Source organism: Orcinus orca, chromosome 3 (genome assembly GCF_937001465.1).
Source record: "Orcinus orca chromosome 3, mOrcOrc1.1, whole genome shotgun sequence".
In the NCBI taxonomy this organism is placed as follows: domain Eukaryota; kingdom Metazoa; phylum Chordata; class Mammalia; order Artiodactyla; family Delphinidae; genus Orcinus; species Orcinus orca.
In genome coordinates, this window is record NC_064561.1 from 14951645 (window position 1) to 15023733 (window position 72089).

The 72089-nt window shown below is 41.2% G+C and overlaps 2 protein-coding genes across 5 annotated transcripts; both read right to left on the reverse strand.

Annotated features, from left to right (window-relative positions):
* Positions 1-21496: 21496 nt before the first annotated feature.
* Positions 21497-32532, reverse strand: LOC125964104 (UDP-N-acetylglucosamine--peptide N-acetylglucosaminyltransferase 110 kDa subunit-like). Of its 4 annotated transcripts, XM_049708599.1 has the most exons (4): positions 31092-32532; positions 30316-30360; positions 29446-29610; positions 25213-25538 (listed from the first exon to the last, which is right to left on the reverse strand). In XM_049708599.1, exon 1 carries the CDS (start codon positions 32507-32509, stop codon positions 31349-31351), a length of 1161 nt encoding a protein of 386 aa, XP_049564556.1. In that variant the 5' UTR covers positions 32510-32532; the 3' UTR covers positions 25213-25538; positions 29446-29610; positions 30316-30360; positions 31092-31348. The 4 variants fall into 4 exon arrangements, with proteins under 4 accessions (XP_049564557.1, XP_049564556.1, XP_049564558.1 ...); XM_049708600.1 differs by lacking the exons at positions 25213-25538; positions 29446-29610 and adding an exon at positions 21497-21809; XM_049708601.1 differs by lacking the exon at positions 25213-25538 and having other exon boundaries at positions 29447-29568.
* Positions 32533-33214: 682 nt separating this feature from the next.
* LOC125963875 (UDP-N-acetylglucosamine--peptide N-acetylglucosaminyltransferase 110 kDa subunit-like) lies at positions 33215-34488 on the reverse strand. Its single transcript, XM_049707446.1, has 2 exons — positions 33810-34488; positions 33215-33219 (listed from the first exon to the last, which is right to left on the reverse strand). The coding sequence occupies exons 1-2, from the start codon at positions 34486-34488 to the stop codon at positions 33215-33217; spliced, it is 684 nt and encodes a 227-aa protein (XP_049563403.1).
* Between the last annotated feature and the right edge of the window lie 37601 nt (positions 34489-72089).

Consider the following 72089-nt stretch of genomic DNA (forward strand, 5'->3'; position numbering starts at 1 on the left):
TTCTTGCCTTGCTCTATACTCACTCCCTTGGTGAACCCACCCAGCCTCATGGCTTTAAATATATCTATGCTGGTCATTTGTATCTCAACCCCAGACTTTGTCCCTGAAATCCAGACTCAAATATGCAACTCCCTAGCCAACTCGGATCTCACTAGACACTCAAGTTTGCTTCCAAAGCCGAGCTCCCGACCTTCATGCCTACACTGTGCCCTGGCCCAGTCTTTCCCTTCTCAGTTAAGGACAATTCTATCCTTCCAGTGCTAAGGCCAAAAGCCTTAGAGTGGTCCTTGACTCTAATTTTTCTCTCACATCACACTCTATCCTTTAGCAAGACCTGTTTATACTCAAAATATAGCCAGTGAAATGATATGAGGTCTGGGATTCACTTCCAAATAATACAGGAGGGGAGATGTGGATGGAGATATCATTGAAACAAGATTGTCTGTAGGTTGGGACTTCCCTGGTGGTCCAGTGGTTAGGACTCTGTGCTTCTACTGCAGGGGGCATGGGTTCAATCCCTGGTTGGGGAACTAAGATCCCGCGTGCCGGGTGGCCAATAAAAATAAAAATGGGCAGAAGACCTGAATAAACATTTAAAAAACTGTCTACAGGTTGATAATTGTTGAAGATGGGGGATGGTGCGTGGAGGTTCATTGTATTATTCTACTTTTGTTCATGGTTTGAAATTTTCCATAATAAGAAAATTGAATCATACCACTTCTCCCTACCTTTCACTGCTACCATTCTGATCCAAGGCGCCATATCTCTTGCCTGGACTGTTGTAGTAGCTTCTTAACTGAATTCCTGCTTCTGCTCTCACCTCCACTCCCCACCCTCTGCTTTTAATCCAATCTTCCCACGAACAGCCAGTGTGATACCGTTAAAATGAAAGTCCATCCATGTCCCTCTTCTGCTTGGAACTCCCCAGTGGCTCCCCATTTCAATCAGAGTAAAAGCCAAAGTCTTAGTAGTCTTCAAGATCCTACACAATTTGCCCCCTACCCTTGTACTCAAACCTCATCCCCTCCCACTCTCCCCCTTGATCATTCCATTCCAGTCACACTGCTATTCCTCAATCCCACCAGGCATACTGCCGCCACAGGGCCTTTGCACTTGCTGTTCCTTCTCCCATTCTTTTTTAATTTTTTTCATTTATTTTATTATTTTTTTAATTTTTGGCTCAGCCGGGTCTCAGTCGCGGCACACGGGATCTTTCGTTGGGGCGTGTGGACTTCTTAGTTGCCGCATACAGACTCTTAGCTGCGGCATGCATGTGGAATTTAGTTCCCTGATCGGGGATCAAACCTGGGCCCCCTGCATTGGGAGAGTGGAGTCTTACCCACTGGACCACTAGGGAAGTCCCACTTTCTCTCATTCTTCCCTCTGACATACATACCGCTCACTCTTCGCCTCCTTCATGTCTTTGCTCAAATGTCTCCTTTTCAGACCTTCCCTAGCCACCTTTCTTGAGACTGAACCCCTGAACATTGCCACTTCTCACCCCCCCACACACACGTAGTCAGTACCTTTTAACCTCTTTCCCTGCTTTATTTTCCTGATTAGCACTTATCACCGTCTTAATTATTATAATGTTACTTATTTATCCTGTTTATTATCTGTCTCCACCATTAGAGTGTTAGCTCTCTGCAGTCCGAGAATTTTGCCTATTCACTGCTGTATCCCCAGGACACCTGCCTGGCACATAGCGGGCACTCAACAAATGTTTGTTGAATGAATGAATGAATGGCATTCCGAGTTTCAATCCCTGCCCACCTGTCCAGGCACAGCTCTCCCCTCTCCCCTCCCTGCCCTCCATGCCAACGTGGATCTGACAGCCGAGTCCTGGCACATACCAGGATGATTCACACTTCTCAGCCTTATCCTGTCTTGTGCCCTCTGTCTCGTGGCCGCATTCCCAGTCTTTTAAGACTCATCTCAAGCAGGTGTTCACTGACACCACAGGTGACCCCAAAGAAACTCTTCTGCCTGAATTTCCACTAGGTTTCTGTGCCCTCTTTTCTCCTAGTACACAGGACACTGGACTCTCTGTGTCTCCTCTGTCTCCCCCACTGCTCTGGGAGCCCCTGGGGCAGGAACCACGTCTTACATTGTCTTCTTAGCACAATGTCTGGCACCCAGCCAGCACTCAATAGATGTGCAGTGAACGAATAACAATACTTGCATTTCCTTAATGTTTTCTCTGCTAAATGTTCTCTCGCTTAATCCACACAACCTATGGGGTAGGTATTCTTCTTAAACCCATTTTAAGGATTATTTCTGTGAGGGTCAGAGAGGTTAATAGTCTGGCAAAGGGCAGACTGGAATTCCAGAGTTTGTTCTGTGGAACCCTAGAATTCCCACTGTTCAACCCAACCTCCAGCGAGTGCCTGCTCTTACTGAGCCTGTTTCGGGTGACAAGGTTGTGGGGATGGGATTGGTGGATACCATCCAACTCCCATCTCCTGGGGGAGTTGCCTTTCCCAGGGCCATCCTCAAGCCAGTTTCAGTTTCCAAGTTGTAAAAGGGAAACTAAGAGGTGAGAAACGAAACCTACAGCAGAAAGGGTGACTAAAAGCCCTGCCTGTTAAGGTGGTTTCACCCAGTGTCCCTCGGTACCCCAGCTGCAGTGAACGGCCTCCAGGAAGAGGATCCCCTGGTCAGCCAGACACCCCTTGTTTCCTCTCCACTCTGGTCCTTTGTTCCACAGGGTGCTGGAGGTCAGCTGAGGAGGAGTCCCCTTAAAGAAGAGTGTGTGTGCCAGGAGCTGGGTAGGTGTGTGGGTATATATCTAGCCACCAGTGGTACTCTCAAGACAGAGATGGCAGTGCCCCCGGAGCTCTTTGTCACCCCAGCTTCCAGGCTGAACTCCTTCGTGGCTCACTGCCTGCATCCCAGCCAGAAATGGAAAAAAGAGGTGTTGGAGACTGTGCAGACCATGGAGCAGTTCCTGAGGGAGCAGAGCTTCCAGGGGGAGCATGGGCTGGACCAGGAATCGGGGGTGCTGAAGGTGGTCAAGGTGAGACTGGTTCCCTCCATCCCCAGGCCAGGGCTGGGCAAAATGCAGCTTGTGGGTCTACATCCCTGAGGATGCTGGGACCTGTTGCCTCATTATCTCTAGCCCATGCTACTGACATCTCAAGACACTCCATCCCAATGCACTGCTGCCTTGAGCAGAGCAAGTCCAGTAAGGAAGCTAATAATAATAGTGTACTTTTCTGGATGCACTAGCCTAACCCCTTAACATGTATTATGTCTAATTTGTGTACCCTGTGAGGTATGTACTATTCTTTTCCCATTTTACAGATGAGCAGAATGGAAACTCAGTGATTTAAGATCCATAATGACCAAACGCAATGCAAGGTCTCTGATTGGATCTTGGTGTGAATGGACCATCTGTAAAATATAATTTGGGAACAATTGGGGAAATTTCAATATGGCCAGAATATTAAATAATATATATATATAAGGGAATTGTTTTTTTAATATTTATTTATTTTATTTATTTATTTTCTTGGCTGCGTCAGGTCTTAGTTGTGGCAATGTGGGATCTTTTGTTGCAGCGTGCGGGCTCGGGCTTCTCTCTAGTTGTGGCATGTGGGTTTTCTCTCCCTAGTTGTGGCGCGTGGGTTCCAGGGTGTGTGGGCTCTGTAGTTTGCGGCACACGGGCTCTCTAGTTGAGGCGTGGGAGCTCAGTAGTTGTGGCACGCGGGTTTAGTTGCCCTGCAGCATGTGGGATCTTCATTCCCTGACCAGGGATCGAACCCAAGTCCCCTGCATTGGAAGGTGGATTCTTTACCACCGGACCACCAGAGAAGTCCCAGGGAACTGTTTTTTTGAGGCATAATAGTTTTGTGGTTATGGGGGAAAAAGTTCTGTTTTGTTGGACACAAATGCTAAAGTACTTAGGGACAATGGTCCTTAGCGTCTGTAATTTACTTTAAAGTGGCTTAGTTGAAGCAAATATGGCAGAGTTTAGACTTGTTGAATCTGGGCGGATGTATAAGTGTTCATTGTATTCTCTTTCTATTTTTCTGTTTAAAATTTTTGATAATGGAAATTTTTTTTAATGGAAGCTCAGAGAAGTGAGGTCACTTGCCCAAGGTCACACAGCTAGTGGTGAAGCTGGGATTTCACCCAGGATCTATCTTACTCCACTCCAGGCTGCCCTCACTGAGCTTTTTTCCCCCAAGCCCTTCCTGCAGCTGCATCATGTCACCTCCTGTCCTAGCTAGGATAATAGTGCAAGAGGGTCAAAACTAGAAAGGTGTGATGAGAAAAACAACTTTGAGGAAACCAATTTTGTTTTTCTGAGTGGCTGCCTAGGCATTTTACAGTATGGTGACCCTACTAACACCAAAAGTTCAGAGTCTGGACTTTTAGATAGGTTTAGGGTATCCCCACAGGTTCCTGCTTTGCTTTCCCCGGTGGAACCTTTTAATATAACCACTGAGTGGGCTTCCCTGGTGGTCCAGTGGTTAAGACTCTGAGCTTCCACTGCAGCGGGCATGGGTTCGATCCCTGGTCTGGGAAGTTCTGCATGCCACACTGTGTGGCCAAAAAACATAAATAAATAAAATTTTTTAAAAATTTAGAGCTAAGCGGGTTTTAAATAAAATTTTTTAATGTAAATTGATACAGCCACTATGGAGAACAGTATGGAGGTTCCTTAAAAAACTACAGATAGAACTACCATACGACCCAGCAATCCCACTACTGGGCATATACCCTGAGAAAACCATAATTCAAAAAGAGTCATGTACCAAAATGTTCATTACAGCTCTATTTACAATAGCCAGGACATGGAAGCAACCTAAGTGTTCATCAACAGATGAATAGATAAAGAAGATGTGGCACATATATACAATGGAATATTACTCAGCCATAAAAAGAAACGAAATTGAGTTATTTGTAGTGAGGTGGATGGACCTAGAGTCTGTCATACAGAGTGAAGTAAGTCAGAAAGAGAAAAACAAATACCGTATGCTAACACATATATATGGAATCTAAGGAAAAATAAAAAAGAAGGTCATGAAGAACGTAGGGGTAAGACGAGAATAAAGACACAGACCTACTAGAAAATGGACTTGAGGATATGGGAAGGGGGAAGGGTAAGCTGTGACAAAGTAAGAGAGTGGCATGGACGTATATACACTACCAAACATAAAATAGATAGCTAGTGGGAAGCAGCCGCATAGCACAGGGAGATCAGCTCGGGGCTTTGTGACCACCTAGAGGGGTGGGATAGGGAGGGTGGGAGGGAGACGCAAGAGAGAAGAGATATGGGAACATATGTATATGTATAACTGATTCACTTTGTTATAAAGCAGAAAGTAACACACCACTGTAAAGTAATTATACTCCAATAAAGATGTTAAAAAAAATAACCACTTAGAGTTAAGCCTGTGAAAAGTTAGTAGCCTCTGCTCCAATCACCTTGTAAGGACTAGGTGCTTGCTACCCCGCTCTAGCTCCTGCTGGCTTGTGACCTGGGGTGGAAGACTGCCCTTCCCCCAGCTCACTGTGTCCCCTTGCTTCTGGGATCTGTAAGTAATAAATCATTTTTTAAATTTTTTAAATTAATTTTTGTTGGAGCATAGCTGCTTTACAATGTTGTGTTGGTCTCTGCTGTACAGCAAAGTGAATCAGTTACACGTATACATATACCCCTCCTTTTTAGATTTCTTTCTCATTTAGGTCACCACAGAGCATTGAGTAGAGTTCCCTGTGCTATATAATATGTTCTCATTAGTTATCTATTTTTGAAAGTAATAAATCTTATGACTCTACTCCCTTTGTATGGGTGTATTGAAACTGCACCTTTCCTCCAAATGACCCCGGGGGTTTCATTTCCCCACAGAGGGAGTTTGGATGCTGAGGGAGCTACCTGCCCACCCTGTGTCGGCGGCTTGTGCCCCCGGCCAACGAGAAATGAACACTTTATTTGGGCTTTAAACCCTCCCCCAACCCCTGAAAATCTGGTAAGCTGTGCTTGTCCACAAGAGTGAATGCTTGTCCTTGGGTTTGAATAGGTTTGAACTGAAGCAAGTCATGAAGCCTGTTCTAGAACGCTCTTCCCTCTCTGCCTATATCTTACCACTGGAAAAGGTGGGAAGGACAGCACAGGCACAGGCTTCAGCGGGATGGGCTCTGTGCCATTCCCAGCCCTCTCACATAGGGCAGAAACGCCCCGCCCCCACCAATTCCTGAGTTAAAGCCCTCACCTCTAATGTGACTGTATTAGGAAATAGGGTCTTTAAGGAGGTAATTAAGGTTAAATAAAGTCATAATGGTGAAGCCCTAATCAGACTGGACTCGTGTCCTTATAAGAAGATAGAGACATCAGCGGCCTCTCTCTGTCCATGCACACACACAGGTAAGACCATGTGAGGACTCAGTGAGAAGGCAGCTGTCTGCAAGCCAGGAAGAGAGGCCTCAGAAGAAAGCAACTCTGCTGGCACCTTGATTTTAGACTGCAGAATTCCAGAACTGCGAGAAAGGAAATTTCTGTTGTTTAAGCCTCCAGTCTCTAGTATTCTATTATGGCAGCCCAAACAGACTAATGCACCGTTTTATGTTGGCTTTTTTCCCCAGGAGAACAGTACCTATAACAGTAGACTAGCATCCTGGTCCCCAGGTCATTTTGGTTCAGTTAAATTCGTAAAGTAGCACTTACATCTTACCTCACACTGAAATAAATGCTTTTGTAGCACATGAGTGGCACAGAGTGGAGCTTAAAAGATTTAGTGGGCCATCAGGCTCTCTCTAACCCACCCCTCGAACCTGTCTTATACCATCTTCTTTGCTTCCCAGTCCAAACCCTGTGTTCCAGTCTTTTCCCTGTCCCCCATTTATAGTGCCCACTCCTTCCTTGCCCAGTTGGAATTTTCTCTAGCTTCCATGCCGACTGTCCAAACCCCATCTCTTCTTCAGGGTCATCCTAAGCCTTACATCTTTGGGGTCTCTTCTCAACCTTCCAGCCAACCTCTGCATCACTCTGGTACTTCCTGCCTTTGCAGAAATTTAACAGAAAGAGAGGAGGGGATTGGAGGCACTGTGCCTAAGATCTCAGGTGGATGAGAGTCTTCCCTGCAAGCCAAGTGTCTGGCTGTAAACAATACCTTCAGGGCCTAAACAGTGAATAGAGGGATAGGAAGTGACTTGACTTTGGTGTATGTATGTGTTTATACCCATATATGTGAAGTCTGTGCTCTTGGAGTAGAGCCCCATTCATTTAGAGAAAAAAGAGCCTGCTCCAAATTCCCCATCTGGAACTAGCAATTTGTCCTTAATGAGGCACATGTATAACACAGGTTATAGATTAAGACTGACCTGAAGAGAGCACACTGACTTTCGTCTAAGCACGTCACACGTCAAAGACAGCTAGACGTGGAAGAAACCAAGAAATCAAATGTAGGATTTCCCAAACTGCAGTCAGTTACTAGCCACATTAATAACTTTTTTAAACCTTATTCACATTGCATCAAAGGGATGCTTTGATGCACTGCTGAGGTCTTCTCAGCAAAGCTCACGGGAATTTGGTATCTGAGGATCCACAACAGTGATCCATTTCATCGGTGTCAATCTTTCTGGACAGTTTGGGTGGAAAGGACAGTTCCTGAAGGTGCGATACGTTCACCGCATGTACTAGCATTGGGTCTTGCTTGTGTGTGTGTCACCGACTTCAGCCTTGCTGTAGCAATAATAGCTAAGATACTGTAGAGCTGAGAGGCTATTTAAGTATTTATAGATATATACATAAGGTAAAAGCACCTAACTTTTTTCTACCTATTGCTCACTTTCAACAGCGGTGTACACACAACACTTTAGGAAACAGTGATGTTGTCCAATTTGTCTTCTCATTTGAAGATGAGAAATGAAGGTCTGGAGACCTTTCGTTGCTCAAGGTCATTCGAGTGTTTAAGGGCAGGATGCTGGGGTTCCTGACTTCCAGGGAACCTAACTTTTCTCTGAAATTATACTGCCCCTTAATCTCTTAGCAGTACATAAAACAAATATTGGTGACCTCGTGACACGCCAGCCCTCGGGTGAAATGGAGATCTGTGACTGGCTCTCCTCTTAAACGTTTAAGAAATGGGAGTCTAGGGAAAAAAACCCAAAACAGACATGCAAAGACTCACTCATGGAAGGGGAGCCCATGGTCGTCTAGCTCAGTGCTGGGCTGAACCCTGGATCGTCCAAGGAGGGTGTTGGAGGCCTCTCTGCAGGCCAAGAAGTCAAGGCATAAGGGGGAATCAGGCAGGTTTGCTTCTCTTTCTTCATGTTATTTTCATGTAAGATAGCACTGAAAATTTCAAAAGTAACATTGGAAATGTGCTGTGCTTGTCCATTTTCATCTTATAGATAATGACATGAAGGCTCAAAGGGGGATCGTGTTTTGCTAGTTAATAACAGACAACATTCCTCATCCAGCATTCCTATAGCTTAAAAAAGCAATAGAGGCAAGTGGGTCCATGAACGTGGGTTGTGTGGTCACGCAGATTTGAACTTGCATCCCAGCAGGGCTTGAATGGAGTTTTTCTCTCCAAATTAGGCAAATTGTTTCTCCAAGGCTCATGGGGTGGTCAGTGTTGTTATAGGGGAGTGAGGTAAAAGCATTTTCCTCACCATATCCTGCCCCAGACATGTTATCTGAAAGGAAGGAAAGAAGAAAAATGGGAGGATATATGGAGAAAGAGGGAGGAAACTAAGGTGGCAGAGAACACTCCTAAAAGTCCTCCATGTTACTTCTGCTGTGCTTCCACACGCTCCTTGGGACCTCGCTTGCCAACAGAAATGTTGATTAAGCACTCTGGTTCTTATGTACTTTCTGCATTGGGAACACTTATAGTTAGGTTTCAGGGCTCTGAACTCCCCAAACTGGGGAACTTGTCATTAAAAGGTCCTTTTAAAAAGCACAAGTGCCCCAAAGTTTAATGGCATTAGATTTTGGCAATGATTTCTTGAATATGACACCGAAGGCACAGGCAACAAAAGGAAAATAGAGAAATTGACTTCATGACAATGTTTAAAACTCTGTGCATCCAGACCCTATCAACAGAGGAAAAGGGTAATCGCAGAATGAGAGGAGATGTTTGGAAATCACATATCTGATAAGGGATGAATATCTAGAGTGTACAGAGAACTCCTAAAACTCAACCACAAAGCAAACAACCTGGCTCAAAAATGGGCAAAGGACTTGATTAGACATTTCTGCTAAGAAGATACATAAATGGCCCATAAACACCTCAAAAGATGCTCAGCATCACTGATCATTAGGAAAATGCAAGTCAAGACCACAGTGAGACACCACCTTACACACATTAGGGTGGCTACTGTGAAAACAAAAAATAACAAGGGTTAATGAGGATGTAGGAAATTGGAGCCCTGTGCACTACTGGTGAGAATGTAAAATGGTACAGCCATTGTGCAAAATATCATGGTGGTTCCTCAAAATTAAAAGTAGGATTACCATATGGTCCAGTTCCACTTCTGGGTATATACCCAACATAACTGAAAGCAGGTTTTCCAAGATACTTTGTATACCTATGTTCATAGCAGCATTGTTCACAATAACTAAACTGTGGAAGCAACCCAACTGCCCACTGACAGATGAATAGATAAGCAAAACGGGGTGTATACACAACAGAATATTATTCAGCCTTAAAGAGGAAGTTCTGACACAGGCTACAACATGGATGAATCTTGAGGACATGATGCTAACCTACCAGTCACAGAAAGACAAATGCTGTCAATTCCACTTGTATGAGGCACCTAGAGTGGTCAAGTTCATACGGACAGAAAGTCGAATGATGGGCGCCAGGGGCTGGGGGTAGCGGTTGCTGGAGGGCAGAGAGTTTCAGTTTTTCCAGAAGAAAAGAGTTCTGGAGATTGGCTGCCGTACAACGTGAATCTCCTGAACGTTTCTAAACTCTACACTCATAAGTGATACGATGATACAATTTTATGTGCATTTCACTACAAATAAAAACAAAACATGGACTTCCCTGGTGGCGCAGTGGTTAAGAATCCGCCTGCCAATGCAGGGGACACGGGTTCGAGCCCTGGTCTGGGAAGATCCCACATGCCGCGGAGCAACTAGGCCCGTGCACCACAACTACTGAGCCTGCACTCTAGAACCTACGAGCCACAGCTGCTGAAGCCCGTGTGCCACAACTACTGAAGTGCATGCACCTAGAGCCCATGCTCCGCAACAAGAGAAGCCACCACAGTGAGAAGCCCGTGCACCGCAACGAGGAGTAGCCCCTGCTCGCCGCAACTAGAGAAAGCCCACGCACAGCAACGAAGACCCAACGCAGCCAAAAATAAATAAATAAATTTAAAAATTAATTTAAAAAACTATTTAAAAAATAAAACACCAAACACAAGTGGCCCTCGGAGACACAGTAAATATTTTTGTCGTTCACAGTTTAGAGCTGCCTCATTGTCAGGGTGCTAGTCTTCAGTCAACTAGCTGAGAACTGGTACGGAGGGGATGGGAACTTCCATGAAAGAGCTTCTGAAGCTAAGTAGCCTGGTCCATTTCCTAATTTCTTCAACGAATATCTGAGTGCTTGCTGGAGCCAGGCACTGTACTTGGTCCTCGAGATAGACAGCTGTGAAAAAATTATACAGAGATCCTTGCAATCTGGGAGTGAGAGGTGGGGTAGGGAAGGACCCGCAAATAAAAAGCATGGAAGTTTTTAGCATGTTACCAGATGATGTAGGTTACGGGAACAATAAAGCATCAAAGGGAAAGAGGGCTACCCTAATTAGAAGGGGACATGTGGACTGACCGGAGAGAGCAGCCCCTGTAGATACGGAGAGAAAGAACATTCTAGGCAGAGAGAATAGTAAGTGCAGGAGGCTATGGGGAGGGAGCTGCTAGGAACAGCCAGGGACAGCTCACCAGTGTCTCTGGAAGGGCTTGAGGGAAGGGGAGGGACGGTGTGTGGGTGTGTGTGTGTGTGTGTGTGTGTGTGTGTGAGAGAGAGAGAGAGAGAGAGAGAGAGAGAGAGAGAGAGAGAGACAGAGAGAGAGAGACACAGAGAGAGAGAGACACAGAGAGAGAGAGAGACAGAGGGATGGGGAGGGAAGAGAGGGAGAAGACTGCTTTTGTTCGAATCCAGATGGGAGCCTTTGAAGGGTTTTGAGCTCCGAGCAACACAATCTGACTTGGAACTTACCAGGATCACCGTGACTGCTGTACCTAGAACGGATTGCATGGGAGGGGGCAAAGCAGAAAAACGCATGTGAAAGGGGTGCACAGAAGGGGCGAGCAGGGATAGTGGGACCTGAGGGGACAGGTTTTCTGTCTCTTGCAGGGTGCCGGGTAGGGTTTAGTCTGGGTGTGGCCGCCCCGCTCCCCGTCTGCAGCACTCTGCCCTCCTCACCTCCTGTAAACGGAGGCTAAGTGCATCCATGAGGCTCTCCCAGAGAGTTGATGGCCTGCCTGGGACAGTCCTGAGTCACAGCCCCTTGGCTGTCACCAGCTCCAGGGATGCTCCTGTCCTGAGCATTAACCTCCCTCAGGGGGAGTCCTCATTCTCCAGGGAGGAAATGGGTATCTCACTGCTGCAGCCTCTTAACTCCTGTAAAGCTGCAGGACAAATGACTTCCCTGAACATGCTTCATGCAGGGAGGAGTGGGTAATCTCAGAGAAGGGAATAAAACTTCTCAAAACTCCGAACCAGGGGATTGCAGAGAAGCTCGCTGTCTTCTCTCTTGGGTGCGTGTGTGTGAATCGGGGAAGGAGAGGGCGGGCACCGACTTGGGTCTCGGTTCGCCTCCGCGGACCATGCTTCCAGGGCAAGTTTTTCTTAGCGTCACTCGATTTCCTGAAGTGGGAGAATGAATACCCAGTGTAGAAAAGGGGGAAGAAAAGCGTGTTAGTTAACATGACATATGGTCATCTGATGACTTGTCCATTATGTATTTAAGGAAGCGGAGATTCTGAAGACCTTCACCTACTCAAGGAGAGGAAATTGCCTCTGTCTACACCAGGACCTCTTACTTTTGCCACTGGTGACATTTTGTGTCCGATAATTCTTTGCTGTGGGCTGTCCTGGGCATTGTGGGATACTCCTACAGTGTCCCTGGCCTCTGCCCAGCGGATGCCAGCAGTCCTTCCCCAGCTGTGACAGCAGAAATGGCTCCTGAACTTGTCAATTGTCCGGGGGGCGGGGAGCTGGGGGGAGGGGGGCAGAGTTGCTCTGGGTTGAGAGCCCCTGACCCAGGCTCAGCAGGCACATGGGTGAAGTCAGGACTGTGTATGTCATGTCCTCTCTGGGTAACAATAATCGATGGAGTTAAAACTAATAGTGGCTTCTGCTTGGTCACTGGGACAGCAGAGCATTCACTGTTCTGCCTTGAGAGAACAATTTTCCTGTGTTTTAACTAATAAGGCCCTTGTGATGGCTGGATTCTGGGCACCCCAGCTAATAAGTGTGCCTATAAGGCAAAGAAACCAAAACCAACGTCCTCCCTGATTGCCAGGGAGGGGGCATGTTTTCTTTCCCCTCCCTCTCCTGGATCCATGCAGTAATTAGCCAAAGTAAAATGAATATTAGCTCATGCTTAATTGCCTTTACAGTGTACTCACCAGCACTGATGCAGTAGTGCTAAACTATTTTTAAAAATAAATTTTAAAAAATTTATTTATTTTTGCCTGCCTTAGGTCTTTCTTGCTGTGCGCGGGCTTTCTCTAGTTGCGGTGAGCGGGGGCTACTCTTCGTTGCGGTTCGCGGGCTTCTCATTGGGTGGCTTCTCTTGTTGCAGAGCACGGGCTTTAGGCGCGTGGGCTTCAGTAGTTGTGGCACTTTGGCTCAGTAGTTGTAGCTCGCGGGCTCTAGAGTGCAGCCTCCGTAGTTGTGGCGTACGGACTTAGTTGCTCCACGGCATGTGGGATTCCCGGACCAGGGTTCGAACCCATGTCTCCTGCACTGGCAGGTGGATTCTTAACCACTGCGTCACCAGGGGAGTCCCTAAACCAATTATTTTTTTAACTTTATGGCTTTAAATAATCCTTGGCTCTGAAATTCCCTGTACCCCTCAGCTAGGTAACCACAGGCCTCTCTGCCCTAAATCCTTTTCTTATACTTTTGTAGCTTTTTAAGCAAGGCCCCTCTTTAGGAAGACATAATCCCTTCTCTGTAGAAAACATGAAAGACCTGAACAAATCAAGATTTCTCCATGGAGAATTCAGCTGGTCCTGTGCTTAGCTCCGAACAAGGAAATCCATCTCTCTACCAAGCATGCCATCACCCGGACTAATGCCTGACTTGAATAACAAGCAAATTGTTGTGCTTTTAATTGTACCCTGCTGCATCACTAAGCACGTGTGAGAGAGGAATGTGCCCAGCTTCTCCAGGAGAAACAGGTCAGGCCTCAAATCCTCCTTTTCTGTCACCTTCCCCTCCCCCTTTCCAATCCTTTCTCTTCTCAGCAGAGCAGAGGGAAAAAAAAGAGACAGCTAAATTATGTTTAAAATGGAAGAGTCTAAAAGAAGAAAAACGGCGGTCAGTACTGACTTGGGAGAGGATGCATTATCTATCCACAGCCTCTGCAGTGTGGGCCATTTGAGGACAATCAGTGTTCTCACCGGCTTGCTGGAGGGCGATATCTGAGAGCCTAAACCAGGCTTTCTCAGCCTCAGCACGACTGCTGGGTGGGGTTGGGTGCTTCTTTGCTGTGGGCCTGTCCTGTGATGGAAGGACTTTTAGCCTCCCCTAAGCTGTGACCATCCAAAGTGTCCCAAGACACTTTCAAATGTCTCCTGGGTGCAAAATTGCCCCTGGTTGAGAACCACGGCCCCAAGCCCTTCCATATTGGGATGTACTTGCTCTCTCTCTCAATTTCCCCCCACCCCCCAGTACACAAAACCCAAGAAAATCATGGTTCCTGTGTTAAAACTGGGGAGATCAACGTGCTCTTCATGTAGGTAGAATGAGCGGAAAGGAAAAAGACACTGACTTGTGTGTAGTCAGGGGACAGAGTGGGAACCCCCTCAACGCCAAGACTGAAAAGAGTCTTAGGATGTGGGTGTGTTTCTGGCTCCCTCTGGGAGGTGGCAATGCCCCTGGTTGAACAAGCCAACTTTCTAACGCCTCTACCCTGTGCACGTTGGAATCGGGCTTGCTGTGGGCGAGATGAGGAGTGATGGCGAGGCTGCAGAGAGGAAGGCGTCTGTGAAGGTGCTGACTGTCTCCTCCCACACTACTTGGGACAGGGGAGAACTTCCCAGCTTCGGAAAGATACCCATTGCTCAGACAATGACGATCCTGTCTTGGACCTAAACATCGGGATGAAAGAGGGCTACTGACAAGACAGACGTTGTGCAAGCATGGGGTTGCACTTTCATTACAGACATTGAGGCAAACATTTCACTCCTGGTGATATAAGACCTCCCCTATTTTTAGGAACTTACAAGAAGCATTACTGCTTGTTCTTACCGGCCAGAAGGAAAGGCGGGAGAACGAGCACACTGCAGTGAGCCCCCATGTCCACTAGATGGCAGTGTACATCTTCCTCCGAAGCCAGGCGGCCAGCGCTCCGGGCAGCTCGTTGGCCTAAGCAAGACAAGGGCCACTCTTCTTTTGGGAGACAGGCGTCTCCTCTCATTGTCGGCACAAACAGCCCCAAACAATTGCACTGACCACACAGCTCTAAGCCACGTTCCAGGGCACTGCCGTCTGTTCAGGAGTGAATGCTGGGAAAATGAACCACGCTGCTAATTTGCTTGATTGGGGAGAAAATAAGATCTCAAGTGACAGTGGGTGTAATTTATTTTTCCAACAAGAATAGGGGCAAAGACATTTCATCCACCCCCCCACAACTGCTACCATAAATGAAAGCAATCACCTAATTAGTCCTGAATTACTAACTGGCAGGGTAAAGATCTGCTGGAGGTCAAGCTGAAGTGGGGAGTCTGGAGAAACGGATGTGATTTCTGCAGGGGAGGAGGGGAGGGGTAGGGCGGGGTGGGAGGGGCGGGAGGGGAGGGGAAGGCCTGAAGCCCATTGTGAGGTCCTGCGCCCCTGTGGTCTGGGGGCCCTGCGCCCCTGTGGTCTGGGTCTCCCCTGACCCTGGGAGAAAAAGAGGCTCAGTGATGTCTTCAGGCCGTTCATTTTGTGCAGGAGAATGACTTCATAAAGTGAAGGAAAAAGAACCTGTTGGAGAAAACCTATCCAAGAGTTTCTCTGAAAATGCTACAGATGGAGATGAACTGGCTTGGGAAGGAGAGCACAGCCCTGTGGCGCCTGGCCACCCCGCTGCTGGTGGACCCCCCTAGTAAGGTTCTGTCACGGCAACGACAGGCAGATCTGAAACCAAGTTGAGCTTTACGTCATTAAGAAATCCCCCAAAGGAATGGAATAAAGGCCTCCTTTCACACTTTGGGTTTTGCATGTGTCCTGAGGAAGCGCCTCTTCCCCAGCTGAGACAGCGCGCTGTCCCCGCGACCCAGTGAGCGGCCCTCGTCCTGCGGGGAAAGCAAAACAGCAGCGGGGTGGGTGCGCGCCCAGAGCTGCCCCTCTCGCAATTGATTTGTTCAGGGGTGACTTCTTGCGTTCTAGTTAGATGTGACTTTAATCGAAGTGCTTTCCTAAGGCGATTTATCACAACTGTGAACCGTCAGTTTGCACAGCTGCTGCTCTTTTAGGGAAACGCACAGGCTCGGGAGGCGGAGGGGCCGGCGCGGGCTCCCCTCTTTCCCACGGACCGGCCCGCGTGCCCCTCGCCCACCAGAAATATGTGCGCCGCGTCCTCAGAGGCCGCCGCTTCTGTGCTCGGGCTCCTCTGCTGTTTCTGGCTGCTGAACAGCCATCTCCTCTCTCCTGGGAGGGGCAGCTGGTTTCCTTTGGGGGCGCTCCCCTTCTCCCCGTCTCAGCTCCTGCAGCGGAGACGAGGCTGCCCCTCTCTCCCTGCACGCTGTGGGCTGGGTGTGCAACCCGGCTCGGGCCACAGTCCCCCACCGTCCCCGCCGACCCAGCTCGGCGCCCACCACAGCCGGCAAAGCCCACACGGGGTGCCCAGTTAAAGCAGAACCGCAGATGAAAACCACGACTTTTTAGGGTGTCTTCAACACTGCATGCAACATACTTCTACTAAAAAAATTACTGTTTATCTGAAGTTCAGCTTTAACGAGGTGGGCATCCTGTATTTTGTCTGGCAGCCTTCTTGGTTCTAAAGAAAATGTTTGTCCAGAGCAGGTCAAATTGGAATCAGCCTAGGACTTTTACCTGGAGCTTTGGGGAAAAAATACTTAAAAGGTATCTGTTGGGACTGCTAGGCTGGTAGGATTCACGCTTGCAACTGCTGGGAGCCAGCTTTGCTATCATGTGGGGAGAGCTGCTTGAACTAGAAGCCAACACCACAGAGAGCAGACCTGTTTCATTTGAACACGTGGATCCAGCTGTTCTTGAAGCTGGCCCGGTGGGTGGTAGAGGTCAGGGTGCTGATGGCCAGGAGGGATAATAATTTCCTACCCCTCAAATCTGGGAAGTGAAAACAGCAGGGCTGAATGTGCCCACGGGGCATGGCTTCTGTTCAACTGGAAGAGTGGTGAATGGCTATTGGGTGACCAAAACAGTCGGTCTACTATATTCTTACTTTGTTTGCTAATTGTTTTGCTGCATGTAAACTCTTTGTTGCATTAGCTCTTGTTTGTGACATCATGTCTGGAGGCAGGGTCTGATAGACTTCCATGTGGAATTGGAGACTTAATTTCAAATCTGCCTCTGCCTGGTTGAGTGGCTTTAGGGTCCTCGTAAGCTCTACAAAGTTGAGTTTCTGGGTCTGAGACCTAAGGACAGAGGTGATCGTAATCCATCTGGACTGCTATAACAAAATACCAGAGCCTGGGTAGCTTATGAAAAACAGAAATTTATTTCTCATAGTTCTGGAGGTTGGAAGTCTAAGATCAGGGTGCAAGCAGATTCACAGTCCGGTGAGTCTCCTCTTCCTGGGTCACAGTTGGCGTGTTTTCTCTGTAACTTCCCATGGCAGAAAGGTCGAGGGACCTCTGCGGGGTCTCTTTTATGAGGGCACTAATTTTGTTCATGAGGGCTCTACCCTCATGACCTTATCACCTCCCAAATGCCACACCTCCTGATACCATCACTTTGGGGGTTAGGATTTCAACATATGAATTTTGGGGGAGGCAAATGTTAAATCTATAGCAGAGGTACTTTCCCCATAGGATGGGGGAGAGGGAAAGTATGTAAGCACCTGTCATAGGGCCTGGTGTGGAGCAGGTGCCCCATACAGATGTTATTACAAAATATTGAGTATAGTTCCCTGTGCCATAGAGGAGATCCTTCTATCTATTCTATGCCTTCTTTGAATGACCGTAGCACTTGTTGTATCATTTTTATGTCTGTTGTTCCTTTGTGACTGAAAATGAAAAATTTCTATTTGTCCATGTCCTGGCCCTTACATAAAAATGTGTTCATTTATCTATTTCATATTTATTGACTACATCTTAGACACCGTGTTAACTGCTGGTTCTAGGTGTTAGTAAAATATAGACCTTCCTGCTCAAAGGGTCACAGTATTTGTGGGAAAACAAAAAAATGAACAACCTATGTCTCAAAGAGCTTTGTACTTCCCAAAGAGAACACACCTCGTAGGTACAATAAGTACATGTATCATATGTAAATGTATAAATAGTTAATGGGATTATACACCTGAGATAACTGCTTTTCGATTCTGACGAAATGATGATTATATTTCACCAGGAGCTCAATACCACTCTGAGAATGAGGGCTTAACCCCTGACTTGACTCACTGCATCACTTTCCTATATAAAAATACACAAGTCTGTACATACGCTCTAGAAAAAGGCTTATCTGGCATGAATTTCAGATAGCAAGAAGAAAACTTCAAGAGATTCAGAGAAGCATCCAGAAGCTCAGATGACTCTCTGGCACTAATACAACTTGCTTGACAGGAAAATAGAGCTGTAAATCTCACAAAATCAGATGATCGTTTAAGAATTTCAAAACCTCCTGCTATTAATTGGAAATCCTAGAAGAATAGCTTCTTTTAAAATGTACTGATAATATGCTTTACAGCTTAATATTCAGAAGCCTATGTTTTGGCTAAGTGAGCTTCAGGAAGGAAGGAAATTTGCGGTTTACCTCCACTTACTTTGGAACCACTGGTTCCAAACATCTACTTCTATGCACAGTCATCTTATCATCTGTAAAATGGAGGCAACTCTAAGACAACAGAGTTACAGAGATGTTGCACAGCTCCATGTGTCATTGTCTTCATTTGTTTCAGAATACCAATAACATCTAAGCGACTACTGAAAGAGTGCTATGTTATTTGGGGTCATCTAGTGCAGCTCTGTCAAAGTAAACAAAAGGGACCTAGAATGACTATAATTTTCCCAAGAGGACACAATTATTTTATGGTAAATCTGGGACAAGAACCCTGATCTCTTGGATCCCATTCCATTGTTCTTTCATTGGGTTCTGAACAACCCAGAGAAATAAAGAGAAATAAAACTCCTGTGTGCTGTGTCACTGGTACAGGACATGGCAAGACTGGAATTGGAGCACTACATATTAAGAGGTATCTGAGAAATTCTTCAAACTAATTGAGATATATACCAGGTACATAGAAAACAGTATGTTTTATGAAGATGATTCTGTGCAATGAACAGAACTGGTAACACACACTGGAAGGTGAATTCTCATTTTCTGGCACCTTGAAAACGCCACCTCAACATACACGTTAAAATAAACATTTGAACTGGGTCATATTTAATTCTGCATGCTCTTGTAAGTCAGCAAAATATTCCATATATCATTTAAGTTGTCACTCACTTTTTAACTTGACTTTCAATTTCTAAAAGTCTTTCCAAACATAAAACAGAGGTGGGAAAATGGGAATATGGGAAGCTGCAGAGATGAAATGAGCTTATTTCATTAGGCATAAAGATGAATATCCAAACAACTTCTTCATGGCTGAAAGTGTCCAAATCTACTGTCTTCATTTTGTAGTCAAGGCTTCCGGAAAAATATGCTAATGGATTCCTTATTACCCAAATGCCCCATATCAGTTTCAGTAGGTATCATTATATATTATGGAAATTTTTCTCAGTGACAGTGAAAGACACCCTGACTGAACATCCCCCTGCCCATGACACAGAGATGATGGTCTCAAGCTATTTTGAAGGCATTGGAGCCCACACTATCCGTTACTAATATTAATGGAGGATAAAACTTCATATTCTCTATGCTCTATATTTGTTCAATCACTTCTTCCCTTCATTAAACTGGATGGCCCATAACTGAGTCTGTAGTGTGTCTATCATTGGAAACTGAACAAAGTTTTGTTGGTTTTATTAATGTCATACGTTTCTAGGGAGGGTTTATTCAATAACTAAGTCTAGTTTCACAGTTACAAATAAATTATGATGTAACTTTGAATAAATTAAGCTCATCATAAAGGAAGGATACTGAGAGTTGCTACTACTCCTTCCTTGAGGGGCTCTCGTAAGGCACTAATTAAAGTAACAGAGGTGTATATGTATGCATATATTTTCAATGATATTTGTACAGACTTAAAAAGAACTCTACAGAATGCATTATAAAAACCTTAATGCTGTGTGTCCCTAGTTCCCAGCTCTCTCATTAGAACTACTTAAATGAACACAATCTTATCTGTTAGGATAGCTATCAGAGTACTCCAAATATTACTTCTTGCAGTACCCTGTCCCAACCTTTTGCCAGCTCTTCCCATTAGTCCTCAAGTCAGAAGCCCCGAAGATCTGTTCATTAATTTATGAACACATTTCTTCATCCAGCCAAGAAAATTGATTGATCCGTTAGCAAATTTCAGGCACCATTCTTCAGTATGATGTATAGGCATGTTTAGGAAACACAGCAGTGATTAACACAGATGAATATAGTCTCTCTTGAGCTGAGAGGGGAGACAAAAGTAAATAAGCAAATATAAAATCATAAGTATAGGGCTTCCCTGGTGGCGCAGTGGTTGAAAGTCCCCGTGCCGATGCAGGGGACACGGGTTCGTGCCCTGGTCCTGGTAGATCCCACATGCCGCAGAGCGGTTAGCCCCGTGAGCCATGGCCGCTGAGCCTGTACGTCCGGAGCCTGTGCTCCACAATGGGAGAGCCACAACAATGAGAGGCCTGCGTACTGCAAAAAAAAAAAAAAAAAAAATCATAAGTATAAATATGTAAATAAAAATTAAATAAATGGATAGAATAGTATATCAGGTAAGTGTTGGAGAAAAACAGCAAGCGGGGAAGGGAGATGGAGATTGTTAGCTGGTAGGAGGAGGCTGCGATCTGAAACTAAGTGATCGATGAGGGCTTTCTGGGGAAGATAAAATATAAGAGGGAATTTAAGGTTGTGAGAGGGAGCAAGGTGCATATCTGGGAAGTGAATAGTACAAGCAGAGGGAACAGTCAGATGGAAAGGCAATGAGGCAAGAGTGGGCTTGGAGTATCCAAGGAGCAGAAAGGATGTCAGTGTGTGGAAAACAGAGGGAGCAAAGTGGAGAGGAGAAGGAAACAGTCAGACAGGAAACAGAGGCCCACATTTCTAGGGCTGTGGACGCACTTTGAGAACTTTGCTTTTCCTGTGAAGGAGCCATTGAAGAGACTTAAGTGCCATGATCTCGCTTATGTTTTAACAAGATCTCTCTGGATGCCATGTTGATTAGAGACTGTAGGAGAGTAAGGACAAGCCCCAGAAGACCAATAGTTGATTCAAAGAAGTGATTACTCAAACATGGTCCCCCTCCTCAGTAAGGACGCAGAGCAGGAATCGGCAAATAATGGCCACAAATCAAATCAGGCTCTCAGCCTGGATCTGTGGGACTGTGAGCTAATAATGTCTCATGTCTAGAAACGTTGTTGAAGATAAAAGGGTAGGAGAAGTTACAGAAACTGTATATGGCCCACAAAGCCTAACTGCTTAATTCTTTTTTTTTTTTAAGGGCAACTCATTCATTTATTGTTTAAAGATTGCAAGACAACTTCTGAATTTCTGTAGCACAATTTAAATGTTTTACTTTTTTGATAAATCAGAGTATAATAGAAAAAACAATTAGTTTCCAGTAATATCGATATCTCTATTCAGAATTAAGTCTTCCACAGACATGTAACCTGGAAACAAAAGCCTGTTACAATATGCAAAGCTTCAACAGAGCTGCCACTTTTCGGGCCAGGGAAAGGTTCATCCCTATAGGAGGAGGATGTGCTATGTAAAATGGCTGCAAGGTCACAGCCTTGAGGGCGCTGGAAATCTATTATCCTATCCCACATTAAGTAGTTTGGTGAACTTCCAACGTCCGTTCATCTGCAACCAAGCTGGCAAACTTTAACTGATATTTCAAGCAGGTAAAAAATAAATTAAAAGAAATCCTTACACTGATGTTCCTTGATTCACACTGTTAAATGGTTCATTAACATGTAATTCTGGCTAAGAATTACATTTGAGACTCCTTGCTCAGATTTTGGTTAGTTAACAGTACAAATCTTTCAGAAATTCAAGTTCTTATTAATCAATAATTTGTCAGCTAGGATACATTCAGGCATCAGCTGCAACTACAGAATAGGTGCACTGCCTCAGCGCTTTGGAAAGACATAATCTAGAACACTACTAGCAGACAAAATATCTGTTACTAGACAGCACAGGTGCAGTACAGCAAGACAAAAACATATATTCATGTGTGCCGGGGACCAGACGGAGAAAGAGGATTTCACCGCCCAGGGTCAGAAGGGAAGGGGTAAGGAACTGAAGTAGCACCGACGGATGGGGTCAGAAGGACCAAGACAACTGATGGTTGCAAGGCAAATTTTATTGCGCTACAGTTGCAGATTATCTAGACTAGAAAAAGGAAGGCTGCCAGATGGTGGTTTACATTATCTACAGACTGTCTCGGCTCAAGGTTAACTTCCCTGGGAGGAAACCCATAAACCCAGAAGCATCAAAAATAACCTGCATGTGCAGAGGGGAGACAGCTTTGCTTGTCTCATTTTACATTCTTTCTGATCTCTGGGCCCTGGTGATTTATCTCCCATGGAATGGAACAAGGAGGGGAAGAAGTAGGGACAGTCCCTTCGAGCAGCGGCGGCACGCCTGGCATGTCCGTAGCCTGCTCTCAAGGCTGACTGCTTCCCACAGGTCCTCCTTTTTTATTTTTTAACTTTTGCTGCAAAATAATTCCATGAAGTTTAGTGCCCAGAGTAGTATACTGTTGCATGAGGATACGAAACAGACATGAGAAGATTAATATCAATAATAGGCAAATTATGGCCAGGGTAATAAATCCTGACAACCTTCCGGTAATCCAAGACTGAGGATTTAACCACTTTAAATGGTCCAGTAAAGTTTGAATTACATCTTCTGGCGAAATATCATCAAGATGTGCATTTTGTATATCCTGAATTTCAGCATTTAATTTCTTAAGATCAAGACTAATATTTATCTGACCAAACACTCAGCAGACGCATTTTTACTTTTTCCCATTCCCAAATACAGTCATTGTACTTTTAAGGAGTAACACACATCCATGTATACTTTGCATGACAAGCTAAACGCATCCTCAATTTTAATGCTTCTATCTGATCTCCAATCCCCAAAATTGCGTTTTTAAATTCATCTAACTTGTTATTAATCTGTAAATCTATGTGACTTTGTAAAGATAAAGCAAGACTGGTATGTTGAGATAACTGATTAGCAAAGTGAGCATGATGAATACTCTGTGAAAGAGCAAGACCGGCAGTAGCCGCGGTAGCAGACAGAGCAGCCGAGGCAGGTAAACTTACTATTAGCCACCCAAGAAAGCGTCTCCTTCTCTGCAAGGCTTTAGAGAGTTCCACCCATTCCTGTACTCCAGTATCTTCATACCAAGGTTCTCTCAGATGTACAGGCACCATAACATATATGGGTTGCTTTAGTATAAGCACAGATTGCGTTCCTGCAGAAGGGAACATACAACTGCTAAAAGTACAATTAACACAGCTAATATTATATCCTCCTTTGGAAGAATTACCAATGTTAATAGAACCACACAAACGTGTATATGGAGGAGTAACACAAGTTATAACAGGTGTATTGGAATAAGTTAGAGCTAGTTTCCATATATTCCCCATCTTTTGAAATGTGATAAACCTATCTATGATGGGAATAGAAGAGATAAGAATTGACACCTTGGTATAATCTATAGTACACCATATTTGGTTATTATTCCAAGATGCATTGCAACGTTCAAAAGTGGATCCAGGAAAGTTAACGGTCATAAAAGGAGGAAATTGATTTTTTGATTTTCTGTTAAGCATAGTAACCTTATGCCCAGCTATAAATATCCCTTGTCCTCCAAGTAAACGCTTCATACAGAAATAATTTCCTGACTCTTCACCTGTAACCTTGGCTATAGTAATAGCGGAATCCCTAAGTGGTGAGGCGTATGAGATTTGACCTCTAATATTAAGAGGTTGCCCATTTTATACCAAATGATGGTATCCTTAAGATACTCTCATCAGCTGGTAGCCGGGCATGTAAGAGTAATGTTGGTTCCTGTAAAACAAAGGATGCCTGGAGAGCCTGACAAACTAATTGATTGATCCGTTCCCTCATAAACATCTGTATGCTCATAACTAATAGCCTTTACACATCCAGTTTCCAGATTCAATGGGCTAAGACAGACAGGATGGGTACTAAACCAGTTAGTATAATTTACAGACATATTGTTTTATATTCCCAATAAGAGGCCCATAAACACTTATCATTGTAAAATACAGGAAACTCTGCTTCAGACCAAGATATGGGTTGTAATAGTGGAGGATCAGGTACATAGGCCCAGTCAGTTGCTGCATTAACAGAGGGAACACATGAAATGGTTGCCAACATAGCCAAAAATAAAGTTACAGGTGTAACAGGATTATTCTGTTGTTTCACTGACTCTTGAGCTCGTGAAACCAGTTGTTTAATTTGTCCCCAAGTTGGAACATCACTCCTTTGAGTCGTCCTGGCAAGTGGTCTTCTCTTCCTCTTCTCCTTCTGAATCAACACTGTCAAATTTTCCGGAGAGATGCAGAGCTTCTTCATCTTCTGAACTAGTTGTGAGCTGTGGCGAGCCATCTATTTGCTTGACTAAGCGCTCAGGAAGCCAGCAAGGTCCAGGCGCTGATCTGGGAAAGATACACACGTGACCACGTCCCCAAATCAACACAGGATCAGGACCACGCCAAGTGCTGGTTAACGGATCTTTCCAGAGGACCTCTGGAGATTGAGAGGCCAATCTTGGCTCAGCCACCAACCTTCCCCCTGCAGAGCAGCCAAATTTGTCAACAGTGAGAACATTTAAAATAAACAGAGCATGATTTATAAGGTTATGTGGTGTTGTTCTATACAATTCCCCCCTTTTTATTTTTTCAATAGTTAGCTTTAAAGATCTATTTGCATGTTCTATAATACCTTGTCCTTGAGGGTTATATGGAATGCCTGTAATATGGGTAATTTTGTAATGAATTACAAAATGTTGCAAAAGCAGCGGGCCCATTATCTGTTTTAATAATTTTGGGAAGGTTCATGAAAGCAAAACAGTGTAAAAAATGAGTGATAACATGTTTAGTAGCTTCTCCGGTCTGTGCTGTAGCACAGAGGAAACCAGAGTAAGTATCGATAGTGACATGAACAAACTGTAATTTCCCAAAAGACGGGATATGAGTAACATCCATTTGCCATAAATGTCTAGGTAATAATCCACGAGGATTAACAACATAATGTGGAACAGGAAGGTGAGGTAAGCATTGTGGGCATTGCTTAACAATTTGTCGGGCGGCTTCACCAGTAAGGGAAAATTGTGTGTGTAATGTAGCCACCGAGTGACGGTGTAAAGCGTGCAACGGCTGTGCTGCTTGTGAAGCAGTTTGATCATAACTTACCATAATATGAGGGTGTCCAGGACATGGACCATGAGTATCAAGAGTATGAAGATAATGAATGCAGTATATTAGCCATTCTTGACCGCATGATGAACGGAAAGGAGGAGTACGGTAAATTGGGACATGTCCTGCTTTAGGGAAAAGAGATTGAGGAGGAGGAGTAACTTCAACTCTGTTCTTGGGAGGAAAATGTACAGGATAAAGATCACGTTTAGATCGAGTTAAAACATCTGCAGTCTCATTAAGTTTAGTCAATGGACCAGGCAAGTTAGAATGAGCACGGATATACAGACCTACAACAGGACCATCATGGGAACGAATAAGCTGTTGAAGCAAACGAAAAGAGGATGATAATTCAGGGTCATTAGTATGTCCTATGGTCGCAGTCTCCAGAAGAAATCACAAGCTAATAAGATATTTACTATCAGAAAACAAATTAAAAGATATAGAAGGCAAATGTTTAAAAGACATAATGACAGCATACGGTTCAACACGTTGAGCTGAAGTCAAGGAAGTTTCTTTAATGAGGTTTGTTCCGTCGTCAATGATTACAGTAGCCACTCCTGAAGAAGAACCGTCCGTAAAAACCAAAGGTACATGAGGAACAGGCTATTGCCTAATTATAGAAGGAAAGATATGAGTTAAGTTTGCTGAATTGGATCAATTTATCAGCAGGGTAATGGCATTCCAAGGTACCTGAAAATCCTGCAAGAGCAAAGACCCCATTCGTTACTATGTTGAAAAAGCCAATTTTGTTGACTAACTGAATAAGGGATAATAATTTGAGAAGGTTCTATACTTACAGGTTGTAAGCATCTAGTTCTACCTTGCATTATTAAATTACTAGTAAGTTCATAATAAGGGTTAATAACTTTAGAGGGTGTAGTTTTCATATGAATCTATTCAATAATTCCAACAGTTTGCCATAAGACGGCAGTAGGCACATGAGGAGTTGGACAAATTATTAAGAAAATTGGAAGGTGAGTATGAATTCTAGTTAATTGTGTAGAACTGATAGATCTATTGACTATTTGTAAAGCTTGAAATCCTTCTGGAGTCATAGAGCGTGAAGAAGAAGGATCTGAGTCACCTTTAAGAATATCAAACAAAGGCTGTAATTGAGCAGTAGTAAGTTTTAGGGAAGGCCTTAGCCAATTAATATCTCCAAGTAATTTTTGAAAAGCATTTAATGTTTTTAAATTATCAACTCGAATTTGCAGTTTTTGAGGCCTAATAGTAGTGTTATCAATATATTTTCCCAAATATAAAAATGGAGATTGTCTTTGAATTTTTTTTGAGGCAATGACCAAGCCAAATGATTGTAAGGACTGTTGTAAAAATTGAAAAGCAGTCTCTAATAAAGAAATATTATCAGTGGCTAAAAGTATATCATCCATATAATGTATGAGATATAACGATGGAAACCTTTTTCTCACAGGAGTCAAGGCCTGAGCCACATATTTTTGGCATAATGTAGGACTATTTGCCATGCCCTGAGGCAATACTTTCCATTGAAATCTCCTCATAGGTTCCTTAAAATTTAAGGAAGGCAAGCTAAAAGCAAAATGTTTTCTATCTTCAGGAAACAAAGGAATAGTGAAAAAACAATCTTTTAGATCTATAACTAAAAGATGATAATTGTGTGGTATGGCTGTTGGAGAGGGTAGGCCTGGTTGAAGAGCTCCCATTATTAGCATAGTTTTATTAACAGCTCTTAGATCCTGTAATAACCTATATTTTCCAGATTTTTTCTTGATAATAAAAATAGGAGTATTCCAAGGACTACTGGAAATTTCTAAATGCCCTAATTGTTCCAGTACTAATTGTTCTGCAGCTTCTCATTTCTCCTTTGTGAGGGGCCATTGGTCCACCCATACAGGGTCATCAGTCAGCCAAGTAATTGGATCAGCAGTGAGTGGAGGAGAATCCAAGGCCCCTAAGAAAAACCCAAAGCTTGTCTATCATTTTTTATTTTCACATCAATAGGAGAGACAGTTCCTTGTTGATTTGTTCCCAGCCCTTTTGTGGGAAGAAATCCTTGATCCAACATCATATTAGAGACTTGAGAGTTTGGACTATAAAGTAATACTCCCATTTCTTTTAATATATCTCGGCCCCAGAGGTTTAAAGGCAGCCCAGGCAAAACATAAGGCTGGAAATATCCTGAATGGCCCTCACTATCTTGCCATAAAAAAAACTGACTACTTTGCATAGGAGAAGAACTTTGTCCTATTCCGTGAAGTTCTGTAATAGTAGGACTAATGGGCCAACGTTTAGGCCAGTGTATCTGCGTTATAACAGAGACATCAGCTCCAGTGTCTAACAAACCTGAAAAAACCTTTCCATTAATGGTTCATTTCATTTCTGGACGTTCTTTCCCTATCTTCTGAATCCGGTAGGCAGCATTAGACGATCCAAAAGCCTTTGTTTCTCTCTTTTGATGTTGTAAAATGTGTCCATGAGGTACAAAGGGCAAAAGTAGCAATTGTGCAATTTTATCACCAGGAGAAATAGTTATTATATTTTTAATAGTTTGTGCCATGACTTTTATTTCTCCTTCGTAGTCAGAATCTGTGACTCCTGGCATAATAGTTAAACCTTTCATGGTGACACTACTTCTTCCCAATAATAGTCCCATCAATCCCTTGGGTAAAGGTCCACAGATGCCCATAGAGAGGGCCTGAGGACCCATTTCAGGAGTTAATACATATCGGGCGGAGGTGCTGAGCTCCAGTCCTGCGCTTCCTGGTGTTGCTCTGGAGAGCGAGGATATTGTATGTTTTTGTTTTTGGTTAATGTCTGATTGATAATTTGAGGAGGATACACAGACATTGCCCTTATTATTTGTTGGGGCCGGGGAAGGCCCCGGGAGGAGTTTCCCGACAGTGGTGGCCCATCCTTGTGGGCCACTGAGCAAAAATGTTGTGCCCAATGTTTTCCCCTATTGCATTTAGGGCATAAACCAGGGATTTTCTGACCATCTGGAGGTTTTTGAGTAGGGAAGGAAGGACTAGGGTTAGAATTAAAAGATCTACATTCTCTAGCAAAATGACCTGCCTTTCCGCATTTAAAACAAGTCTTTGTTTTCTTTTGATTGTTTTTGAACCCCACTTTAGTTAATGCTGCAGCCACAGCAGCACCCTGTATATAAGTAGGCCCAGTGTCTGCACAAAGGTGAATATAATCCTCCAATGTTCCCCGTTTTCTCCAAGGTTGAATCGCAGCCTGACATGCATTATTAGCATGTTCAACAGCAAGCTGCTTAACTACAATTGTACCAGTGAGTCCGTCCACAATGAGTCTCCCCACCGCCTGTGACAATCTATCTACAAAATCAGCATATGGTTCATCAGGTCCCTGTCTAATTGTTGAAAGATCCTCAGTTTTGTGTGTAGAAGGACATTTCCTCCAGGCTTGTAATGCCAAATGATTTATTTGAGGATAAGCAACAAAGGGATAAGTTAATTGATCTTGTAAAGAAAGATATTGTGCTTCCCCAATCAGCATATGATAATCAACTGGAATATTATGGGCAGCATTCTTTTCTGCTTGTTCAGCAGCCCGTTCATAAAAATCAAACTTCCATATTAAATAATCTCCACCATTTAAACAAGCTCGTGCAATAGACTTCCAATCAGCGGGGGGAAGAGCTTCTCCTGTCAACCATAGCAGCAGTAAAAGGAGCAGTGGGCCCATATTGAGCACAGGCAGATTTTCAATCTTTCAAAACTTTCAAAGGGAGAGCCTGATGCTCCCTAGTAGCTTGTTGAGGATTATTAGGACCAGGTCTTTCTATGACGGGACAACAGAAAATAGGATCTTCTCTTCGTTTCATGGCTCCTTGTACAGCGCGCTGCAAGGGACTGAGCATTTTTACAGATGTAGATTTTTGAGCAAGACAGTCCTTATTAACCTGCAGCTTGTTCACTGACTTATCTGTCACAGCCATTAGAAAATCATCCTCAGGATAGTTCTCTCTTTTATGTTTACAAGCCTCATCTGTTAAGTCAAAATGTTCCTCTTCATCTAAAATATTTAAATTAATTAGCTCTTTCGGTTTAGGAAGTGGCGACACAGTAGCTGATAATACAGTCTCTCCTTCTGTCAGAGGCTTATGTTTTTCTGACTTTACATTCAAATCAACACTATCATGAGAAGCATCTAAACATATTTTTATCAGAGTCCACAAACTATATGTAACAACAGGAGTATGAGTAGGCCCTCGAGACTCATAATAATTTTTTAAATCTTCTCGAACTTTCTGCCAGATTTCTATGTCAACAGAGCCGCCATCAGGAAACCAGGGAGATACACCATGGATATGCTGTAAAAATTCAGTCAACTGTGAGGTAGAAACTTTATTACCCCGAGCTTTAAGCATCGAAAGTAAAACCTGAGCAAATAATTCACACTCCTTTGAGCCCTTTTGCCCCATCTTATTTTACTTCTGACTATTGCCTTATGCCTCTATTAGTTTCACTTTTACTGGTGGCCACACATATTTTGCATAAGGGTTCTCTTACCTGCACTTTCTTTCTCTTTTAACTGCCTTCACGCTTCAGGTCCCTGTTCGAGTGCCACTTGCCGCGGACCAGCCGGAGAAAGAGGATCTCACCGCCCAGGGTCAGAAGGGAAGGGGTAAGGAACTGAAGTAGCACCGACGGATGGGGTCAGAAGGACCAAGACAACTGATGGTTGCAAGGCAAATTTTATTATGCTACAGTTGCAGATTATATAGACTAGAAATCGGAAGGCTGCCAGATGGTGGTTTACATTATCTACAGACTGTCTCGGCTCAAGGTTAACTTCCCTGGGAGGAAACCCATAAACCCAGAAGCATCAAAAATAACCTGCATGTGCAGGGGGGAGACAGCTTTGCTTGTCTCATTTTACATTCTTTCTGATCTCTGGGCCCTGGTGATTTATCTCCCATGGAATGGAACAAGGAGGGGAACAAGTAGGGACAGTCCCTTCGAGCAGTGGCCGCATGCCTGGCATGTCCTTACCTGCCCTCAAGGCTGACTGCTTCGCACACGTATGTTGCCTTGTTTCAGCCTCAAGCCCTCGATCCTTTGTTGAAATACAATAATTTCATTCCTATGGTTTTCAATACCAAAAACTCAACCTCCAGGAGGGCTAAGGTCTAATTTGTACTCCAAACCAAGCAGCAGTGCAGTTCACTACTACTGAGGCTGGATCCATAAAGACTTCAAGACCACGTCCAGAAGACAAGTTATTATATATAGTACCCTAGAAGGTCTGAAACATAATTATCATATACATAGCTGGTCCTTCAGAGCTTTTTACCTATAACATGTTTTTTGATGAAAGTTATTTAATGTACTGGAGATAACTGTGACTTACTGATCAAATATTTGAGTACTTATACTTACCTGGGATTTCATTTCTGCTGAAAGAAAAAGGAAGAACAGGACTCACTAAAAAAAAAACAAACTTTAGAAATGAAAGTAAAAATTTTAACACACACTATCACTTTTGGAAGCAGCATAGAGGGGCAGTCAACGGTAAAACACTGGTGAAATAGGTCAAAACTCTAGGCCAAACATCCATTATTATTATCATCAGTGACAGTACCACAACTGTGCCCTTCAGAATTAATAATCACTCCTAAGAATCTTCATTTGGCACCAGATGATGCGGTTAAGAGAAACACTCTGGGAGGTTTTGAATCAGACTTGGTTTTTTGTTAGCCAAGTTACAGGAGAATTTTTGAAGTGGGGGGAAGGAAGAAGGAAATGGACCAGGAAAAGAATTTAAGCCATCATCTATAAACCAACAGAGCACTGATAGTTCCAAACATTATGTCAGACACTAAAATGACTGATATAGGCTCAAGTGGTTTATAAAACCTATAAAAAGACTATACCAGCAAAGTCCCCATTTATCTGTAGAGTTCAGAAGCTAAAACAAGGAATATTTTAGCTTAAAAGCTTATCTCAAGAGAATCATACACACTTCACATGAATAAAAATACCTGAAACCAAACATTTTTAAAAGCTCCAATACCCAAAATATAAAGAAAAATACTAATTCAGAAGACTCAATCAATCCATGATAATCACAAAATGGCTGGGCAATCTCTATCTCCCTTCCACACTAACCATCCATCCCATGGAAGACCAAGGGAGATCAGACCTTCCAGACTTACCTTCCAGACCTTCCAGACACCTGGCTGCTGCAAAATTCTATGGAGACTCCTTGTGGAACAGCAGTTTCCCATCTCTTGTGTCTCTCCCTATCGTGATCACGATCATGCAGGAAGCAAGTCTGGCTGTGCTATTTCTTATCATTGTCTGTCACCCATCTGCAGCATGGTATTGTACAGATAAGGAAAAAGTAGTTCCCTTTCCCCCAGAACGTTGAGGCTCAGGTACACGGTAATTCTCCTGTGCACACAGTCATTATTTAGGCCGACTCAGTGACTTCAACAGGCTTAATCATGTGATCAGGTTTGTTGCCAGCTGCATAATGCTCCCACATCTGTAGATAGAGCCGCTCTAGGTCCATTGTGTATTGTTTGGTGTTGAACAGAGGGCTAGATGTTCTCTGCTTCCAGACTTTGCCACGAAGTTTCTTCAGGTATTCTAGATCAGTTCCCAGTTTCACAGCTATGTCTTCATATTCTTGTCTATTTTTAGCAATAAGCTCAAGACAGCCTAAACAAGTGAGCTGGGAAGCTGCAACTCGGGAAGCAAGAGTCTCTCCTGGCATAGTCACCACGGGTGTCCCTGACCAAAGGACATCCATCCCTGTGGTGTGTCCATTACAGAGTGGAGTGTCCAAGCAGACATCAGCCAGCTGGCCTCTCCGAACATGTTCCTCTTTAGGAGCAACAGGTGAAAAAATGATACGCTTCTGGGGAAGGCCCATATTTTGTGCATACTGTTGAATATTAGGTTCTCCTACTGCTGGAAAACGCAACAGCCACAGTACACTATTGGGAACACGCTTCAGAATATTTGCCCACATCTGCAAAGTAGATGGGTCAATGTTATATAACTGATTGAAGTTACAGTACACAATGGCATCTTCCGGTAACCCGTACTGAGAACGTGTGGTTACAATAATGGTACGGGGAACCTCCTCTCCAGTGGCAGCCTTAATGTTGATCTGGGTAGTTGCCAGTCCATTGCTAAGACTGAATCCATTAATTGTTATCTGAATTTGTCCTCTGTTAATCATTTCAATAACTGCCTCTGCAATAGTATTCATAGGAATGACAGGCATATTAAGAGCTGTATTACTGCTGTCTGCGTTGTCTCCTCCATCAGGACATTTCATCTGGACAATGTGCACATCTGGGAGACTATCAAGAAATGCTTTGAGGTCGATGCCATTCAGCACAATCCGATTGTCATAAATGTGCCCATTGGACTTAAAATCGATGACTGCTTTCTTCTTCAGGTGAGGGAACATATTAGCATGATCACCAATAAAGAAAGTATGGGGCATATAAGCCAGTTTCTCAGAATACTGCTCAGCAACTTCAGCAGGTGAAGTTTCCTGATCTGTGATGATATAATCCATGAAAAGCACGCCACTGGTCCCAGGGTAGCCCAGCCACATTGCCTGAATAGGAGCTGGCCTGAGAGCAAAGAGTTCATTTCGAGCACCCCTCGTATAACCATTCATATTTACAAGGATGTGTATACCATCTTGATGGATGCGATCAGCTGCTTCCCCATTGCATGGAATCTGAGAAAGATCAATGAAATGATGGGCTTCTGCCATCACCTTCGCTCGGAAGTTTGTGCCATCATCTGGGCTCAGGGCATAACAGAATACCTCAAATTTATCAGGATTGTGCATGCCTGGAATAGACTGCATAAGATGAGAAGTAGGATGATTCCCAAAGTCAGAACTCACGTATCCTACACGCAGTCGACCATCACTGAGCTTCAAGTCTTTTGCATGTTCGTACGGTGGTTTGTGAAGGACACTGATCTCATCCAAGCAGAGGTTCCCATGGCTCTCAGCAATAGCCTTCCTGAAGCCATGAGAAAGAGGATAGAGCATACTATGATGAGGCTGCACAGAAGGCAACCTATTCTTCTCCAGCTGGTCAGCCACAATGCTGACCAACTTCTTCATTCGCTCATCATAGTCTGTCCAATCACAGACAATCTGCAGGCAATGAGCCAAGTCACAATAAGCGTCAGGAAAATAGGTTCAAGCTTCAGAGCAGTGCGATGAGAAGCAATTGCTTCTGGAATATTCCCTGAATACTTGTGAATGGAAGCCAGATTGCTGTGGGCATCCGCAAGTGCAGGGTTAATCTGAATGGTACGAGTGTAACACTGCAAGGCTCCCTGAACATCCTGCATCTCCTTTAGAGTGTTTCCCATGTTACAGTAGGCATCAGCAAAGGTAGGACTGATTCGAACAGCCTCCTTATAATGCATCAGAGCTTCCTGCAGTTTTCCCTGCTGCTGCAATACACTTGCTAAATTTGAATGGGCAACAGCAAACTCTGGGAAGACTTCTAATGCTTTACAATACAAGCGAACTGCCTCTTCAATGTTTCCCTGATCTCCCTTGATATTGCCTAGGTTATTCAGAGGGTCTGCATGGGTGGGACACAGCCGCAGAGCTGTATTATAACAATCTTCTGCTTCGGCAACACTGCCCTTCTCTTCCAGAGCGTTGGCTAGGTTGCAGTAAGCATCAGGGAAATGTGGTTGCAATTCAATAGCTCGCCTGTAGGTGTCTATTGCCAGATCTATCAGGCCTTGCTCATAGTATACACAAGCCAGGTTGGCATGCACCACTGCATGATTTGGGCTCAAGCTTAGGGCACAAAGGTAAGCTGCCACAGCTCTGTCAAAAATCCGTGCCTCTTCCAAGACATTTCCTAAACTGATATAAGCATCCAGAAAATTGGGGTCAAGGGTGACAGCCTTTTCAAAGTGATGAATTGCAAGCCAAATCTCCCCTTGTGCATTGAAAACACAGCCACGATTACTCCAAGCTACTGCAAAGTTCGGTTGCGTCTCCATTGCTTTCAAATAACATGCCTTAGCTCCTTCCAAGCCACCCAGGGCTTTCAGCAGGTTCCCCAGGTCACTGCGAACACAGTACAAATCAGGATTGCACTGAAGAGCAGAGACGTAAGCTTGTACTGCCCCTTCCATGTCGCCTGCTGCTACCAAAGCCGCTGCCAGGTTAATATAACCATCGATGAAATCTGGCTTGAGATGCAATGCATGCCGGTAATGCTCAATTGCTTCCTGCAACTGCCCTCTTTCCTTGTACACATTCCCCAAATTCGAATAGGCTTCTGCCAGAAGAGGGTTCTGTTTAATTGCCAGAGTACTAAAGTGGGCAGATCTGTCCAGCCTTCGACACTGGAAGTGTAGAGATGAAAGTAATAAAAGTACTCCAGTATTGTCTGGCTCTTGTCTCCACAGCTGCATGCAGTGTCTCTCAGCTGCCTCAAAATCTCCTGCCTGATATTCTCGATGTGCCAACTCAGCTAACCCTTGGAAGGAAAGCATACGTTTCGTTGGTTCTGTGCTGTCGGCCACGTTGCCCACAGAAGACGCCATCTGGAGGGTCTGCAGAGAGTGAGAAAAGGGGGTAATTGAGTCCCGCTGCCACCACTACTGGCAAGAATGTTTCTAGAGGTAGCAAATACGAGGGCAGCAGCCGTACCACTGCTTTGGCAGGCTTAAGCGGCGGCGACAGTTACAGGCACCGAACCTTAGGAACTCTGGTTGGTCGTCTAACTCTTACGCTCTTGAAATCTTCATTCTTAACCCTGCCCTCTTCCACCATTTTTCTCCTAATCAGGGAATAAAAATTACCTATACACTTGCCTTAGAAGAAATCAAAAGTCAGTAGTCCAAACACTTTTCAAAATTTTGTTTTCTGCCCAGTCGGAAAGGAAATACATGATTGACTTTACTTCATCATTCATATAGTCAATGTGGAAAACATTAGGGCCGTGAATTTCAATACAGTAAGATCAGAAAATTTTAAATTGGCCTTCCCAAACCACTAATAAGTAATCGATGTTGTATATAATGCTAAAATCTTAGAGACTGAGTTTGATATTTTAAAAGTTCTGAAAGGATTAGCTAATTTCTCTTCTCATGCCTCAAAGCTGAGTATTACTTTTTTAAAAATAAATTTATTTATTTTTATTTATTTATTTTTATTTTGGCTGCATTGGGTCTTCAATGCTGCGTGTAGACTTTCTCCAGTTGCGGCAAGCGGGGGCTACTCTTTGTTGCGGTGCCCGGGCTTCTCATCACAGAAGCTTCTATTGTTGTTCCACAACTCTATGGGTTCCTTTTTAGGTCCTATGAAGAACCCTAGAAATTAATTCATGTAATTATAGGTTTTTGCAAAATTGTCAAAAGTGAGATATTTTAACTTCCATCAGGTAAGACCAGCGTCTCTTTCTTTGCCAATTTTCCTTCTATCATATTCCGCTATGTTGGATCATATTGGAATGGCCACAGGCTTTTTTGAAATCTGGCTAAGGAGATTTTCTTTTGTTCTGTGGTACGCGGACCTCTCACTGTTGTGGCCTCTCCCGTTGTGGAGCACAGGCTCTGGACGCACAGGCTCAGCGGCCATGGCTCACGGGCCTAGTCGCTCCGCGGCATGTGGGATCTTCCCGGACCGGGGCACGAACCCGTGTCCCCTGCATCGGCAGGTGGACTCTCAACCACTGCGCCACCAGGGAAGCCCTAAGGAGATGTTTTAAGTGAGGCTATTATGTGATTTTCAGACATCACCATATGTAATTGACTATATACTATCCCATTACAGGAATAACTTCCAGTACTCATACTGACTACTCTACTGACTTAACTAGCACAAGACACAGAAGCATAAGGACAAAAACCACCTTACAATATAGCCATGTCTTGCACTTCACAGCTCTCAAAGCATGTGCGTTTGAAGAAGAAAAAAAGAACTGAAAAGTACAAAACCAGAAGCTATTCTGTGGAAAATTATTTCAATCATCAGGCATGTGAAAGATAAGTCAAAGATTCACTTCTCATCAATGCTTAGTCAAAACGGAAATTTTCTTCTGTCAAGAATATACTCCAGGGGCTTCCCTGATGGCGCAGTGGTTAAGAAGCCACCTGCCAATGCAGGGGACAAGGGTTCGAGCCCTGGTCCGGGAAGATCCCACATGCCACGGAGCAACTAAGCCGGTGTGCCACAACTACGGAACCTGCGCTCTAGAGCCCGTGAGCCACGACTATTGAGCCTGCGAGCCACAACTACTGAAGCCTCCGTGCCTAGCGCCCGTGCTCTGCAACAAGAGAAGCCACCGCAATGAGAAGCCTGTGCACCGCAACGAAGAGTAGCCCCCACTCCCTGCAAGTAGAGAAAGCCTGCCTGCGCACAGCAATGAAGACCCAACACAGCCAAAAATAAATAACTAACTAACTAACTAACTAACTAAATAAATGAATGAATGAATATACTCCATCCACAATGTGTGTAATGGAATGGTGTGAATGAGTATTTTATCAGAGTCCCTGTAATGCACAAACCTATAGCAGTACTGAAATCAGTAATGCATTTATAATAGTAAATATTTATGAGGAAGTAATCCATAGAGGTTTTCTCAAAGTTAACAATGAAAATTAATGTGACATTATCAATAATAAATTGTGAAGCTGAAATAAACTTTTCTAAACTATTAATAACTAGAAGCAAATTCTAATCAACCATGGTACAAGAAATCTATGTCTAAAAACTACAAAGTTTATTTCTTAAAATTTGATTTCGAAAATACATAAACTGTCGTACGAGGAGGCAGTTAAAGAATATATAGCTAAAAGAGTGGGGGAAAAGTTTTATAGAGACACATCTGGCAGTAGTTCATTTTTAAATGTCATTTTTCTAGATTTTGTGACACCTATAGTATTGATATTTGAAAGCATTTAAAAAATTGTAATTTGAAGATTTGCTACTTCCAGGTAGAATAAAATATTTTGAAGCAAAACAACGTTTCCACTGAGAAAAACAAAAAAAGCCAAATAAAATAGCCAGCATTCAATCGAAAACTTCTAGACAAACCAAGAGATAGAATCATATGGCTAAAATTCTAAGAACAGATAATACAAAAATATTTATATAAGATATTGTGTATCTTTATCAGGAAAAGTCTTTATCAAGAAAAGACTTTAAAATCATCAGAATTAATATTATATTTTATTTATTTGTATATTATATTTATATATAGATATTTATATATTTATATAAAGAACTTAAAGATAAAGCCCTAGTTAAGGCAGTGACAATAGCAGTAGCAGTGGGAGTGAAAAGAAATGGTTATATTCAAGCACATTTTGTCAGGAAAAGTCCAAGATCAAATGTCTGACTGCACACATGGGATGGATAGACGGAGTGGGAAAAATCAAAGTTAACTATAGAGGTTCTAGTGAAGATGGGGTTGCCGTCACCCAACCCAAGGGGCTGCGATCATCCCCAAGGTCTAGGAGACTCAAAGGGAAGGTCATGGTCAGAGGCAAAGTTAATTGGTGGGAAAATAAGACTCCCAGTCTCTCCATCTCCTTATACCAGTTTTTTTTTTAACATCTTTATTGGAGTATAATTGCTTTACAATGGTGTGTTAGTTTCTGTTTTATAACAAAGTAAATCAGTTATACATACGTCCCCATACCTCCTCCCTCTTGCATCTCCCTCCCTCCCACCCTCCCTATCCCACCCCTCTAGGTGGTCACGCACCGAGCAGATCTCCCTGTGCTATGAGGCTGCTTCCCACTAGCTATCTATTCCTTATACCAGTTTTGTTTTTCTGCTCATATACGTAGCAGCATTTCATTCAAGGGGAATGTCACTGATCTCACTGGTCAAATTAAACAACATAGTTCAAGGCACATTTACAGTGGTTAGTTCCTCCACAATTTAGAAAGTCACATTCACAAGTTCCCTCTTCCTACACCGTGGAACACATTGGCCATTCCTCCAAAGTTTCCACTCCACAGAGTGGACCAGAGATGACGTTAGTCCAGAACTGAGAGCTTGGCATGAGATGGTGTCAGCCCCACGTAGAGCTCTGGCATAAGTTATAACCCAACCCAGCTCTACAGAGAGCTCTGCATGGAATCCTGGGAGTAAACTCAGCCATAATAATGGGATTCTGTTTTTCATTTGCTTTTCTTCCTTGCTTAACTTTCCCTGGCCACTCTGACAAACAAACTTTCAGGCATTCCTGGGCCACTCACTAACTTTATTCCATTTAATCTCATCCAGATTCCCAAGAAAATTACTAACTATAAGGAGGGAAATTTGGAACATGGTGAGTTTTAGATGCCTGAAATATACAGGTCATTGAATCCAGTTAAGTAGCAAATTATCTGGATCTCAAATATGCCAGTAGAATAGCAGACTAAGCTCAATTTAATGTACTCTTACTGGAGACACATGTACATTCTGGGTCAATTTTGAAAAAGTTAAAAGCACATAGCTGAGACTAAAAGAAAGAAAGGAACACCTGCATGTTTCAGAAAGTAACAGAGAAATTAAATCCAGAGAAAGAAGAGCGGACTGATGTCTGTGGGTTCCGTTCCTTAGTATAGGCCTTATGTAAATAGGGGCTGGAGCTAGAAATCTAACATTATCTTGAGGCCAGGAATTTAGACTAAGGATGGAACAATATTGAGAAGTTGGTACAGATATCCTACAGAAATTTCATGAGGAACTGCTTAGTCCATTAAGAGGGCCAAGGGCGGTGGTGAGGAAGAGTGATATCTCTTGAAAACCTTCAGGTACAGAAAACATCAACACCTCTGAAAAGCAGGCCTCTCCTTCCCAGCGTTGTGATGGCCAGGTTGTCACTGACCTGTAAGGCCCTGTATGAATCAGAAACTGCAAGGAGAGTAATTCAAAGAAAAACAGATGCAGGATGGGCGTGGCAATAAATCCTAGGACCCTATCAGAAACAAAATTAAAACCACTCTAAAGGGAAATTTTAACAAACCAGAGCAGATAGTATCCTAACCAGAAGAGAATAATAATTCTCAGGAAGTTACTTTAGTTATTTAAGTAATATTCAATGCATTTCCATGGCCAGGCCCTTCTGAAGAATTCTAAAACATATACAAACAATTCATTTACATCTTATATATCCCACCATCCAGAGCAAAATTCACTTAAGTACTGTACTGGTGGAAATTGGGCAGCACTATGGAGACAATAAAAAGGTGTTTACCATCAAAAAACGTCAAGGTAAGAAAGATAATGTCTAATTTTTAATTATCCTGTGGTTTATTGAAATCTTTTGGAAACCCAAAATAGAGAAAAACTAGGAGACAATGAAGACTTAAATATTTAGAGATTTATCAACTCATCTATAAAAGCTTTATTAATCTCTTCTTTTAATACCATTCCTGAGAGGTATAAATGTGTCCAGAGATAGGGTTGAAGAAGCCTGAGAGAATTTCAATTGTTTACTATTCTTGGTCAGCTCTTAAGACCTTTCAGGAGCATCTTGATTTTCATGGCATCATCCAACAAAAAGCAGGATATTTTACAGAAAGTCCTGGTCCACTTTTTGGCTTGCTTTTGTGTTTATGTTTTTGGTTTTCTCACATTGGGCGGTACATTAGGCTACCTATTGCACACTCCCTCATTCATGCATGCATTCATTCAAACAATATTTACTGAGTTGAGATATTTAATTAACACCCAATAAATGATGTTTAGATGAATGAATGTGCTTTTTATCAAAGTAAGTGTAAGTACTGAGGAAAATTACAGAATGTATGATCCCATTCCCACAAAACCGTATAATTGTGTTCAGGATATAACATATGCTGGTGAAATAACTAATATATCACATTGGACAGTTTCTAAGTTCAAAAATGAGTTTTTATAAATAATCAGAGCCTAAGGAGGACAAAGAAGGGACAGTTCATTATGGGTCGAATCTATCAATAAATGTACATTTCAGATGAGATTTGAGATTGACCTTAAAGAAAGAAGTAGACTTAGATACATGAACAGAGAACAAAAAAGGCATGGTGATAGCATGTGCATAGATAGTGTGGCCAATATTTATGTTCTTCATTAAAGACAGTCAGAGATAACCCAAATGTAACTGTTTCCATGGGTCCATTCTCAGTATTCAAACAAAACGGCAAATCCTATCTTAGTAAAACTAATGAAAAACACAGTCTTTAACAAAGACATTGTGAAGGAAAGGGGGAGAGGAAGGCTTGCATCCCACACCACACAACAAAACTTATTTAATTATTTGTTTCATTTTCTCCCTCTGAAAATTTCCTCTCCCTCTCTCTGTACGTCTCTCTTCTCCCACATCTGGCCACACTCTACCACCCACCTTTCCAGATCTTTCCAGAACTCTCCATCCTAGTTGCATTATGCCACAAGTTAAACATCTCACAGGTCTCCAGGACGCATCCTCATCACTTATTCCACAAAGACAAACAAAGGACACTTCTCAGGATCACGTTTCTTGGAAGGAAGAAGTCACGAGGAGTGATTATAAATAATATAAGGTGGAGAGCAGTGACTTAAAATACCATTTTTCCTCTTAGAATGTGAATACAGGGAACTTTGGGAAACTAGAAAATCTAGAAACGATTCATTGATAATTATTTATTTTCAATGAATAAAATAAAATGTAATAATACGGCTAAACTTTGACAGGTTAACTTTTTCAAAAGTTGCTTTCACACACCTTCACTATTGGGATGTTTGATAAACACATCTTTCTTCTTTCTTTGCAGATACTGGCACCAAACTTTCAAACCATAAGAACCTTCCCATAAGTCCCTTGCCAGGCAAGATTAAGGTATAACAATCCAAACAGATTTTTGAAGAAGATAACTGGTTGAAAGCACAGGAAAAGAGCTGGGTTGCTCTTTTTCAACGGTCACATAATGAGTAATGTGGGAATTGGTTTACAAAGTCTCTCTCCATGAGGGGCTAAGGTTAAGATTAGAACTTCTGAGGCCAGAAGAGCAAAATAACTACAACAACACACATATTTTCAAGAGGCGCCCTTTGGATGTGAGGGATTGAGTTTTCCCACTCTTTTTTCAGCAGCCGAACTGGTGTCTTTATTAAATGACATAAGAGAATACAGTGTGGCCAAGAAGGCTTAGATTTCCTTAGCCCCAAGTCAGATATTCTCAAGTGACTGTCCACTCAAATTAAAAAGAGAGATTTACAAGAGGAAACTGGATACAACTGAGTGTACTTTTATTTCAACTCTTTACCTGAATGTTTTGTTTTGATTTCAGTTCTCCACTGAAGTTGCCTACATTAAGATATTTTAAGAATATTTCCTTACGTTGAAGTATTCATTCAGTATATTCATTTACTATAATTGAGAAAAGCCAAATGACTTAGGCAAATTCATTTCTATATTGCCACAGCAGTGTATTGTGAACTAAATGACACCTGGCAGTTCTTTACTCAGATACTAACTCAATTAGAAGGCAGAAGAAGGATACCTACCCATTCAGGGAAGGAAAGGTCACTTAGCCTCTGTAGCTGTCTTAGGTCTCTTATCATCACAGTAACAAATTGAAGACTAAAAACCATACGATCATCTCAATAGATGCAGAAAAAGCTTTTGAAAAAATTCAATATCCATTCATGGTAAAAACTCTCCAGAAAGTGGGCATACAGGGAACATACCTCAACATAATAAAGGCCATATATGACAAGCCCATAGCTAACATACTCAATGGTGAAAAGCTGAAAGCATTTCCCCTAAGATCAGGAAGAAGACAAGGATGCCCACTCTCACCACTTTTATTGAACAGAGTTTTGGAAGTCCTAGCCACAGCAATCAGACAAGAAAAAATAAATCAATAAAAGGACTCCAAAATGGAAAGGAAAAAGTAAAACTGTCACTGTTTGCAGATGGCATGATACATAGAAAATCTGAAAGACACCATCAAAAAACTATTCGAGCTCAAACATGAACTTGGTAAATTTGCAGGATACAATAGATTTCTATATATAAATTTTGTATTTCTATACACTCACAGTGAACTATCAGAAAGAGAAATTAAGGAAACAATCCCATTTACAATCGCATAAAAAAGAATAAAATACATAAGAATAAACCTGCCTAAGGAGGTAAAAGACCTGTACCCAGGAAACTATATGACACTCATAAAAGAAATGAAAGGTGACACAAACAGCTGGAAAGATATACCATGGTCACGGATTGGAAGAATTAATATTGTTAAAATGACCATCATACCCAAGGAAATCTACGGATTCAATGCAGTCTATATCAACATATCAAGGGCATTTCCCACAGACCTAGAACAAATAATTTTAAAGTTTGTATGGAAACACAAAAGATCCTGAATAGCTAAAACAGTCTTGAGAAAGAAGAACACAACTGGAGGAATCATGCTCCCTGGCTTCAGACTGTGCTACAAACCTACAGTAATCAAAACAGTATGGTACCGGCACAAAAACATCCATCACTGGAACAGAATAGAGAGCCCAGAAAGAAACCCATGCACTTATGGTCAATGAATCTATGACAAAGGAGGCAAGAATATGCAATGGAGAAAAGTCTGGGCTTCCTTAGGGATGGTTTCATCAATTAATTTGTTTTCTTAAATGGATCATACTTTTCCATGTCTTTGTATACCTTGTGAGTTTTTTAGTTGAACATTTGGCTTTCAAATATTATAACGTGGTGTCTATGGAAATCAGACTCTCCCACTTTCCCAGGGTTTTCTGGGCTTTGGATTGTTGAAGGCTGTAGTAGTCTGTTTGTTTAGGGACCTTTCCAAACTAGTTTTGCAATGACTGTACTCCTTATTGTATGTAGGCACTGAAGTCTCTCTTCCTTTAGTTCATGTTTAGCTAATGTTTTGACAGAGATGTCTTTGCATTCCTGCACCTAAGACAAAAACAAATATACACAAGCACATCCACACGCACACTCAAAACCACACACCTCTCCCCATTGTGCAGATTGCTGGATCACTCCTTCAACATTTAGCTGACCTGCACTGAGTTCAGGCCTCAGCCCATGGTAAAAGCTTAGAGACTCCTCTGGTGTTTTCAGAACATGCATCTTATCTTGAGTATGCTTGTGGTTTTCTTAATTTCTCTGGACACATGTGTACTTTTTGTATGTTCTAAGTTCCCAAAGAATCTCCCCCAACTTTTGCTCCTGCATCTTATGTGGTCTATTGTATTTCAATGCACAGTCTTCTGCCCCAGCCATCTGTGCTTTGTTAGTTCACCTTGCACTTTTTTTGAGCAATGACCGCTGCTTTTCCAGACTGTGTTCCAGGTTAGCTAAGACAGAGATAAGCATCTTGTGTCAGTCCTTCAGGTAGCTCCCAGACAGGTTAGAACAGATACACATAATAATCCGAGAGTATGGTCTCTTCTGCTCCCTCCTGAAGCAGGATTGAGGGTCCCATACTACGAATGGTCTGCTGCTACTTTAAGACTATCACTGCATTAAGACCCCACCACTTTAAGACCACCACTACACTAACAGTAGATGGGGCAAGGGCAAGTAAAAATGCCACAAAGCTTTCCTGACATTTTCAAATTGCCTCTTCCCTGGTTCAGTATGTGTTTGGTTGCTGTAAATCTTTGCCTGATTTCAGGACTAAGAGAAACTCAAGGAACGCCACAACAAGAAACAGTATAATCAAACTCTCAGATGCCAAAAGACAGAGAAAGAATCTTTACTCCCAAAGGAGAAAGAAAAAACAAATTTGTTACAAAGCAGGGATCCTCAAAAAGATTCATAGCTAATTTCCTATCTGAAACCACAGAAGCAAGAGGCCAGACATATTTAGAGTGCTGAAAGAGAAAAACTGTCCACCAAGAATTCTATATTTGGCCAAACGGGTTTCAAAACTTAGGGAGAAATTAACACATTCCCAGATGAACAAAGGCTGAGGGCGTTTGTTTTACAACTTCCTAACACTGCCCTATGACAAATGCTAAATTGAACCTTCAGGTTGAAATGAAGACACTAGACAGCAACTCGAAGCTGTATAAAGAAATAGAAATCTCCAGTAAAGATAAATACATGGGCAGATACTAAAGCCAGTATTGTGCTACTGGCTTGTAACTCTACTTTTTATTTCTTACATGATTGAAAAAACAAATGCATAAAATAATCATAAATCCATGTTATTGGGCTCACAAAGTATAAAGGTGTAATTTGTGACAGCAATAATGTAAGGAGGAGGAATGGAACTGTAGAGGAACAGAGTTTCTGTGTGCTATTGAAGTTGGTTTCAATTCAAATGATATTGGTTGAACTTCAGAAGGGTGAATGTAATCTTCTTGATAACCACAAAGAAAATATCAATACACTATATGCAAAAAGAAATGAAAAAGGAATCAAGAGTTCACTACAACAAAATCGGCTAAGCACAGAAGAAGTCAGTAATGGAGTAAATGAGGGGCAAAAAATGCATAAGACATACAGAAAACAGCCAGGAAACAGACAGAATTAAGTTCTTCCTCATCAGTAATTTTTGAAAAAGTAAGTGGATTAAGCTCTCCAATAAAAAGATAAATATTGGCGGGCTTCCCTGGTGGCGCAGTGGTTGAGAGTCCGCCTGCCGATGCACGGGACACAGGTTCGTGGAGGATCCCACATGCCGCGGAGCGGCTGGGCCTGTGAGCCATGGCCGCTGAGCCTGCGCTTCCGGAGCCTGTGCTCCGCAACGGGAGAGACCACAACAGTGAGAGGCCCGCGTATCACAAAAAAAAAAAAAAAAAAAAAAAGATAAATATTGGCAGAATGGACTTTAAAAACATCCATAATCCAAGTATATGCTGTCTGCAAAAAACTCACTTGATTTCAAGAGACACAAGTTGGTTGAAAGTTAAAGCACAGAATAAAATATCCCATGCAAATAGTAACAAAAAGAAAGAAAGAGAGAGAGAGAAAAACAAAGGAAGGAAGGAAGGAAGGAAGGAAGATAGATAGATCTGGGATGGCCACGTTAATATCACACAAAATAATCTTTAAATCAAAAACTATCACAAGAGGAAGAGGAGGCCACTATATGTTGATAACAAGTTCAATCTATCAAGAAGATATAACAGCTATAAACATATATGTACCAAACATCCCCCCGAATATGTGAAGCAGTCATTGACAGAATTCAAGGAAGAAATAGATAGTTCTAAAGTAATAGTTGGAGATCAATACCTTGCTTTCAATAATGGATAAAACATCTAGACAGAGGATCAGTAGAGAGGTAGGGGGACTGAAGAACACATTTAACCAACTAAACCTAACAGCTATATGTAGATCACTCCACTCAACAACAGCAGAATACACATTTTTCTCAAGTACACATGGAACATTCTCCAGGAAAGACCATATGTTACGCCACAATACAAGTACCAATACCTTTTTAAGAAACTGAAATCATACAAAGTATCTTCTTTAGCCACAGTGAAATGAAGGTAGAAATCAATAACAGAACCATTGGTAGCCATTTCCCATCATGCCTGCCACACGATATAAAGCAATGAAAGGAAAAACATAATTGACCATTTAGAAAAGTGGGAAAGAGGACATACCATTGACACAGAGTGTGTGCTGTTTCCCGTTGTCAGAGATAGAAATAAATTAGCATCAATTATTCATTAGTGTGTTAATTTCTTGGTCAATCATTGCGCAGCCAGTGTTTCTGCCTGATGGGAAGATTTCCTATACTCAGTGTTGAGTAGAGACAACCTTGAAAGGGACATTTAAAAGGATTATACTGTGATGGGCTTAGCAGTACCCTTCCTCCTATGCCAGTATTTAGGCTGGGGTATTTCCATGCAGTGTGTACAATCGTAGGCCCCAGGTCACCAGAATTTAGTTGGATTCGTTTTGTTAATACATTCCCTCAGTACTTTGTCTTTTATTTGACTGTTGCATTTACTTCATTCTTTATTATCACTGCGAAACAACTTTGTTTCCTGTTCAGATGCCAAAAAGTGGATATCAATACCTCCTGAGTTTTACACATCACAGGTCTGTTTTACATATCAGAGACAGAGACAGCAACTATTTCCAATGACTTTGAGACATGCTTTGAACAATGCAATTAACATGTTGAGTGTTGAAATGTGTGTCGAGCTCATTATACTTGCTGTAAAAGGTTTCAAACTGCAAAGATTTAAAAATCTTTACCTTTGAATAGTTTTCCTGTGCTGTCCCTTTGTGTCAGACTGTTAATGTGCACTCTGGCACCTTCAAATAATGTGGCTTTGTAACCAATTATTTACATGTTGTTTTATCCACAGAGAATCTTTTGTTTTTTAATAAATTTATTTATTTTTGGCTGTGTTGGGTCTTTGTTGCTGCACATGGGCTTTCTCTAGTTGGGGCGAGTGGGGGTTACTCTATATTGTGGTGTGCGGGCTCCTCATTGCTGTGGCTTCTCTCGTTGCGGAGCATGGGCTCTAGGCGCTGGGGTTTCAGTGGTTGTGGCACGCGGGCTTCAGTAGTTGTGGCTCATTGGCCCTAGAGCACAGGCTCAATAGTTGTGGCGCACGGGCTTAGTTGCTCCGCGGCATGTGGGATCTTCCCAGATCAGGGCCCGAACCCATGTCCCCTGCACTGGCAGGAGGATTCCCAACCACTGTGCCACCAGGGAAGTCCCCACACAGAGAATCTTAAGGTCAAAACATACAACTCGATTAACTACACGTCCTCCTGTTCACATTTCCCTCATCTTTTCTTCATCTTCTACGTTTCCTTGGCCCTGTTTATATTAAGTGCTTTTGCCATTATATTTGATTGTCTGTATTCCGGTGAGTTACCACAATGCTTTATGAGACACGGTAGGATATAAATGCATTTAAGTTATATATATATTTTTATATATATATATATATATATATATATATATATATATGTAGTTTGCTTGAGTGCAGTGTTTTTTGTTTTCTGTACTGAATTCATTAGCATGGGTCGGTATAAAATTTAGCATAGGTCAATATGTAATCTGTAAACTAATAAGGTCTTAAAAGTGAGGAATTAAGTCTTTTAAATTTAATTATTTATTGTAAAGAGCAGAATAGCATACATAAACAGGTGCTTAAGGAAAACTTGTATTCTAATATGGAACTCTCATGAACACCTTTTTTTTTTTCTTCTAACGGTATGATAGTAGGCCATTTGATTATTTTTATGGCTTTAACTTTAGAACAATGAAATATTCGTAACTTTTAAAAAGTATTTTTCTTTATTTGATGCGGGTGGGATACTGGAGAAATGAAAGGTCAAACACCTATTGAGGAATCCATACTTGTCTATATATTGTGTACTTTTATTTCAATAACTGATTTAAAATTCCTAAAAGGATGCTATAATAAGTTATTATGCCATTTTACAGACTGAATTAAGTGAATTTCAGGGAGGTATGAAACTTGCCTAAGGCTATCCAGCTGCCAAGCGGTAGCAGTGAGAATTAAATCCAGGTATACCTATCGCCAAAGTTTCTGCTCATCTCTTTACATCATCCACTTTTAATAGCCAATGCTTTCCTGCTTACAAATAGGACTGAGGTTTCCAGATAGTCAACATTCCTTTGTAATCAGATAGAAAACTTACTGTTGATTCTCTAAAGACATATTCCTTTTCCATTAAGTGACTTTAGTTGTTCAAATAATACTTCCAGACAGTAGTAATCATACAGTTGGAGAGTAAGAACAGAACTCAGGGATGTGTCTAGCAGTCGGTAAAGACCAGCTGGGCTCACTGATGATATTTACAGTCATTTCCTCTAGACTAACATAAGCTTATTAATAAGACCCTAATAATTCACAGTAGTGCCCTTGCCTGATTGTTTGTTCTTCTCCCTCTATCACTCTCTCTTTCCCCATATTATTATTATTTTTGGCAATTTTTGGTGAATTAAATTCAGGGATTAGTATTCAGGAGTACTAGTCACAAAAGCAGAGAATCTTAGCTCACACCAAAGGAAGAAAATAGAGAAAAAGTATAAATTATATGAATACAGACACATACACACATGCGCCAACTATATGCTGCACTTCTCCAAAATCTATTCGGTATCTGCACATTTACTGTATATTAGCAGTAAGACCAGAAATGAGCGTAACGCTCTGTTTACAAGGCACAGAAAACAGACCCAAATATGGAAATTACTAGCAATGAGAATGGGGAAGAAAGACTACAACAAGGAATGTAGATGATATTTTTGTTTCCTAGCTATGATGCCAAATATTGAACTTTCAACTGGAGACAAGGAGGCCATAAAAAGTTGTATTAGTTTCCTAGAGCTGCCATGACAAAGTACCAGAGACTGAGGAGGTTAAACAACAGAAATTTACTCACTCACAGGTCTAGAGGCTAGAAATCTGACATAAGGTGTCAGCAGGATTGATTTCTTCTCAAGTATCTCTTCTTGGTTTGTAGATGCCATGTTTTCCTTCTGTCTTCACATGGTCTTCTCTCTGTGCATGTCTGTGTCCTAATATTTTCTTTTTATAAGGACACCAGTCATATTGGATTAGAGCCCACCCATTTGACCTCATTTGACCTCAGTTACCTACTTAAGGGCCTTATCTCCAAATGCAGTCATATTACGAGGTATTGGGGGTTAAGACTTCCACATATTAACTTGAGCAGGCCACAATTCAGCTGATAATAGAAGATAAGAGTAATTTAAGCAAGTAACTAACTACTGTTTACAGTGAGTTGCTTAAGGATATGAATTTACTCAAGAAGAACAAGAAGAAATTACATAACACTGTACGTTATACAAAGATATTAAATTAATCATCATAACATCCTGTGAGATGGGCATTAAATTAGACTAAGCAAGATGAAGCAACTTATCCAGAATTGTATAGTTGGTACTTTCCAGAATTTAAACCAGGTATTTTCCCAGTTCCATTCTACGTTATATATTCATTTCATTATTTGAAATGAATTTTGAGTCTTCATTTTGCTTAGTTTCTGAAGTTATATGGGGATAGAGTGGAGTTGGATATTTTCAGTGACATTCACACATGGGGAAGGAAATTGAGTGCAGAAGCTTCAGCAATGTTTCCATGGAGAACACTAACAACAGAACCAGAAACACCGTTATCCTTTTGGTTCAGTGATCTTTCCTGAAGCACTACAAGAATCAATTTTAAGAAGCCCAGTGTTTTCCAAACTTTCACCAATGGGCTCTGTAGGGTCCTCTAACAGTATCTAAGAGACTAACTAGTTTCACGTCCCAAGCCACTTAAGACAAGGAGTTCTGATTGTTCTCTGTGAGGAAATCAAGTGACAATCATAGCTGGTGATTTAGGATAGTTTCTTCAGGGCCCAGGCAAAACCTAATACACAGTAATAATCATTGTTAACTGCATCTTTGACAAGGATTAATCAGGTATCAAAGAGGTCTATAAATTGGGAGAAATTATGATCAAAGAGAAACATAGACCACAGATATTTAATTAATGCTCAATTTTTTATGAGTTTAACTTTGGTTAACCTAATTTTCCTTCTTCTAGACAATTTCCAATTCGTCTCCACAAAGAGACCAGAATAATCACCTTCCAATACAAGATTTATTGTGTTGCTTTAATTTAAAGCATACAGTGACTTCTACATTCACTCCACCAAGTTTTGCCAGGAGAGAAAAGGAGACGTTATATTTTGTCTTGAATTAGATATGCCACCATACTTGACTTAGCTCATCCTACTGGAAGCACTTTGAGGGCAGATTCTACAGTCTTGTCTTACATCCTCTATGGAATCAAGCCAAGGGAATCACACACAGTTACAGCTGGAAAAACATTTGTTCTGGGTTAATACTTTTAGCCTTTACCACCAAGACTTTATCACCAAGATCCATCTTTACAGTCTCGAAACAGGAGACCTTCTTGCCTTCCGTTTTCATATTGACTAGGAAGGTAAAGGGAAGAACTGAGAAGTACCCAAAGTCAGCTAGCAGCCAGCACAGATAAATCATCGGTGGAGATAGTGTTTCTTTCAAAAGATATAAACATAAGAGGAAGTCCTAGTGTTTGAAACAACTGTGCATAATAAAATTCCATGAAAACCTAGAAATCCAGATGCAGATCAGTAACATATTGGTTAAATAAGCTGTTATGTTCATGCAATGGACACGTGTACATACATTAAGAAGAACGAGATACTCTTTTCTATGAGATTCTCTTTTCACTGAACTCATCAGTGCTGCAAACACAATGTTACATAATACTTTTTCTTTAACATTATATCAGGCATCCTCATCTTGTCCTGCATTTATTGCCAGTGTTACTAAAGTCTATCACTTACCTCTTTCTCTTTTAGACATATAATTTCTTCTTATTTTGGAAGCATTCATCAATCCCTATTTTACTCTTTCTTTTAAATTACAAATGAATATTGAATTCTATAAAATATCTTTTGGGGGATATTTCAAGTGATTGTATACTTTTGCTCTCCTTTGACCTTGTTATATGGTAAATTATATTTTGTTATTTTACATTATGCTATTTATTATATATTGTATTGTTTACTAATGACACTTATTATATTATAATTACATTATTTTTAAGGTAGCATTTTGTTTTAGATAGACAAAACAACCAGTGGAATAGGAAGCATCTTAAAATTAGATGCAAGAGCATAAGGGAATTGAGATTAAAATAAAATTCACGTTTTGGATCAGCAGCAAAAATTATTCAACAAAAGTGGGAAAATATGGCTATCATAGAATTACTAAATTCTAGATACAGCAACTAGTTAAAAGTTAAAAAATAATGAAAGTGTAAAAGTATCAGAAACCTGGGAGACCTGAAATAAATTATTCATGAGGAATATCTTTGTAAGATACAAAGAAAAAGGATACATTTAATTATATAAGAATTAAAATTTTCCTCATGGCAAAATGCACTACAAAGGTCAGTAAACAAGCAAAAGAAATTGGGAAATATATTTAGAAATGGATATGCCTTCTTTACAACTTCTGAGAGAAGCACATGTTTCTTTTTCTTTTAACCTGTTATGTGGGTATTAATCTATAATGTAAGTGCATGGTTCCTTTCCTTTAACCTGTAATGTGAGATTTAATCTATATGGTAAGTGCATGGTTCCTTTCCTTTCATCTGTAATGTGAGTGTCAACATGGGGCACTGTTTCCAAGCACAGACTTTGGATGTTCCTGTACTGGTCCCGTCACTGACCATCCACATAAACTTACAAATGTTGCTTTACTTTCCTGGGGGTTAGAGTCTTAGCTAAGAAATGGAAGCAAAATAGAACTTTCCCCCAGGGATGATAGAAGGTTTAAAGGAGTAAATATGTAAGTGACTTGGCACAGTGCCTAGTACAAGAGAGATCAATATAAGTACTTACCAATTTTTTAAAGAGACAGAGGAAAGAAATAAAATGTGGTGATTTCAATCTATTGATATATATTCTTGACATTAAACTACCTTTTCATTCATTGGATGACCTAACTTGCTCGTGCTTTTTCTTACTCTAGTGAACGTGGGTAGCTAATATCATAGTTTAAAATTTTTCCTTTTATATTTACAAGTAAATTTGACCTGTAAATTTCTTTTTCCTTACAGTCCTAATCTATTTTCAGTATTAGGATTATATAGACTTCATAAAATGAATAAAGGAGCATTCTTCCTTTGCTACTCTCTAGAAGTTTTTCTTTGTTAATATTCATGTTATCTGTTTACCAGAAGTTTGATAGAATTCACCTCCCAAATGATCTGGCCGGGTCTGGTATTTTCTTGGTGAAAGATTGTAAACTATTGACTTAATTCCATTACTGGTGCAAGAACTCCAGCTACAAATTTCCTCTTGTGTCAGTTTTGGTAAACTTTAGGAGCTAGGAAATTGTCCACTTTACAGAAATGTTCAAATTTACTGGCATTTCATATATTCTCTGTTTGTACTCTCTGCTATAACACTGTCCTGATTCTTTCTGTATATTATTTACTTACGTTTTTGTTTTGCTTAATCAAAGTTTGTTTTTTTAAATCTTTTCAAAGAATATTCTTTTGACTTACTAAATCACCTCAATTTTATACTTTTTTCTGTTTTATTAAGTTCTGCTCATATCTTTATTGTCTCTTTTTCTATGTTCTCAGGGTTTATTGTTTTACTCTTCTGATGTCAATTAAAACACTTGGTTATTAGTTTTAATAAATCTTTTTACTTATAAATAGTTGAACTTTTTGAAGGTTCCAGCTTAGTTGTACGTATCTAAGGGTCAGCTCCTCCTCATAGTTGCTGGCCTAAGGCTTAGTTCACCCTATAGCAATGTATATATTGACATTTTTTCCCCTTGACTTTGTCTGTTTTGCTACTTCTCACTTCTCTTTGCAGAGAAGCCCTTTGAAATACACTTAACTTATTTTACAGCCAATAAGTCTTTAAAATACTGTGTATTTTTTAAGATAAATCAACTTATATAATTAGGCAGGAAATCTGATCTGCCATATTTTTAAAAACAGCATAATTTCACTCTTCTCCATGATTAATCTGCTGTATTACACGACCTTCGAGTTTTTAGCTTTATCAATGACGTGTACTTTAAAAATGTTTGAAAGATCCTACCCAGTCTTTTAAAACATCCTTGCTCCTTGTTTCAGTTCTAGTTTTATGTATATTTTCTGCCTGGCACCTGATTATTCCAACATCTGATGGATGGCCTTGGGAATTTAATTCTGCTATTGATTGTTTTTGCTGATTCTCTCCACTTGTAGCTGATTTCTTCATTATTGTGTAAATTTAGATCATGAGCTCACGTTTAGCTAAACTTTATCTGTGGGAACGCTATAGGCCTGTGTTGAAGGTCTACCTCTCCAGAAAGGGTTTAGTTTTGTGTTTGCAATACCACCGATTTGGGAGCATTTTAAGTTCATTTCTTAGCTTGTGTTTGCAAGACCGCAAATAAATTTGCAACCCAAACACTGTGAACACAGATCTGCGGTTCAGAATTCTCAAGATTTCCTACCTGTTTCCTACCCAGAGCAGAGGCCAAGAGAATTTGCTCTTAGTCTCCCTTTGCCAGCAGATATTTTTTTCTCCTGGCACACCCTTTCATTAAAGGTGAAGCCAGGGATAGATAGCTTTAGTTCTAACTTCCCATCTAGTAGGGATGGAGTCTTACCTCCTGCCTCCCATGTGGTCATGGCCATTTAAAAACAAGTCTCTATACCAGGTGTGTCATTCAGCTACGGCCTGTATTCCAAATCCAGACAGCTGCCTATTTTTTATGGCCTATGGGCTATGAATAATTTTCACGTTTTAACTGGTAACATTTTAAATGGTTACCTAAGTACCTAAATAATATCCTCAATTTTGCCTCTTTGGTCTACAAAGCCTAAAATATTTGCCATTTGGCTCCATAAAAACAGGATTTCCAGCTTCTGTTCTAAGCTATCAAGATCTTCAATCCACTCTTAATAGAGCTATCACTCTCACACATGGACCACCCTTCCTTCATGGGTCCTGGACATTTCGACTGCACACTTCCAAAATCAACAACGCACTTAAAAATAAGTTGTGTACATTTAACCTAGCATACCTAACCCTTTTCTTTTAGGGAGAGTTTTTCAGGTAATCTTGCCCACCGTATTCTTCAGAACTTCATTAATAATGGCAAAAAACTGGGCTTACCTGGTGGCACAGTGGTTGAGAGTCCGCCTGCCGATGCAGGGGACACGGGTTCGTGCCCCGGTCCGGGAAGGTCCCACATGCCGCGGAGCGGCTCGGCCCATGAGCCATGGCCGCTGAGCCTGTGCGTCCGGAGCCTGTGCTCCGCAACGGGAGAGGCCGCAACAGTGAGAGGCCTACGTACCAAAAAAACAAACAAACAAAAAACAAAAAAAGGCAAAAAATTAAAACAACTTAACATTCAACAAAAATGCGAAATGTTCATAACAATTATAGAAGCACATACAGTAGAAAACTATAAACTGTTATTGAAACAGTGAGATATAACTTTTTATTCTTAGAGAACTATGTTTATTTAGGTCCCTTTTGTTTAAATAAGTATACTTCTGTGTATGTATGTATACAGTCATGTATTTATATACACATACATTATTTGTATGATATATTTATATAAACATATGAAATACATACGTATACACATACCTTTGATTTATATTTGTATACATACACAGGAATATAATTATATATTACATATTTATATACATTGAACTGAAAACTGGTAGTATACATATATATCGTGTATAAATGTGTGTCTACGTGCATGTGTAGAAAAGCGGGTTGAGAGATATGGAAGCATGAGTTAGACAGGGTTCAAGATTTTAAAAGTAGTTATGTGTAGGTAGTGAGGTTAAGGCCCATTTGATTGAAAATATTGCATATTTTTACATCAATTGTTATGATGACCAGATTCCTATGTAAATAAAATTATAAATAGCTATACATACTCGTATGTGTAATGTATAACTAAAAGATATATAGTTTATATATGTATTATATTTATATTATATAATACAATTATACTAATACATTATATATTGTTATGTAGAATATATTAACTATAGTGTATTACATCAGATAATAATAATTATATATTTATATATTATGATATAATTGTTTTATAATCAATATTACAGGATATATCATATTAATATTATGAACATATTAACCACAGAAATACATTTCATTACTCATATATTTTGTATATAATATATGCTAGGAAAAAATATATATTAATATAATACATAATTGTTATACTAATATAAATATTAGTATATTACACTTAAACATCAATATAATATTTAATATTGGTATATTTATATTATTTTTAATATATACATAGCTAATGCTCTTTAAAGCCATCTGCTACAAGTAGAATAAGACCAGCAGTATGGCCAAAGCAAATTGTAAAAATATTAGATTACTTATATTCATTTATATGTCATTTTCCTGGAATCTGCATCTGGCTATTAGAGAGGACACACAGCAAAATCAACAAAAAGTGCCCAGGACTTAGGATCCTTTCTTCATTGGAACCTCAAAGGAAACACAGTGCTATTCAGTCTCCCTTCAAAGAACCAAGAGCAAAGCTTGAAGCACCCAGTAAAAGCCAATTCAAACAAAAAAGGTTTTCCACTTAAACTGGAAAACGTTAAGTTCCCAAGAGACCCCCTACATCAACCACTGAAGCTCATTTGGCAGTAAAAACAATAATGTTCACCGAACAACAAGAAACGCAAAACAATAGGTGTTTTACCAAAAACACAAAAAAGCAGCTAATTAGTGTCTTTCCTGTTTGAGAGAAGGGGGTGGGAAGTGGGCAGAAGACCTGATAGGAAAGATAAAAAGAAAAGGAAAAGGAAAATAACAGTTTCCAGTTTGACACTCAAGCTGTCTTCTGCATCCATTTTGTCAAGACCACCAAGTCAATGTGGAGGCTTTTTCCTCCTTCCCTTTTCTTTTCATGAGACCGATCACAACCAGCACTGCAGATTCCATCCAATTAAGGAATGCTGTTGCCTACATGTGTGAATGAGCTGTGAGTAAAGTACTGAAGTAGAGGACACCTAAAGTGAAACGTCTTCATGAATGTCCATGTGGCTGAGCAGCAAGTTAACCTTTCATAGATGTGCTAAAGAAGAAGAGTTGGGTTTTATTTTATTTACTTTTCCCTGGACTGTGTTGAATGACTATCATTGACAAGTTCAGGCTACTTTTTGCTGAGGATTAATGCACTGGGAGAGCTGAGAGAACACTCAACAGTAGAGCTGTCTTTTTCTTGATCAGTTCACCTTAGTTTCCCAAACTCTAAGTCTTTCCCTAATTCTTTCTCCTTTTTATTGTAGTAAAATGAACATAACACAAAATTCACCATTTTGATCATTTTACAATTCACTGTACCATTCAGTGGAATTTACTACTGTCACAATGTTGTGCAACTATCACCACTGTCCAACTACAAAACCTTTTCATCACCCCAAGAGGAAACATACACCCACTTTGAGGAGTCATTCCCTATTTCCCTCTCTTCCAAACCCCTGGCAACCACTAATGTATAATATTTTCCGTGTGTATGGATTTGCCACTGCTGGACATTTCCTATAAATGGAACCATACAATATAGAGCCTTTCGCGCCTGACTTCTTTCACTTAGTTGCATCCGTGATGTAGCATGTATCAGTAATCCATTCACTTCTAGGGCTGAATTCCCTGATCCTGTTTTCTTCATACTGTTTGAATACAAAATTTAAAATAAGTTGAGAGTGAAGCTCTGTTTTAAGGGCACATCTACGAGGCCAACTCTTTTAAAAAAGGTGAAAAGGGAGATACTGTTGTGAAATGATAATCGTTGAGAAGCCTCAGCCAATTTGATAATGAAAAGTTTGGGAAATGTTGCAAAAAATTATCTGCTTTGTATTAAAAGCCTTTTAAGCAAGGATTCAGGAGATTGTCTTTTTCTTGCAGGTAACTTAAATGAGTCCGAAGGAAATAACTGCGCTTTAAAACAGATTTTGAAAGGATTCTACTTATTCTTAATAGACGAATGGGAGTACAGGTAGTTCACATCCAATACGGACTCCCTGTCCAAACACTGTTTATCGTTTTAGCCACCACTATCGAATTATATTTCTTGAGAGTAAGGCAGCTCAATTCCTGCATATTACTTTTTTTTTCCTGCATATTACTTTTTAAAATTCATCTATCAAATTATCAAATTCATCAATCCATTAATACAGTATAAACAAGAGATGTTCATGTTTCAGTGCAGTTCAAATATCAGGTATAAAGAACCACCAGCAAGAAAAAGAATCCTATATCTCTTGCCAGAATGTGGTCAGCTCTGGGGTGCTTTGCTAGCTGAAACACACTTTCATTGTTAAGAGGATAGAGGCTGTTTAAGAGGGATGAGAGCCAAAAAATGTTAACTACGTGTATGTGTTAAGAACAGTGCTAGGTTATCTCATATTCTATATCAGCCAAGGCTCACCATTTTACATATGTGAAAAGCGAAGTTAAAAGTGTTTTAGTAGGGTTTCCCTGGTGGTGCAGTGGTTAAGAATCTGCCTGCCAGTGCAGGGGACGCGGGTTTGAGCACTGGTCCGGGAAGCTCCCACATGCCACGGAGCAACTAAGAGCATGTGCCACAACTACTGAGCCTGCACTCTAGAGCCCGTGAACCACAACTACTGAAGCCCACACACCTAGACCCCGCGCTCAGCAACAAAGAGAAGCCACCACAATGAGAAGCCCGCGCACCGTAACAAAGAGTAGCCCCCGCTCACCGCAACTAGACAAAGCCCGCGCATAGCAAGGAAGAGCCAACGCAGCCAAAAATAAATAAATAAATAAATAAATCTATTTTTTTTTAAAAAGTGTTTTAGTAACTTACTAAAAGGCACGCAATCAGTAACTTTGAGCAAGAATTCAATCCCAAATCTGTCACACTGAAGTTTAAGCTAATACATGAGATTAATAAAAACAGTACTAAATTAAAAGTTCAGAGATATTTTTAATTTCATACTCTTTCACTAACGCTCTTTGGAGATAAAACATTTCTTTTATATGGGCCTTAGTTTTCACAACTATAATAGTTGGAAGCTTGACTAGATGATCTGTATGTAGTCTTCCAATTCTAAAATGTTCCACTCATTTGGATTCCTACAATAATTGCCCTTGCAATACATGCATGCTGCCACCAAGTAGCCGTACAGACTATTAGTTCCTTTTATATCCCTAGTGGGGAGTGCATTTTGACATCAGACTTACCGGTCAATAGTACAACCTGTTAATATAACTATAAAATAACAAAATAATCTGGTATTATTTCCTGTAAAGCAGAAGCTTTACATTGTCTGTGAATCATATCAGAATCACCTGTAGGTTTGTTTTGTTGTGCTTTAACATCTTTATTGGAGTATAATTGCTTTACAATGGTGTGTTAGTTTCTGCTTTATAACACCTGTAGGTTTTTAAACATAGAGGAAATCCATAACCCATTGAATGAGAATCTTCAGAGACTGGACATGGGCATCTGGATTTTGGGCTCCCATCATCCGTATATTTTATTTTATTTTATTTTTTGCCTATGTACAATATTTGTCACATCCTCTTGAATCTTTAAATGTTTCTTTTTGTTTTAAAATTTTAGAATATTCCATAATCTTCACCTACTTTTCATAAGGTGTTATCTGTTATGTTTATTCGATCTTGTGCTTCTCCTGGTTGTCTTCTTTTTTTCCTTTTTTTTTCGGCGGGGGGGGGGGGGCCCTGCCTCATGGCTTGCAGGATCTTAGTTCCCTGACCGGGAATTGGACCTCAGGGCCCCAGCAGTGAAAGCGCCAAGTTCTAACCACTGGACCACCAGGGAAGTCCCAAGACTTCTGTTTTAAATGACTTTTTTTCCCACTCTAATTCATTCCTGCGATCAGTTTCACGTCTGAACATTAAACCAACCTTGCATTACTAGAATAAAGCTACTTTGATTGTGATATATGATTGTTTTACATACCATGGATACAGTTTGTGCTTCTGTTTACACATTTTGCATGCATGTTCAAAAGAGAAAGTGGCCTGTGATTCTATTCTTGTAATACTCTTTTTAGTTTTGATCTGAAGCTTATGTTGGCCTTATAAATATTTTGAGCAATATATACTTTTCTGTTTCCTGGAAGATTTTTATGTAAGATTACCAATATTTCTTCCCTAAATATTTGGAAGAATTTACTTGGAAAGCCATTTATCCCTGGAAATCATTTTCTGTAAAGGTACTTAATTATACAAACAACTTCTGCAGTAGATATAGGTTTTTTAGATATTTTTATTTCTTGGGTTAGTCTTGTTAGCTTGCATTTTTAAAGAATTTGTCATTTTCGATGAATTTTCAAATTTATAAATATAAAATTATCATAATTTTAACAGCTTTATTGGGATGTAATTTACATTCCATAATTTCAACACTTTAATGTATACAATTCAGTGGTTCTCAGTGTAACCACTAAAAGACTTGTGTAAGCATCACAACAATCCAATTGTAGATTTCTGTCCCCCCACAAAAAACCCATTACACATTAACAAGCTTTTTTCAATCTCCTCAACCCTCTCAGCCCTAGGCAACCACTCATCTACTTCCTGTCTCTACAGATTTGCTATTCTGGGCATTTCATATAAATTAGACCGTACAATATGTGATCTTTGGTGAGTGGCTGCTTTTACTTTACATAATGCTTTCATGGTTCATCCATGTTGTAAAATGGATCAGTAGATCATTCCTTTCTATAGCTGAATGCTATTCTATTGTATGGATATTCCACATTTTGGTTATTCATTTATCCGGTTGTCATTTGAATTATTTCCACCTTTTGTTTTTAGAAATATACTTCTATGAACATTCACGTACAAGCTTTTGTGCAGACATAAGTTTTTATTTCTCTTAGGTATATATTTAGTAGTGGAACTGCTGGGTCATAGGGTAACTCTATGTTTAACACTTGCAGGAACTCTCAAGCTGTTTTGTAAAATGGCCGCACCATTTTACATTCCCACCAGCAATGTATGTGGGTTTCAATCTCTTCTCTTACAGCCTAGCATGTCATCTATGCTGGAAAACGTTTCACATGTAGTTGAGCAGGATGAGTATTTTACTGTTTGGTTGAGTGTTCTGTAAACATTTATTAGGTCTTGTTAATTCATAGTCTTGTCCAAGTCTTCTATATCGTTGTTGATCTTCTGCCTAACTGTTCTATCCATTATTGACTGTGGAGTACTGAAGCCTCTACCTAATGTTGTGCAATTATTTATTTCCTCCTTCAATTCTTCATGGATTTTGGTATTTTCTTCTTCATGTATTTTGGTTTTACCTTATTCAGGGCAAATATGGTAAAGATTTTTGTATCTTCCCTTTCTTTATCATAAAATGTCCCTTTTCATATCTAGTAACTGTTTTGTTTGTTTTAAGTCTATTTTTTCTGGTATTAGTATAGCCACTTCAGCAATGCTTACGGTTGCTATTTGCATGATGTATATTTTTTCATCCTTTTACTTTGTACACATTAGACTTTTGAATCCAAGCAGTGTCTCCTACAGAAAACATTTTTTAATACCCAGTTCGACAATATCTGCCTTTTGATTGTACTGTTTAATTCATTTACATTTAGTTTTTATTATTGATATGGTAGGGTTTATTTATGTCTATCATTTTACCTTTGGTTTTCTACATGTCTCATGTTTTTGCTTTTTTGTTATTGTTGTTGTTCCTCCATTTTCCTTTTATGGTAAGTAGATATTTTCTACTGTAACATGTAATTCCTTTATTGATTTTTAACCACATTGTTTGAGTAATGGCTGCACTGGGGCTTATGTAATACATCTCAGAATCTCTTCAGATTTTTACTAGGTTCATTCCAGATAGAAACAGAAACTGTACTGTTATAGAGCTGTATGCTTTCCCCTCTTTTTTGTTTTTATTACATTTATATATGTTACATACTTAACAACATATTATTATAATAATTACTTCTCACAAGCTTATTTTTTCAAAGAGCATAGAGAAGAAAGTTGAGCAAATAAATATTTTTGAGTTTGTCGGGTTAATCTATTTACCATTTCTGGTTCTCTTCCTTTCTTCCTGCGGATTCAGCTTATGATCTACTGTCATTTTTATTCTAACACAGCTTTGTTCTCACTGCCTTCATTGTGCCATATCATCAAAGATATGATATTTTTTTATGTTATATAGAGAACAATCCAAATATAGTCATATTGTTTAGGCACTTACCTTTTAAATTAGTTAAGAGAAGAAAGGAGAAGAAATTTGAAATTACAGTATCTTTGATAATTCCCTACACAACTGCTCTAGTCAGCATTCTTTGTTTTGTTCTTATGGCTTGAGTTACTGTCTGCTATCATTTGAAGAACTTCCACTAGTATTGCTTGTGAAGCCTGTCTGCTAACAATGAACTCACTCAGTTTCTGTTTCTGTTTCTGAGTTATGGTGAAGTATTGATGATAAGTTGTGGAGTGGTAGGAAAAAGTAAAATGCGATGTGCTGTATGATGTATGTTTCACTGAAGTGTCTTGGTCAAATTCTAATGATTTAGGATAGAAATCACATAAAGCAAGCATCACAATTCTCCAGGAATGTTCTGTAGAATGCTAATGTTAATGATGAATATGTGATCCCAAATCTTTCACTTGTATTGACCTTATCTCATTAATTCTTCTCCCAACAATGCCATAACTAGAGTTGAGTTCTAAAGTGTACCTTCCTCTTTTCCAATAGAAATGGTCCCACAATTTCAGAAAGTTCTCAAAGGTGAAAAAGTGCACACGGCGTTTATCACGTTTGTAAATGCCAATGAAAATGCTAAGGTAACACTGTCCAAAATGCAATATTCTTCTGTGAGGGCACCCAACTTTAAACAAATACACATATTCTAAATACACCTTAGATCTGTGACATGTTTTGGCCAATGAAGTGTGAGCAGACATGATGGCCGTCAACGAGCAGCACAGGCCTTAAATGGGCTTGTGCAGTTGGGCTCACCTCTTATGTTTCAGTGAACTTTGTGAGAAGACAGGGCCTGGGAGCTGCGGCCTCACAGTTGGGCTCCAGAGGAAGATGTGTGTTACAGACCTCAAACTGACCCAAAACACGGAGCAAAACCAGCCATCTAGAGGTCTAAAAGAGAGCCACTGCAGCTAGCCAATAGGTCCAAGAAAAATAAATTCTTGTTTATGGAACTGAGTTTTGGGACCATTTGTTCCAAAGCATTATCACAGCAAGAGCTGACTAACACAACATCCTCCAAATCATTGTTATGTAAATGGCTGCCACCATGCCTACAAGTAAGGCAATTGTGTACTCAAATTGTGAGAGTTCTTGAACTCTTGGTGCCTCTCCAACACAATGTACATGGCTAAATTTCCACAAATAAGTTCACTAATATACCACAAAGATCTCCCTAAGCTTTTATTAAATGTAATGCAAAGTTCTTTCTTTTCATTTTCTGCTTCTACATAGTTAAAATGCTTTTTATCAATGTAAAATGGCTCTTACCTTTTGGCTTCTGTCGTGAGAGTCTTTTGAACTCTGAAACACTGTAGGATATCACCTATAAATGGAATCTAAAACATACAACAATTGAACGAATATAACAAAAAAGAAGGAGAGTCACCGATATAGAGAACAAACTAATGGTTGCCAGTGCGGAGGGGGAGGAGGGGGCAATACAGGGGTGGGGAAGTGAGAGATGTGAACTACTGGGTGTACGACAGGCTCAAGGATGTACTGTACAACACAGGGAATATAGCCAATATTTGGTAATAACTGTAAATGTAAAGCAACCTTTAAAAAGGATATAAAATTTTTTAAAAAGAAATCATACTTAAAATTCGAAACAATTTAAATGTCCATCAACAGGAAAATGCACATATAAATTATTGTATTTCCTTACATGGGAATCCTACGTAGTGAGGAAAGTACATGAACTAGACAGATCTTTACGTGTCAGCATGGATGAACCTAGCAAAGATAACACTAAATAAAGCAAGTAACAAGAGAAAACAAAATAGAATACGATATGCAGTTTAAGAATACTTAAACATGTAGCCTACATAGAAAGACATCCATGCCACTGATGGAGACCAAGTTCAGAAGAGTGGTTACCCAGGGTCAGCTGGGGAGTGGCTGTGTTTGGGAAAGTGGTCACACCAGAGACTCTTCAACAGGAATGCTAATGTTTCACTTCACATGCTGGCTGGAGGACGGAGGAGGTGTCTGCGATGTTATAATGTGAGCACGCTGCATGTAAAAGCCATTGCTGACCACATCTAGGGGAACTGATGCGTGGGAACTCGTAGTGGGTGGAGGCATCCAGAAGGTGGTGGTAGAAGAGGAACGTTGTACACGTAACGCCTAAGGCCTGACCAGAGGACGACCACTGCTCTAGAAACTGGACACAAATCCAACATCTACGGTCAATCTTAGAAGACAAACTGAGGCATATTTACAATTTTAACACTTTATGTGCGCAAAAATAGATTCAATTCACGCACCACAAAGCGGAAGAGGTGAGGAGCACTCCAGCCACAGGAGCTGCAGAGATGTTTATTTTAAAAGGGCAGAAGCAAAGCAAGGAAACGAGTGATTTGCTATGGCTTTAACGCCTAGTTGGTGGTTTGTGACTGGGTGTCCTCAGCGGTGTTCGTCACCCTGAGGCGCTGACAGGCTTCGATTTGGGTTGGTTTAAGTAGGCGGCCGCATCGCTAGAGCCACCGCAGGCTAACGGCCTCCTTGCAGGGTTAATTTACTAACACCAATTGTCTGAGTCCTTCCTCTTACTCAGTCACTTCACTTCCTACGCCTCACTTTCTCTTCTCTAAAGTGGATATTCAGTAGTAAATTCTCTGTGGAGGTATCAGTACAAAACAAAGTGATTATTAGGAACCACGATCATGTCCTGAATGCACGGAACACGTCACCGTTTGCCAACCACCGTGTCAAGTCAGCAGAAACGACAGAAATTAAGAGCTCTCCGCAGAAATTCACACACCCGTGCACCAGGTAAGGGACCACAGGCAGACGTTCACTCAGCCTTTCCTGTGTCCCTCACGGAGTTCACGCTCTCTCCTGGGCGGGGCGAGCACAGACACTTTGCGGGAGTTTAACTACTTTTAAAATGCGCTGATACAACCAGTCTCAGTTTTGTTTGGATCAGTCAGCAAACGCTTTTTGGAAACCCCCAATTCTCCACACCTCCTACCTTTCGCGCTGCCGTAGTCTCGAAGCTGCCAACACCGCTCCTCAGGCCGCGTCGTCAGGGGAGGCGGGTCTGCGTGCTGCTCCTCAAGCCGCGTCGACAAGGGAGGCGGGTCTGCGTGCGGACGCACGGCGAGCGCGCGGAAGTCCTCGAGCCCCGCCCCCACGGGCCCTCCCGGAGGCTTAAACCGCAACCGCGCGGCTCGGGAGGGCGTTGATGCCCGCGCCAACACCAGGCCGCGCGTGGGCTCCGGAGCGCGGCATGGAGGGCCCGGCCTAGCTGGGGCCCGTGGCCCTATGTCTTCGGGCCGCAGCCGCCGGGCGGTGGGCGCCCGAGGGGCCGGGAGGCGAGCCGGGACCCACAGGAGGGTGTGGGCATCCTGTCTGCAGCCAGCGTCCCCGAGGCCGCGCTCAGATCATGAACACTCGGTGAAGCTGCGCCCGGACAGCGCGGCCGACTCCTTCTCGCGCTCTGAGGACCTGTGCGCGCTGCAGGACTCGGTGCCTCTGCCCTCCGTGCGGGCTTCCCTGAGGGAGGGCCTGCTGGACTTAACGCCGACTGCCTCCGCGGCTAGACTGGGCGCCGCTCCTGAGCACCCTCTGCCCCTGATCTGTATCCAGAGCTTCTTCCAGCCACGGCTTGTCGAGACAGGTTTGTACTTCCCGCTTCCAGGGGCCCTCGTGTGGGCGGTGAGAAGCGGGGTTTTAAATGGTTAAAGGTGGAGGGTGGGCACTCGAACCGGTGCCCAGTGCCCGGGTGTGCGTGCACTAGACGGGGCGTGCGGCCTAGGACTCCTGCCAGCTCGGTGACCCCGGCCGAGTGCCTTAAGGCTTCAAGGTCTCAGTGTTCTCATCTGTAGCATGGGCTTCACAGGACCCAGCCTCTGTGGCGGTTACAAGGATGCACTGTGTTAATGCTTCTAGACTCTACAAAGTAGAACACTTAGCACAGTTTGGAGCATCGTTAATTGTTGCACAGATGTTACCTGGTCTGTTGAATGACTTTGCCTGGTACACACCAGAGCGATTAGGAAATGGATATATCCCAGCTTCATTTCCTTTCCATTCAAACAGGGCTCAGGAAAAAAAAATTTTTTTCAATAGGTGTATCATATATAGTGGAAAGAGCAGCGGTGTCAAGGCAGCTTAGGGTTTGAATTCCAGGGCTGATGCTCTCTGTGGCCTGGACAGGTTTCTTTTGCACTACAATCCCCACACTTGTAAAATGACATTAAAAACCAGTCTTTCTGTGGGTTCTTAGAATTAATTAAGCAGGTTATGTGTGTAAAGTATCCTGGCACTTGAATGAGTTGTCAGAACCAAGGGCTGCTGGAGACGATGCTTCTGCCCTAGGTAATCTTGCCTTCTACTGGGCAGCAAGTAAACACAAGCACAGGAGTCAGTGCTCTGGAAGAAGTGAGTTCTGCTGCTACAGAGCACAGAATCTCTTTTTTCTTTGATTTAATTTTTATTCTATATTGGAGGATAGTTGATTTACAATATTGTGTTAGTTTCAGGTGTACCGTAAAGTGATTCAGTTATACATATATCCATTCCTTTTCAGATTCTTTTCGCGTACAGTTTGTTACAGGATATGGAGTAGAGGTCCCTGTGCTATGCTGTAGGTCCTTGTTGATTATTTTATATATAGTCGTGTGTATATGTTAATGCCAAACTCCTAATGTATCCCTCCCCGCCATCTTTCCCCTTTGCAGAGCACAGAAACTTGGAAGGGAAAGTTCAGGGTAGGATTCTTGCAGGAAGGGCCGTCCTTTCTAAGGATATGTAGAAGCTCCTGGGGTGGCAGGAGAGAGCAGTGTGTGTTGAAGTTTGAGAAATGTAGGAAAATATGGCAAAACTAATGTACAGGGCTGGAACTCAGGGTTTGGGAAAGAAATGAGAGTTGATACTGAAAACTTAGTGGGGCCCAACAGAAAGGCGCCTTGTTTGTCCTGTCAGAAGTTTGGGTGTTTATCCTGAAGGCTGCGGGAAACACCAAAGAACAGTGACATGGAATTCTGGTTTAGAGGCTCACTTGGACCTCCATGTGGAAGGCAGTTGATTGGGTGCAGGGTGAATTGTAATCTAAGGGTCCCACTTAAGTTATAAAAGGTGGGACCGGGTTTTGCAGATCTGAGAGAGAATGGGTGAGGCCTGGTGAGCAGTTAGAAAAGGGAGGGCAGCAAGCGTGGGTGACAGTTCACAGCTGCATCTTTTTGAGAGATACAGAGAAGAGTAGAAAGGGATTGGGGGTGGCGAGAGGATCTTACTTCATCTTCAGTGCTTTAGAGGGGCCTGGTAGACAGGTCTGGGCCCAAGGTACAGATGTGGGCTTTTGGGAGGACAGGTGTTTGAAGGCATGGTGGAGACTTAGGTTATCCACAAGAATATCCAAAGAATCATAGGTCTGAGAGTTTTTTTAAGTGAGTATATTTGAGGATGTTTATAAGCTGAGAGAAAGTAGCCAACAGAGGAAGGGTGTAAAGATCTAGGAGAGGAAGTGATTGTTCATTTGTTTTTGAAAAGCTGAACACTTGTCGTGTGCCTGGCCCGTTTCTAGGATGTGGGGTTCACACCATCTGTTATCTCTTCTGCAAGGACAGTTCAATTCATCCCCCGGTGAACAGAAGTCAGATTATTCTTTGCATCCCATTCAGGTGTAAGAACTGTTTTGTACCTCTGAAGGGAAGCAAGCTCTATCCTTTGGTCACCTGCTGATGATAATAGCATTGGCTGAGACCTGACCATTTACAACGAAGGCACTTCTGTAGGTAATAAGTTCCAGGAGGGCCCGAACTGAGTATGTCTGTTTCAGCATTTAGCATCGTCTAGCATCTGAGAGGCCAGTACATTATAGGCATATAGTAGACTTAAAAATGAATATTTGTGGATTGTCTGAATGAGTGGATGTGTGTGATTCATATCCTATTTGCAGGTCCTATGCCCTGCAATGGATTTTCAGTGTCAGGTTGTGAAAGTATTTATGACGGGGATTGGCATTGTTCCCTATCTAATGGATAAAGATTACACATGAAAGGACTTTACACTGACATCCTAAAAGCCTCATAGGAATTACTTAACAAAAAAATAAAATTGGATTCTGTATAATTTCTAATTTGTAAGCTGGCCAGAACACTGGTATTTCAGCCAGTCCTCTGGTAGTTCCGATGACGTCCCCATGATCACCGAGGCGTAATCAGAATGGCTTTAGGATTTGAGAGCCAAAATGTTCCTCAGTATTTACTGCTTTGCTAGTCCATTTAAGAAAATGGACTATTGAAAAAATAGCTTCAGACACAATATGGCATTTTATGATTTAGCATGAAATCTGAGAAATATAGAGGTTATCTGAAGCCTGCAATGGTAAAGTTCCCTCTGCTATTGAAGTTATTGTCTTTAAACAAAGATTCTACATCACTAATGCTATATATATATATATTTTATGATATTCAGGTTAATTTCCAGTTCTAAGGAAGTAATTGGTTGGTTGGTATGAGAGATGGTGTGGCTTCCAAAGGTGAAAAGTATTATTTTGTTGTAATTTCCGGCTACCTAAGGATGGGAGAGGCCCAGGACACTGCAGTCAGTATATTATGTGGAGCAGGTTATATTGTGGTTTATTTATGAACTTTTACATCTTTATTTTCTTCTTTGCGGTATGCGGGCCTCTCACTGTTGCGGCCTCTCCCATTAAGGAGCACAGGCTCCGGACGCGCAGGCTCAGCGGCCATGGCTCATGGGCCTACCCACTCCGCGGCATGTGGGATCTTCCCGGGCTGGGGCACGAACCCGTGTCCCCTGCATCGGCAGGCAGACTCTCAACCACTGCGCCACAAGGGAAGCCCACATGTTTATTTTCTATGCAAGTTTGTGTGCTCCTTTTTGAGTTTTGGTAGATAAGTGTTTTGTAACTTTGGAATACTTGGAGTTATATACATATATATATATATATGTATATGAAACATATATATATATATATATATATATTTTAATGTAGTAGTTAAAGCCGTGGAGAGTGTACTAGTCTACCTAGGTTCAAATTCTGGCTTTACCCTATGACTTCCCTGTGGCTTTCTCTGCTCACCTATTAAAAAGGAGGATAATAAGACTGCTGTGGTGAGTTACGTACTAAGTGCTATTTAAGCATTTGCTATAATGATTATGTATACTCGAAGGCAAGGAACTTGCCTCTTGATCGTCTCTGTATTCCTAGTGCTTAAGAATTCCTAGTGCTTTCCTAGTGCATTGTCTTAGGATAGAGATAGCTCAGTATAGTTCTTCTCACTATAAAGTACTGTTACGTTGAAAGTCTTTGCTTGTGTACTCATAATCTATGACATATCTGCTGAGGACAAGGAAAGGAATAGTTTTAAAACTGCAATGGATAACAAAAGATTGTATGATGTAATGCCTTTATTATGTAATTATAAAACTAACAAATGATCGTGGTAGAAAATTTGAAAAACTAGACAAAAGAGAGATCAACAAAATTTGGAGTAACTTTCAGAGTGTAGAGTTGTCCATGAATATTAGTGCTTTCATATTTTCCAGGACTTTCAGTAGACTCTGCTTCTTAAGAGTCTATTCATGATATTTTACTTTAATGATGTTTTCATCATGGGGACACACACACACAGAAATCTGTCAAAAAAAAAAAGGCATGTAAATCACTGATGTTTCAGATAGCCACATGAAATAAAGTGAGAAAGGTCAACAAGCTGAAAGAATGTGGAGTAGCATCTCCTTAATTGCTTACATAACTCTGATAATTACCTGTTTGTGGATAAAGTAATTAATGGGGAATCTAATTCAAGAAAAATGTATGAACTGCAAGCCTTCTCGAAGCCAAGTATTTCTTTCCACAAAAGGTTACTTTCCATGGCCATTCTTCCTTATTACCAGACAGGGAAAGAGTATTGTATGGCAAAGGATCTTCCTGAAGGAGGGTGCTTCCCACACTGATTGTCATAAATGACTTCGGAATTACTGTTGCTGTATTACCAAAATCTTAAACTAGGATATTTTTGACAAATGCGGTCCTTAGTTAATTTTTAGAGCTACAAACTGTCAGATGGCTCTGAAATAACAATTGTCTGGCTATTCTTCAGGGTGATCAGGTAATGACCTTGATGTATCACTAAAAAGCAGGAAGGTGTGAGTCTTCCTTTGGTGCCAGAGTGAAATGCGAGTTGGAGTTGGAGTTGGAAAAGAGGCCCCCACTAATGTGAGGTCGTTAGTGAAAAACCAGGTTGAAGTTAAGGTGAAGAGGCATGAGGAAATTGTCAACTGTTACAGTATTACAAAGATCATCAAGAAGCATATCCATGAATGTGGTTTGTATTGCAATCTGCTGAAAAAGAGACAAATATCCTGGCCTGGCCTTCATGGAGATTATATTTTATTGATTCTGATAATAGATTATTGTTGAAAAGGGCCTCCTATAAATTATAACCATGCAAAGGCAGCAAGATAATTTTTTTTTCTTTATGTATGTGTTTCTCATTCCTACTCACTTCTCTCTTAGGGGAAGAGAAAATCACACACACAAAAAATGTCAAGTCTCAGCTATTCCTTTTCAAAATAATTTTTTTCCAAATTCCAGTGGAGGCAATAGGTTAACTGTTAAGATTTGTAAGGCTCAAAAAGCTAGATTTTTACAAAGTGTAGCGAAATTTTATTACATAAATAATAGCTTTGGAAAGAATATATGATGATGCAAATATGGCAAAAGCTGGCTTTTCTTCCGTGAATGGCTTCACTGTCTTGGGAGAAGAGGCAGAGAAGAAATCAAAGTAATTAAACATGGGGTGGGTTTTCCTGATAGGGGACTCTAGTGCTTTAAAATAGACTAGATAATCCTAGGGATAATCTGAGGGTAGAACAGACCAATGCCTCATTTCCAGTCTGGTACCCTGGAAGAAAACAGTGTATTTTCTTTGAGGTCTTGAGAGGTTTTTCTTCTGCTTTGTTTTGGTTTTGGTTCATTTTGTAATCAACCTTATTAAGGTATCATTTACATACAATAAAATGCAGACATTTTTAGTCAACGGTTCAGTGACTTTTAATTAATGTATACATTTGTTTAACTACCACCCCCATAGATAACAATTCTAAAACCCTAGAAAGTTTCCTCCAGGCTTTTGCAAAAGTATCCCCATCTCCCACCCCAAGGCAACCACGGATCTGTTTTTTGTCTTTAGAGATGACTTTTGCCCAGTTTACAATTTCATGTAAGTTGAATAATACAGTAGGTGCCCTTTTGATCTGGCTTCACTTGCTCAGCATATGGTTTTTGAGATTCATTCATGTTGGGATGTTTTAAACCAGGACTTTGGCCTGGGTGGCTGATGTTGTCTGAAGGCACCTATAGGTACATCTGAGTCTCTGGCATTGTCACTGTCTGTTCTTGGCTCCGTATTTTCAACTTTACTAAGAAGCACAAGGTTGAAGTAAGGAAGATCATTGTCAGTATAATGGAGGTGAAGTGGGTTCTGTTATATAATATTCTCAGCATAAATTGACCTGCTTGGAATCATTGTGTTGGTAATCGACAAGGATACTCTTCCTCCAAAAACCTTGATACTATAAACCTTCTAAAGGACGCTGTCCTAGGACTCTTTTAGTTTTCATTTTTTGGGAAACATTTCTGGAAAAATCAAATGCTCACAACCTGAAAGAAGCAATTATTCACCTGAAGGCTGACTCTGCTAAAGTTGAGTTGTCCGACCTTTACATGCTGATAGAACCCTAATAGCCTTGCAAAACAATGCTCTCTTATTGGATATAAGCATATAGATTGTTAAAGGTGGACGTGGATATGCATTAAAGTGAAGAAACAAAGAATCTTTGAGTTTCCCTTGCTGGTTTTTTTTATTTTTTCATTTAAGTTTCTATAGCGTATGCTAATAGTTCAGGGAAACCTCAGTTTAGTTTTAGGTCCACTCTACGTAAATGTTGAAGTACTCCATGCCCACCTTTTTTCTACCTTCGTTCTTTTCTTCCATCTTTCCTTTCTAACTTCTTATAATCCATTATACTTAATCCTGCATTTGCTGAGGTGGCAATTAGTGTAGGAAAATTGAAAGCGCTGTGAAATTTTGCTGTTCAGAACGCATGTTGACCAAATTCTATATTGAGAAAAGATCTGAATTTACCCAGAGTAACCCTTTCTCAGCATCTTTGAATAAAGGCCATAGAAAGTGGGCTATATATAATATCCTGACAGGTATGTAGAACTCATAGCAATTGCCCTAAAGAGGTTACCTAGCGTAGATGCATATGAATGCATTTAATGATTGTTTTATTGGCAGCAGTGCCAACATACACAGTCTGTTTTGTTTTATATCATTCTCATTACCTGCTGTTTACCACTGTATACATTGCTAATGGCGTGGTTTCTATGGCTTGTGAATTTCACGGCCAAATAATATGTAATTTATTGCACACTTTAGTGTAGAAGATGGAGACTCCATAACTTTTCATGTGCTCTTTGCCCCTTTGGAATGTATTACACTGAGATCAGGCAATGTTATAAATTTATTTGAAATGGGCATGATAGCTAAACATCAATTAGGACTGATGGGCAATATTTCTTCTTCCAGCAACATAACCGTTTTTAAAGACTAAGCCATTGAAAGTGGAGTCACTGAACATGGGACTCAGTTCACTGGGATCCTTCTTAGAAAAATAAAGGACAACTTGGATTGGATTTGTGTGGCTTATTCAAGTGGTAACTAATCAGCTACATCTTGGTGAACTTAATTTGTCACAATCGTTTGGTATTTTATTAACTCTCTTCCCCTTCTTCCCCCAACTCTCAAGAGCGGATCATGAGTATCTTAAAACATACTAAGTCGTCTTCCATCCCTGTTAATCTAACTACAAAAGCACACTTTCCTTATCCAATGCAACTTACTGTCTTTTAGAGTAGCTGTGGTTTTAATTCTCTACAAAATTAAAACCAGCGAAGAGAAACATTTTCAAGGAGCCACACATTGTAGAGCTTTAGAAAGAAGACTTTAGAATTAAGGGCAACTATATCAATTTATAGCTAAAGCACCTGAGGCCTAAAGTAGGAAGGTCACCATCAAGGTCAGGGAAGGGGTGGAAGATCAGGTTTCCAGCTGAGAAAGAGTCTACAGGGACTCAATCTGAGCAGGTCAAAAACTGAAAGGAGATCACGAATGTTCTGGGAAGGCTGGCATCTGGCCTCCAGTGTGGGATTCAGACAGGGAGTGGGCCCGGGGGGAACTGCGCTTCTGCAGTAGGCAGAGAAGTCCACCTCCTCTCCGGAAAGTGCCACTGACATCAGGGAGTTGAGGGGAAAGAGCAATGAATTCCAGTCCACCTGAGAAAGCAGGCCAATCTAATTAACTCTGAATTTAGGCTTATTTCAGATACTTCTTGAGAAAGAACTTGGACAA

What these genes read in the sequence shown, in the direction of transcription:
- LOC125964104 (XM_049708600.1), bottom strand. Translation starts at nt 32,509, where the DNA reads ATGTGGCTGGGCTACCCTGGGACCAGTGGCGTGCTTTTCATGGATTAT.
- LOC125963875 (XM_049707446.1), bottom strand. Translation starts at nt 34,488, where the DNA reads ATGGCGTCTTCTGTGGGCAACGTGGCCGACAGCACAGAACCAACGAAA.